We start from the raw sequence: 60,948 nt of genomic DNA on the forward strand, positions 1-60,948 counted from the left end.
CTCACAGGCGGCTTTTATGACCATATGGAACACAATGTGACTCATAACCTGCTTCATATCGTCAGTATATAACGGTACTATATGTCCACATGGTGACGGTAGCCGGAGCATAGCCGCACTCCGCCAGGACTAGAACCGGTGCTGCTTATACTTAGTAACTATGGGCTATTTCTCACTCCTGGCTGTGACCGTATAGACAATGACAAGAGATAGCCCATATGTAGTGTGTTACTTATAGGGGAAAGCATTGGCGGCCCGGCCACGAGCTATGCTGCGCCTGCAGGCGCCCTAAAATACTGACAAGTGCCCATACTCATTAGTGGGTCAACTGACAATGTATGGGGGCTTCCCAACTGGGAACATTGGGGCAGATTTGTTCCGTCAGGTTTAACTAAGGCCCAGACAGACACAAGTCCGGCTGATATAAGAAGTGGTTCCCATACCCGTGCAGCAGAATGGAGAACGACACCAGTTAGAAACTGGCATAAGTCAGTAATAATAAGTATGTCAGGACGAAACGTCCCCACCCTGCTCCACTCATGGTAAGCCAGGGTCAGAATGGGAGTTGTTTGGTGCAAAAAAGGGCCTTGCACCAAATGAATACTGGCATAGAGGGAGTGATAAATCCTCCAAATCCCCTCCCCCCCATTATGTCTTATGCAGCCACCAAAGGGGTCTGACATCCCTTTCTCATTGAAGTGAAAATGTGAACACAGTATGGGGCGGCACTTCTGTGGGGACTTGGCGGCATAGACACCCCCAATGCTCGGTGACCAGGTCCATTCATCTGGGCTTAGTCGGCGGCGGAAAGCTGAGACGGAAAGACAATGCACTGCCTCAGCATCGGGCTACGTGCAACCGCAATGGTTTCCACCGGTGGAAAAAAGTGGTCCGTATCACTATGGTTGCCTTGTGGCTGTTTTTTCTGTATAAATGAAACCACAACAGACCCCAATATAAATCACTTCTTGGATCCATTACATGATGGATGTGGCTACTGTAGCCGTAACACCAGTATGAGCGGAGCCTAACACTGACAGTCATGTTACCCCTATAAAAAGAATATATTGGGCCTTAAAGTGATTGTCCAAAGGCAAATGTTCTAGATATCCACAGGATTGGCAATAAACATATGGAATGATGTGGGGTCCTTCTTCTGGATCAGCACCGAATTATTAAATGGGGGTCCTAGGTCCTTCCTTCCTCTTGAATGTTGTGATGTTGTCTTTAGCAGACATTGAATGGATCGGCACGGCACGTGTCACCACCATACCATGAATGAAGTTAGGCTTAGGGGACCCATTCTATTGATTGGGGTAGACCCCAGGGGCGTGATGGGTATCCCTGTCCTGGGGTAGATGATAAGTCATTTTAATAAGGTAACACCTTTAAGTTTTGAGGGTGGAGGATACCTGGGGCATCATGGGCCGTAACAGGGCAATGTGAGGAGGACATCAGTCCATGTCGAGGATCCTCCTTCTCTGCCTTATTTGCAACTAAAGATACAGCGTTGGTCAAAAGTATTGGCCCCCCTGCAATTCTGTCAGATAATACTCCGTTTCTTCCAGATAATGATTACAATCACAAATTCTTTGGTATTTTCTTCATTTAATTTGTCTTCAATGGAAAACCACAAAAAGAATTGTCAAAAAGCCAAATTGGATATAATTCCACAGCAAACATAAAAAATGGGGTGGACAAAAGTATTGGCACCGTTTGAAAAATCATGTGATGCTTCTGTAATTTGTGTAATTAACAGCACCTGTTACTTACCTGAGGCACCTAACAGGTGGTGGCAATAACTAAATCACACTTGCAGCCAGTTGAAATGGATTAAAGTTGACTCCACCTCTGTCCTGTGTCCTTGTGTGACCACATTGAGCATGGAGAAAAGAAAGAAGACCAAAGAACTGTCTGAGGACTTGAGAAGCAAAATTGTGAGGAAGCATGAGCAATCTCAAGGCTACAAGTCCATCTCCAAAGACCTGAATGTTCCTGTGTCTACCGTGCGCAGTGTCATCAAGAAGTGTAAAGCCCATGGCACTGTGGCTAACCTCCCTAGATGTGGACGGAAAAGAAAAACTGACGAGAGATTCCACCGCAAGATTGTGCGGATGGCGGATAAAGAACCTCGACTAACATCCAAACAAGTCCAAGCTGCCCTGCAGTGCGAGGGTACAACAGTGTCACCCCGTACTATCCAGTGTCAGCGTCTGAATGAGAAGGGACTGTATGGTAGGAGACCCAGGAAGACCCCACTTCTTACCCACAGACATAAGCCAGGCTGGAGTTTGCCAAAACTTACCTGAGAAAGCCAAAACCGTCCTGGAAGAATGTTCTCTGGTCAGAGGAGACAAAAGGAGGAAAAGGCCTCAACATAGAGATTACAGGAAAAAAGAGGCCTTCAAAGAGAAGAAGACGCCCCCTACAGTCAGACATGGCGGAGGTCCCTGATGGTTTGGGGTTGCTTTGCTGCCTCTGGCACTGGACTGCTTGACCGTGTGCATGGCATTATGAAGTCTGAAGACGACCAACACATTGTGCAGCATCATGTAGGGCCCAGTGTGAGAAAGCCGGGTCTCCCTCAGAGGTCAGGGCTCTTCCAGCAGGACAAGGACCCAAAACACACTTCAGGTCAGCACTAGAAAATGGTGGTGAGAGAAAGCCCTGGAGACTTGTAAAGTGGCAGCAATGAGTCCAGCCCTGAATCCCATAGAACACCTGTGGGGGAGGGGGAGGAGAGATCTCTTGGTGGCAGTTTGGAGAAGGCCCCCTTCACATCTCAGGGGAGACCGCGAGCAGTTTGCCAAAGAAGAAGGGTCTAAGATTCCAGCAGAGCCTTGTAAGAAACTCATTGCTGGTTAGCGGAAGCGGTTGTGCGCAGTTATTGTGTCTAAAGGTTGTGCTACCAAGTATTAGGCTGAGGGCGCCAATACTTCTGTCCGCACCAGTTCTGGAGTTTTCTGTAAAATGATCAATGATGTGACTTTTTTTTCTTTCTCTTTCATTGCAAGAAAAATAACTGAAGATATTACCAAAGAGTTTGTGCTTGTAATCATTATCTGGGGGACACCGAGGATTATCTGACAGGACTGCAGGGGCGCCAATACTTTTGGCCAACACTGTAATATATTAGGGAGTCGTGTGACTCTTATGCAGATTTTGAGGATTTCTCACCTCCTTCTTGAGATATCTTGACTTGCCTTATGTTTCCTAACAGTCCCATAGAGCAGTCACGTAACCCACGAGAAGTGGTACACTCTTACACATGGAGCTTAGCTTGTAGCTCCCAATTATGACCCCCAGGTTTACTATTGGCACATCTAATAGATCCCTTCATATTCTTTGCCACCCTACATTGCAACCCTCAGAACATTTTCATGTGAGGCAGGCGGAGTAGGAGTTTTTATTCAGGTGCCATTTTTGCGTATCGGGGAGGTTTACCGGGACTAACATTGATGCCTTTACTTAGTGTGTGGGGGGGTTGAACCTCCGGAGCTTCCACCAGTCACCACCTTAGGCCCCATGTGCACGGCCGTGTGTGCCATCTGATGCTCCGAGGAGGAAGGGGCGTTCAATGGTCCATTCTGTTCCAATGAATTTAGAGCAGGTTCTATCCTGTTCCGTCTCATTGGAACAGAATGCAACGGAGGCCCTCCTAGAGGTAAGTACATCACTGTATACACTCAGATGACTGCTGCAAACTCGGCCTTACATCGGATGCACAATCGGTCGTGTGCAGGGGCCTTAGTGTATATCCAGGCACTTGTCCATCTATACAATGGCTACAGATTTCTACCCCCCCCCCCCCTTCCTTGGTTGACAAGTGTCAGTGGATTGAGATGTTTGGGTTCTTTCCAAGTAATGGTTCCATTGTATATGTGAGGATCTCAGGAGCTTTGTGAATTGGTTTACTCCAGGACTTGATATCAAATATATTAAAGAAAGCGGAGAGGTCGGGACATATGATGTTGACGTGACGTTGCCATATTTAGAGGTACCAACCACAGTTCGCTCCTTCTTTCATTTCTTCTTTCTACACTGTATGGCCACTTTATTAGAGACCCCCATCCCGCAGTGCATCGTGTATCATCCATAGCTGCCGGAGGGTTCAGGGTGCACCAAATAAACCTTCCCCACTCATGGAAATGGAGTATTACAGGGTGGCCAACCATATGAATAATAACAACCCATGTACACCATTACTTTGCCAGCCTTAGTCCCTCAGAGCCGAGGTCGCTGCTTTTTAGTGTCTGCTCATAGAGAGGATTACCCAAAGGGCGACCCCCCCATGACACCCCTATATTATAATAACTTCTCACCCATTAAATAGATTTAGGAATACTGACCTTGTCCTGGTATTCTTCTGTAGTGACCTTCGTGGGATTAGCTCCATCCTATAAGTTGAAAAAAATCTCGGCAGATACTTCGGTGGTTGTAGACGCTTTTCTTTCAGGGGTTGTCCAAGATTACCAAGAATGGGGCAAAGGCCAACAATGGAGTAAAACAACTAAAGCACCATTACTTACCTGCTGAATCCCCATTGCTCCCCATTCCTGTTGCTGTTTCCATCCCTTGGAGTCATTGGACTCATTGATCCCGGCCAGTGACTGTCATCAGTGAGGTGACATTATTGGCGTGATGTCATACTTTTCCAGGTAGGTAACGCCTCTTTTATATTTTATACCTTCCTTTTGCAAACCCTTTGACCAATCACAAAAATGAGAATTTGTGCAACATCATTGGCTATGGAAGAAAACGGCTGACTATAAACGAGCTATTGCACCAATATCTGGGTCTGTTTAACCCTTAAGGTCGCTGCCTAGCTCGATTCTTAAGGTTCAGAGACTTTTTACTTTTTTTTTATTCAAAAATTGAGAACTTTAATTTTTTGTCGTATTTTTAGATGTCGCCATTTTCATTTAATGTTTCGCTTTCGTTAATGTTTTCGATGTGAATTCATGAAAAAAAACCTGCAATTCCGTCATCATTTCTTGTGTTTTATTTGTATGGCGTTTACGGGGATCCATATGTATAGGTTTGGTTTGGTTTTACCACTTTGCATGATATGGAGACTTCTCCTGTCGCACCGTATTCTGAGCTCCATGACTTTTTTTATTAACCTTGTGTGAGGGCTCTTTTTTTTTTGTGGGTGAGCCTCAGTTTTTATTGGTTCCATTTAATGGGATGTACAACTTTTTCTATCAATCTTTATTATTTTTGCTCTTATTGTTTGTACCTTGTGTATTTTTTTCCCGATGTTCGCCGTACAGGCGACATAACATATTATGTTTGGACTTCTCCACACGTGGCGATGTATCATAGGTCCTTTTTTTTTTTCCTGCTTCATATGGGATGTGTATTACCGAAAGTCCTGTATCTCTCAGGGCCTAACACACTCCCATGGATGACAGCTGGGGACCAATTTTTAGGCTTCTTCCTGCCATGACCACTCCTCAGAACCCCACGTTCTCATTGCAGGTGGGCCAAGAAGGTGAGAGCCGGGGATCCCATCCTTCACCAACCACTTGGATGTCATGATTACTATTGATTGAGTCAGTCCGCCATAATCGGAGTTCTCTCCAAGCCTTAGCAATAGTAGTGGACACTGCCCCGGGCCTGCTCCATCGCTGCGCTATACACTTTGCACTATGTCATAGTACGGCGCAGAGCAGCAAGGGGTTAAATTGGAGCAATGAACTCCAGTTTTGCTGTAGCACCACCACAGGCGAGAGAAGGTATTACAAAGCTCTCATTATAATTAATGAGTAGTCCACATAATACATGGACACTGCGGTCAAGGTGCTCTACACTCCGGGACCTGGACGAGAACCTTTGCAACGTATCACAATTATCTGTTTTGCCAGAATTCTGCCATTAACTAATGGAGCCTGACTACAATGTCCTCTGTTGTAATTGACCCTGTGTCATTATGTCTCGGGCGGTATATAGGATACACGGTATGTAAAGATAATCCTAGTCCTTCTCTCCAAATTCATGTTAAATCACCTCGACTTCCCAGGACAATTTTTTTTAATCTTTTCAGTATTTTGTGTTATTTTTACATAATCTATCATTTTTTGCAAAAATGTCCCGAAATGCAATGATGGAGCCTGAAGCAAAACCTGAGTGTCTGGCCACATCTGTAAGCAATGTCTACCAATCTTTCGAGAGATCGCGCGGCAGCTCCACGATTTGGTGAGAACCTCTAGCCGCAGGAGACCTTTGTCAGATGGGCCGTGGTACAAATCATCACAGACAGCGATATAAATATATATATATAATTTATTTGTCAGAAAGCGTTCACAGAGGATGAAGTCACAATGGTCGAGAAGGATTAGATTTCCACAGGTCAAAGGTCGATTTCCACATTCCAAATGAGCAACGCCACCAGAAGCGCAACGCTCAGACCACCTCCACCTCCACCAGCATTCGAACTGTCTCCAATATCTTCTCCCTCTACCTCTATCCTATCTTCCCATTCCTTGATCTCATTCTCACTCGGGCCAGGTTGACCTTTATAAAAAGAGGAGGGTTTAGGTGGGAAGGATAATCCCGACAGGTTTCCTGCTGGGATAGGGTTGTGAGAGCTACAAAACCGTAGATCCCGCTCCTCGAGAGAGCGCAGGTCTCTTCCTCGAAAAGCTGGTGGGGAGGAGCAGGTGACTGGGGAGCTAGAGATCGCCGGAGAGGAGCGAAACCAACCCCACAGTGATCGGCAGCTGCAGTCACAATGCCATGGGTTCCCATTCAGACGCAAAAACTGCAGGGAAGGTAGAGAGCGCAAACAGTCTCCGGAGAGGGAAGGCAGGCTGTTATTGAAGAGGAAGAGTATGGTGAGACTGCTCAAACCGCTGAAAGCCGCAGGCGAGATAGTCACAAGGCGATTACTATGAAGCAACAGACGATCCAGGCTCGAGAGACCCAAAAAGGTGCCGGCTGGGAGAGACTGCAACTGGTTTCCATACAAAAACAACTGGGTGAGGTTCGACAGGTCGCGGAACAAGCCATCCTAAAGAGGGAGAAACGGAGGGAGGATTAGTAGCTGGAACGTGGCAGAGAGCGCTGGTGGAAAGTCAACCATAAAATAGAAAAGAAATAACAGGTGGTGGAAGGAGTGTTGTAGGAGGATCTCACATCGGTAAACCAAGCCGTTTATATATAGGAGATGACAGCATCGGCTCCATATTTAAAGATATATGTGAACGTATAATTGACAGCCGGTAGCACGTATAGAATCTGTCTCCTGCCTTCATGGACTGGTGAAGCAGCTGGCACGGAGATTACTCACATGCTCGCTGTTAAAGGAACAATCCAGGAAAGACTGATGCCCTGTGTTATGCCTGGGGCCGGGCCCGAAATGCACGACTATTTTGGGTGTCTTTTGGATCTGTCTCACGTTCCGCCCCCCCATGTGAATGATGTGACGGTGGTGAAGCATCTAACTCTAACATAAATCAGCTCGACAGAAGAACCTGCCCACTTTGTTACATTTTTTGAGACTATTTGGGTTTTGCAACTTTTTGGGCACAAAAATTTTGCAACATTTTTTGATGTCATAATTCCGGAGGCCATCGCTTGATAAATTCTCCCCGTGTATCAGGGTGTCCTGGAGTGTTGCTTTAGACCAGCTAGGGTATATATACAGTCTTGTATGAACTAGCGGGGAAATGTATCCAAACTGGTATATCCTGGGCCGCACTTGACGTGAGATGCACCTACTATATGAAGTGTCAGACCCCTGGGTGAAGCTTGTTACACCAGTAACACAGACCGGTCAGCCTCACCTGACTGTAAAGACTTTTTCCCCATGAATAACTTTTGACTCCATTGCAGAAATATTCATTTACCTCACAATATGCAGATGAGCCCTCTGGTGCACTGAGGGCGGCTCTATCGCTCCAAACTTCTCTAATATGCTGGTGTGGATACGAGAACACAGGGCCAGGCGAGAGTACAGCTTAGACCCCTGGCCTATTACTCAAAGAAGGGAGTGGGGTAGGAGGGGCCCTTTAGCTGTGGTGGGCAGAGTAGTTTGGAGTAACAGAGCCGCCCCCAGTGCTCCTGACAGCTCATCTTGGCAATGGAAACATGGTGTTTTATAGGACCTCTCTAAATGTGCTGCTGGATTAATATGCTTCACCCTAGTAAATTATAGTAAATCTGCGCCAATGATCGTTTCCAGACTAGAGATGAGCGAACAATAAAATATTCAATATTCTTTATTTATTTTGAATATCATCTCAATATTGGACTATTGGAAGGAATATGGAACCCCATTATAGTCTATGGGAGAAAATGCTTCGTTTCATGGGATCCCACCATTCGACTCAGGAGGGGTCACCAAGTCCACTATCACACCTCAGCAAATGATGCCAACACCTCTGCAATGCAACTGGGACAGCAGGGGGCGCATGTCTGGGGGCATCTAACACACCAAAGACCCTCTATTACCCCACTATCACAGCCTAACAACTACACACTTTACACATTCCAAAAAACCTGTAACATCTCTGCCTGTTCGGGTCACTGCACCACCCTCTGCTCGCATGCTGCGGCGCAGGAGGCGTGTGCAGTTTGAGAATCTGCTTAAAGTTTTTAGTTGCACTGTGTGAACACTGCTCTAGTTCTTAATTGGATTTGCACCACACCCGTCTTCTGCCAAGGTTGCCTCTGTCCATTAAGTGGTTAATCTGGCCTTGCCCTGTGATTGACAGCTGCCTTTCTGTGAACTCCATGGGCGGGTTCTTCCTCCCTATTTAGCCTTGGTTCCCATTCACACCAGTGCTTGTTATTGCCGTGCGCATACCTGCTCTTACTGTCCCTGTTTGCTTATACTATTATACTTGACCTCTGGCTTCCCTACTGACTATTCTCTTGACTCCGATTTGGCACTGCATCGCTCTCCTGTTACCGAACCCTGGCTAGCTGACCTCCCTTTGTTGTTGTTCGTCTTGTCTGCGTTTTGTGTTTCACGTATTCAGGGAGGGACTGTCCTCGTGGTTGTCGCCTATTACCTAGGATAGGGTCTGGCAATAGGAAGGGCAAGCGGGGGGCTTCAGCTTAGGGCTCACTGTCTCTTGTGTCCCTCCCAGGGTTTAACAGTTCTGGGAACTGCTGTCTTAGCAATTCCCTTACAAAACCTCTATCAAAGTGGGAAAATACCTGGAAACCTTCTTTACTCCCCAAATGGAGGGACACAAACCCCAATTTAAGCTCAACAAACATTAACAACCACCCCTTTAAATCACGTTGCCCATGACAAGCACAGATGGAATAGACAATGGGAAATCCTTCAGTCCCCCCCTGACCTGTCATTGTGGATGTGTGTGATGTGGGGTGACCTTCCAAAATTCACTTTTATGGCCCTTAACATGAGCCCTTCCAAACTAAGTTGCAGGCCCTTAAGCTGAGCTCCAGCAGAGATTGAGGCCCTTCAGGTGACTTCAGCCTCTACCTGCAGAGTTTTAGGCCCTTTAACTTAGTTCAGCCTCCACCAGCAGAGATTTGTTGGCTCTTTGGGTGAGTTGAGCCTTTAAACAGCAGAGATTTAGTTTTTGGCCCTTGGCATGAGTAGAGCCTTTAAAATACAGTGTTTTTGGCCCTTGGGGTGACTAGAGCCATGCAGCAGCAGTGCTTTATTTTTTGGCCCTTTGGGGGAGCCCTAAAAAATTATTTTGCAGGCCCTTGGGCTGGAGCCCTAAAAAATTGAGTTGCAAGCCCCTGGGGGGGGGGATAATGTTTTGTTTTTTTTTAATTAAAAAATGAAAAATCACATTCAGAAGTAGGGGCTGGGGTAGTAGGAGGAGGATGAGGAGGAAGAGTAAATTGGGTGCTGGCAGCTTCTCTCCAGTGCCTGGACTCTGGAGTAGATATACAGCTGGGTATCCACGTCCTCTGCTCAGAATGACGAAGGACACTGCTAGCAGCTCCTCTCCAGTACCTGGACTGTGGACTGGATATACAGCTGGGTATCCACGTCCGCGCCCACGTCCCCTGCTGCTACGCTGCATTATTTGCAGATTTATTAAGCTCTGATAAGATCTGTTATTTCCGGCCTAACCAAAGCTAGAAAGCCCTGTATCGCTCTGAGACCAAGCTCTCCCTATCACTCCAAAACTAAAATGAGACGAAGATGGCCGACACTATGCTTATGAATGGGAGGTCACATGTTTTCGGCAGCCAATGGGTTTTTTCAATTTTTCTAACTGCCCCCGTTGTTGTAGTTCCTGTCCCGCCTCCCCTGCGCAGTTATTGGTGCAAAATGTGCCAAAAGTGGTATAAAGCGGTAATACATTGCAAATATTTGAGTAATAATTTGTTCACCTTTATTGTTACTGTCATAGGGGGTTTCATAAATACCCTCCATTATCTTGTGATACAGGTAAGAGACACAACGGCTTAAAGGGATCCTATCAGTCAGACACAATTTTGTTTGTAGGTACCATGTCAGAATAGCCTTAAGAAAGGCTATTCATCTCCTACCTTTCGTCATCTTCTCCGCGCCGCTTCCAATACTGTGCAAGCGGCCATTTTCTCGGGCCTGTGGGCATGCGCAGTCCGCTCGGCCCGAGGCCTAGAAGTCGGAAACCTGCGCCGGAAGAAGAGGGTGAAGATCACGCTGCTGAAGAAGAGGAGGCGGCGCTGGAGAGAGTTCTCTCGCAGCATTGGGCCCGCCCCCAATGCTGTCTGAGCGCTGGGGCCCGCCCCCAGTGCTGCGAAATAACTCATTTACATACCGACAAGAACCAGGATTGTAGGTGAACGGCGGCGCGAAGCAGACGACGGAAGATAGGAGACGAATAGCCTTACTTAAGACTATTTCGACATGGTACCTACAAAAAATTGTGTCTGACTGATAGGATCCCTTTAATATACCGTTACTACTTAAATACGCAAAATTGGTGACGATATTGTGCGATGTAATTATCTGTTCACTTATACAATCATCATTTAGAAGACCTACATATATCCTATCTATCTATACGGTTAATGCAGCTTATCTGAAAACGTGTCGATAATTGACAAACCTCACGATACGACTCGTGTCCAATGACCACTTTATACCGCACAATATCTCAATGTCTCCTAAATGGTAGTTTGTAGCAATGAAGCAATGAGAGAACATAGAAGATCACAGAACTGAGCACAAGTCTCCCAGCCCCGCAGCCTATACCGTCCTATAAGGGGCTGAGATATCAGGGCTCAGATAACACCCCAAACAATGTTACCCATATAGCAGGAAAAATTATCCCGATGCAAAACTAAAGAGACTGGGCAGGAAGGGCTGAAAAACTGGCAATAAAGCAGGCAAAGACGTTGTCCAGTGGTTTGTGCGACTGACCAGGTAGGTCACCAGGGGGCGCAAGTGTCCTAGGGATAATGTTCAGCACATTAAGAGCTCAATGGGCACCAACAAACCACCTGGGGTCACCGACAAGTCTCATAGTGTCAAGACTGCAAATGTCCAAAGATTGTGTTACTATGTAATTATATGTATATTTTATATATGTGTATATAAGCAGTGGCGTAACTACCGTGGTAGCAGCTGCCACAGGGCCCAGGACATTAGGGGGCCCGGTGACAGCCGCTACCGCCGCAGTGTTTTCTTAATAGGCCGTTACTGGCTGGAGTAACTCCAGCCGGTAACGGGCCCTATTTACTTACCGATCCTGGCTGGGCCGGGATCAGTAAGTGACACCGCGGGCCCCACAAAGACTATTATTATACTCGGGGGTCTTTGCAGACCCCCAAGTATAATGATCAGAGGCCCAGGAGACGTAAGAAACATAAAAAAAACTGTTACTTACTTTTCCATGATCCGGAAAGGCTTTGGCCTAGTTGTCTGACGTCACATGAACCCTGACTGCGTCCCAGTTCATGTGACGTCCAACATCATTGAAGAAAGACAACAGTGGAGGACTGCAACGGAGCTGGGGGCAGTGGTTTTTTATGTTTTTATTCCCCTGGGTCTCCGATTATTATACTCTGGGGTCTGAAAAGATATATACTGTATCTACTAGCTTTTACCCGCGACTTCGCCTGCGGTGATTTGAGAATTGGGCGGACACAGACATGTGAAACTGTAAAAGTGTGTATGTAGTAATACAGACAATTTGTTGTTATTTTCGGAGGATTGTTATTTTGTTCCTTTCAGCTGGTCTATGGTAAAGTAGACATGTACATACTGGACCATTTTTATGCTCTCCGCAGAGTCGTACATGCAGTATTCTGTGTCTGATTTAAAAAAAACAAAAACGGTTTTGCAGCGGAGAGCATAAAACACTCACCGCCGTTCATGGCGGGACGTGGTCTGACAGGTTTCTGGCTTGTGCATGCAGAAGATGGAAACCCAATCCGGAGTGCCAAACGGTAGTGTGAACCCAGCGTCAGCCGCGCTTAGGGGCGAACTGTGTGACAACAGAAGATGGAACCGCAAGAACGGAGAGAAGACGGTGGTGTGAACTGAGTGTATGGGAGCCTGCACACGGAGCGAATGCGTGTATTTGTGTAAAATACACATGTAAAAATAAGACTCCTATTGACTTGAATGACATTTTACAGGCGTGTGAAGAATACCATTGAAGCGAATGGAAGTCTTATTTTGACACGTGTATTTTTACATGTGTATTTTGGCAAAATACACACACGTTTACACCGTGTGAAGGCTCCCTAAGGGTTTTTTTGCAACCACAATATGGCGGGTCCAGATTAACAGTAGATATAGCTTTCTGGGGAATGTGTATTGGTTAGATGAGGTTTTATTGAAATGATAGTCCTAAGTGCGAACCAAAATGGTGGTTTGTTACGTGTGAGTGTGACGTGGAGGGAGTAGGGCAAATAGTTTATTAGTAGACGGGGCATTTTTGGGCAGAATGGTAACTAATATGTATATGCATCACAGTAGTTTGGAGTTTTATATGTGTTGTTGGATGATTTTTTTTAATTTTTTTTATTTTTATTTTTTACTTTTTTCTTCGTTCCACTGAGGGGTGTGAACCTGCAGTCATTTGATTGCAAGTCTCCATAGACGGCAATCCAAGTGTATTGCCGTCTATGAGTGATTGTGTGCCTTACTATCACGGCTGTCCATAGTGCAGTAGTATTGTAAACACAGGTGTGGGAGCATTCAATATGGAACAGGTCGGCTCCTGCGATGTCAGCAGGCAGGAGCTGGTCTGCAACCTTGAAGGTAAGGGGAAAGGGTGTTTGAGGGGGAGGGGGGTCAAGTGTTAATGCCTGCAATCCCAGTCCATTTTAATTGCAGGCAGGAGCAATGGGTCTCCGTGTGTAGTGGAAAGCTACACTCACCGGCCACTTTATTAGGTACACCTGTCCAACTGCTCGTTAACACTTAATTTCTAATCAGCCAATCACATGGCGGCAACTCAGTGCATTTAGGCATGTAGACATGGTCAAGACAATCTCCTGCAGTTCAAACCGAGCATCAGTATGGGGGGGAAGAAAGGTGATTTGAGTGCCTTTGAACGTGGCAGGTTGTTGGTGCCAGAAGGGCTGGTCTGAGTATTTCAGAAACTGCTGATCTACTGGGATTTTCACGCACAACCATCTCTAGGGTTTACAGAGAATGGTCCGAAAAAGAAAAAACATCCAGTGAGCGGCAGTTCTGTGGGGGGCGGAAATGCGTTGTTGATGCCAGAGGTCAGAGGAGAATGGCCAGACTGGTTCCAGCTGATAGAAAGGCAACAGTGACTCAAATAGCCACCCGTTACACCCAAGGTAGCCAGAAGAGCATCTCTGAACGCCGCACAGTACGTCCAACTTTGAGGCTACAGATGGGCTACAGCAGCAGAAGACCACACCGGGGGCCACTCCTTTCAGCTAAGAACAGGAAACTGAGGCTACAATTTGCACAAGCTCATCGAAATTGGACAATTGAAGATTGGAAAAACGTTGCCTGGTCTGATGAGTCTCGATTTCTGCTGCGACATTCGGATGGTAGGGTCAGAATTTGGCGTCAACAACATGAAAGCATGGATCCATCCTGCCTTGTATCGGTAACGGTTCAGGCTAGTGGTGGTGGTGTCATGGTGTGGGGAATATTTTCTTGGCACTCTTTGGGCCCCTTGGTACCAATTGAGCATCGTTGCAACGCCAAAGCCTACCTGAGTATTGTTGCTGACCATGTCCATCCCTTTATGACCACAATGTACCCAACATCTGATGGCTACTTTCAGCAGGATAATGCAATGCCATGTCATAAAGCTGGAATCATCTCAGACTGGTTTCTTGAACATGACAATGAGTTCACTGTACTCCAATGGCCTCCACAGTCACCAGATCTCAATCCAATAGAGGAGCATCTTTGGGATGTGGTGGAACGGGAGATTCGCATCATGGATGTGCAGCCGACAAATCTGCGACTGCAACTGTGTGATGCCGCCATCATGTCAATATGGACCAAAATCTCTGAGGAATGCTTCCAGCACCTTGTTGTATCTATGCCACGAAGAATTGAGGCAGTTCTGAAGGCAAAAGAGGGTCCAACCCGTTACTAGCATGGTGTACCTAATAAAGTGGCTGGTGAGTGTATATGTAAATGTGAGTGAGTAGAGTGAGGGCTACTCCTGAGGTGACAGTAAGGAGTGTGCAGGCAGTTTGTGGGAAGAATATGCAAAGCTGTCTTCCATGATGTAATTAGGAAGTCAGATGCTGCCTCTGTATTGCAAACCAATAGAGGGCGCTCACTGAAATGTGCAAGCCTGTCTTCCCTGATGTAGTTGGGAAGACAGAATTCCAGTGAAATAACTCAAAACAAAGGCCTCTTGGAAGGTCGAGCATGACGCAAAAGGGAGCAAACCTTTATTGGGTTATTTCACTGGAATTCTGTCTTCCCAACTACATCAGGGAAGACAGGCTTGCACATTCCAGTGAGCGCTCTCTATTGGTTTGCAATACAGAGGCAGCATCTGACTTCCTAATTACATCATGGAAGACAGATTTGCATATTCTTCCCATGGTCCTTTGCAAAGTGGAGTGCTAAAGGCTTAATGAGTCTCCACACACCTGTATGGTTGTCTCTCCCTAAGGAGTGACAATATCCCCTTAACCAGGAAGTTTGTGGCAGGAAATGCCAGGCAGTGTGTGTGAGTCTATAGCTGGGGCTAGGAGTCCTGCTTTTGTGAGTCTCCTGCTCCATGTTGTTTAGTGGCACCAAAAGTAGCCTGTGTTTCAAACCCAAGCGAAAACTATGTCTGTGGAAAATTTCACGCAAATCCATCAAGGCGTTTTAGCGTGATTGAGGAACAAACATCCTGTCCACTATGGGGCATAATACTGTGTGCAGGGGCCACTATGGGACATAATACTGTGTGCAGGGGCCACTATGGGACATAATACTGTGTGCGGGGTCACTATGGGACATAATACTGTGTGCAGGGGCCACTATGGGACATAATACTGTGTGCGGGGTCACTATGGGGACATAATACTGTGTGCAGGGGTCACTATGGGACATAATACTGTGTGCAGGGGCCACTATGGGACATAATACTGTGTGCAGGGGCCACTATGGGGACATAATACTGTGTGCAGGGGTCACTATGGGACATAATACTGTGTGCAGGGGTCACTATGGGACATAATACTGTGTGCAGGGGCCACTATGGGGCATAATACTGTGTGCAGGGGCCTCTATGGGACATAATACAGTGTGCGGGGTCACTATGGGGACATAATACTGTGTGCAGGGGTCACTATGGGACATAATACTGTGTGCAGGGGCCACTATGGGACATAATACTGTGTGCAGGGGCCACTATGGGGACATAATACTGTGTGCAGGGGCCACTATGGGACATAATACTGTGTGCAGGGGCCACTATGGGGTATAATACTGTGTGCAGGGGTCACTATGGGACATAATACTGTGTGCAGGGGCCACTATGGGGTATAATACTGTGTGCAGGGGCCACTATGGGACATAATACTGTGTGCAGGGGCCACTATGGGGACATAATACTGTGTGCAGGGGCCACTATGGGGCATAATACTGTGTGCAGGGGCCACTATGGGGGATAATACTGTGTGCAGGGGCCACTATGGGGGATAATACTGTGTGCAGGGGCCACTATGGGACATAATACTGTGTGCAGGGGCCACTATGGGACATAATACTGTGTGCAGGGGCCACTATGGGACATAATACTGTGTGCAGGGGCCACTATGGGACATAATACTGTGTGCAGGGGCCACTATGGGGGATAATACTGTGTGCAGGGGCCACTATGGGACATAATACTGTGTGCAGGAGCCACTATGGGGGATAATACTGTGTGCAGGGGCCACTATGGGGTATAATACTGTGTGCAGGAGCCACTATGGGACATAATACTGTGTGCAGGGGCCACTATGGGACATAATACTGTGTGCAGGGGTCACTATGGGACATAATACTGTGTGCAGGGGCCACTATGGGGTATAATACTGTGTGCAGGGGCCACTATGGGACATAATACTGTGTGCAGGGGCCACTATGGGGACATAATACTGTGTGCTGGGGCTACTATGGGACATAATACTGTGTGCAGGGGCCACTATGGGGTATAATACTGTGTGCAGGGGCCACTATGGGACATAATACTGTGTGCAGGGGCCACTATGGGACATAATACTGTGTGCAGGGACCACTATGGGACATAATACTGTGTGCAGGGACCACTATGGGACATAATAGAGCACGCAGGATTGCGGAGGAGGGGGTCGGTTGAGGTCTTCGGCGTCGGTCGTGGGGGCATGTCAAAAGTTCGCCACGGGGCCCCTCCATTCCTAGTTACGCCACTGTATATAAGTGTATAAATATAAAACATACATGAATATATATATAAGATAAAATCTTCTTGTACCGTGTTCGCCACGGATATGATAAAAACCTGCCCGCACATACTGACTACGGATAAAATAAAGATCCCGAACTCTGATGGACACTACAAGATCCCAGGTAACTTCACCTGCAGCCACCGCATGTAGTGTATGTGATATTGTGTACTGAGTGTCCTGAGGGCCTGTATGTAGGTGAGACAGGACAGTCACTGAGGATGAGGAGGAACTCACACAGACATACGATTAGAGAGCAGAGACTGGACCTCCCGGGGCCAAAACACTTCTGCAATGAAAATCATACTATGGCCCAGGATATGAAGATCCTGGTACTGAGAGGGAATTTCAGAAACAGAAAGGATCGCTGCATATGGGAGATTAAACTCATGATGACCTTCAACACTCTCCAAAAGGGGTTAAATCAGGCCCAGGGTTTTATGACCTTTTACAACCACTAAACAACAGGTCACTGATCAAAGAAGCCACAAACCCAGAGAACTTTCCTGTGAACTGATAGATATGATTTACTGTTTATTTACATGTTCTGTTTCCATCTATTTTGCATCTAACACCGCACTCCTCTGTATATATATATATATATATATATATATATATATATATACACTCACCGGCCACTTTATTAGGTACACCTGTCCAACTGCTCGTTAACACTTAATTTCTAATCAGCCAATCACATGGCGGCAACTCAGTGCATTTAGGCATGTAGACATGGTCAAGACAATCTCCTGCAGTTCAAACCGAGCATCAGTATGGGGAAGAAAGGTGATGTGAGTGCCTTTGAACGTGGCATGGTTGTTGGTGCCAGAAGGGCTGGTCTGAGTATTTCAGAAACTGCTGATCTACTGGGATTTTCACGCACAACCATCTCTAGGGTTTACAGAGAATGGTCCGAAAAAGAAAAAACATCCAGTGAGCGGCAGTTCTGTGGGGGGCGGAAATGCGTTGTTGATGCCAGAGGTCAGAGGAGAATGGCCAGACTGGTTTGAGCTGATAGAAAGGCAACAGTGACTCAAATAGCCACCCGTTACAACCAAGGTAGCCAGAAGAGCATCTCTGAACGCCGCACAGTACGTCCAACTTTGAGGCTACAGATGGGCTACAGCAGCAGAAGACCACACCGGGGGCCACTCCTTTCAGCTAAGAACAGGAAACTGAGGCTACAATTTGCACAAGCTCATCGAAATTGGACAATTGAAGATTGGAAAAACGTTGCCTGGTCTGATGAGTCTCGATTTCTGCTGCGACATTCGGATGGTAGGGTCAGAATTTGGCGTCAACAACATGAAAGCATGGATCCATCCTGCCTTGTATCGGTAACGGTTCAGGCTGGTGGTGGTGGTGTCATGGTGTGGGGAATATTTTCTTGGCACTCTTTGGGCCCCTTGGTACCAATTGAGCATCGTTACAACGCCAAAGCCTACCTGAGTATTGTTGCTGACCATGTCCATCCCTTTATGAGCACAATGTACCCAACATCTGATGGCTACTTTCAGCAGGATAATGCAATGCCATGTCATAAAGCTGGAATCATCTCAGACTGGTTTCTTGAACATGACAATGAGTTCACTGTACTCCAATGGCCTCCACAGTCACCAGATCTCAATCCAATAGAGGAGCATCTTTGGGATGTGGTGGAACGGGAGATTCGCATCATGGATGTGCAGCCGACAAATCTGCGACTGCAACTGTGTGATGCCATCATGTCAATATGGAGCAAAATCTCTGAGGAATGCTTCCAGCACCTTGTTGTATCTATGCCACGAAGAATGGAGGCAGTTCTGAAGGCAAAAGGGGGTCCAACCCGTTACTAGCATGGTGTACCTAATAAAGTGGCCGGTGAGTGTATATATATATATATATATATATATATATATATATATATATATATATATATATATATATACCTAACTCCAGACATTGTGTTATACCATCCTGATGAAGGGACCTCTATAGAGTCTTGAAAGCTCGATATGTCATCAAAAAATTAGCCATTAAAAAAGGTATCAACTACTGAGGACTTCTCTCAAAAATTTCTTTCATGAATATATATATATAGAAGTTATAAAACAGATAGAGAAGTTATCAGGTCCAAAATCTCCCCCCCCCACCTCCATAAGATTGGTGCTGTGTAGAGGCCTTTATAGGAGCAGATACATATACAGAGATCGTCACCTGGTCTGCTGACCAGTCTGCAAGTGCACTGGGGGCGGGGCCTGATTGACCACATTTACATACATACAGTACAAGTCTATGGGTCGTATTAATGAAGTTCGTCCATTTTCTCGCTGTTAAATTGATGTTAAAAAGCGACATCAGAAAACTGAGGAACAATACGTGACCCACAGATGGAAACCGGGCACTAGGAAGTGATAGGTGCATGTGTTGTCCTTTCTGGCCATCTTCTAGCCATCTTCCTAGGGTCATGGTGTGGACTATAGTAGTATATACTGTATATAACACTGCATGTCCCGCTCTTATTGTTATGATGGAGAATTTTCTAGCTCATCAGGTCATTAAATATGAATCAGCGACTGACTTTGTGTCTTACACACGACGGAAACTCGAGCGCTGTTTCCACTTGACTTATTTATTACATGTAACGCAATCCGCCTCAGCACTGGAGCTGAACTGTCTGGACTGGGCCGGATTGGTGACCTTGTTATATATATGGACCCATTCTATACCGTAGAGCCTTGTGTATAGGTGACAGTCCAGGGGAATAACACTGTCATAGTAACTATATAGAAGTGTTATATAACTCTATATCCATGATATTACTGTAAGCAGCCTCATCCTGAGACACAACTGTCACCAATGTCCACCAAATGTCCACCATGTCCCCAATGTCCTCCATGTCCCCATTGTCCACCATGTCCCCAATGTCCACAATCTGCACAATGTCTGCCATGTCCCCAATGTCCACCATGTCCACAATGTGCACAATGTCCGCCATGTCCCCAATGTCCGCCATGTCCCCAATGTCCACCATGTCCCCAATGTCCTCCATGTCCACAATGTCCACCATGTCCCCAATGTCTGCCATGTCCCCAATGTCCACCATATCCCAAATGTCCTCCATGTCACCAATGTCCACCATGTCCCTAGTGTCCTCCATATCCCCAATGTCAACCATGTCCCCCATGTCTGCCTTGTCCCCAATGTCCTCCATATCCTCATTGTCCACCACGTCCCCAATGTGCTCCATGTCCGCCATGTCCCCAATGTCCTCCATGTCCCCAATGTCCTCCATGTCCCCAATGTCCGCCATGTCCCCAATATCCCCCAAAGCTGCAATGTCCACCATGTCCCCAATGTCCGCCATGTCCCCAATGTCTGCTATGTCCCCAATGTCCGCCATGTCCCCAATATCCCCCATATCCGCAATGTCCACCTTGTCCCCAATGTCTGACGTCAGAATACGGAGACCCCAGGAAAATCTTTCATGCTCAAAAAATGATGTTTTATTTAATAAAAGTAGAAAAACATAAAGAAACAATATAAATCTGGTTTAGTCGTAATCGTAGTGACATCCTCCCCCCCCTGTATACAGCCGCCATGTCATATATAATGCAGAGGGGGCGCCATAACATGCAGGAAATGATGAGAGAATGTGTGTGTGTGTGTGTGGGGGGGGGGGGACGTGCACAATACAATGGAGCCGAGACGCAGAAGGTCAGGCAGTCTCCATCATCTGTCCTACTGGAAGACAAGAACCTGCTGGAAACAAGACCAAAGTAGGTCAATAACACACAAATCCCAAACCGTGAGAGGCAGCCAGGAATACAGGACGGAGTAGGGTATGGGGGAAAAGCAGACTCTCACCCAGAACACAACTCCCACCACTTCCAATCCAGCTCCTGAGACCGCACAACTCCAACGAAACTCTCCTACAAGACTGGGCGAGGCGAGGACTGAAGCTAGCAGTGAGCCGTATACAGACCCTGGAAAGACCTGATAGTTTGGCGACCATTCCACACACCTGAAGCCGCATCTACTGAGACACAAAGCCAGCTCAAGTATATACTGAGGCCAAGACCCAACCACTATCTCAACAGCTCAGTGGCCAAGAGAATGACCAAAGAACCACAGAACACCGGCTCAAATCCCCAGACGAACTCCACCAGGAATACGTGACTGTTTTATAAACAACTCAGATCCTGACCCCTCTGATTTAGAGGATTGAGTACATCCTGGGCCAATCACTGGCCTATGCTAAATGGTGGAGAGTGTGAGCCTAGCAGCCAAGAGGTCCAACCCCTGAGGAGCGTATCCACTGCAGTCCCTCATGAAGAGGACCAACTTGCCCAGCAGTCTAGAAACAGCCGTGAAGATAAGCTGTAGGCCGCCATAGAGGGAGGAAGTGTGCCAAACAATGGAGGAAGTTGAGGTTGTGAAACCTACCGACCAGTACTCGCTCATCTCCAGGTATCTCACCTACCAACCAGGACTCGCTCATCTCCAGGTAACTCACCTACCAACCAGGACTCGCTCATCTTCAGGTATCTCACCTACCAACCAGGACTCGCTCATCTCCAGGTAACTCACCTACCAACCAGGACTCGCTCATCTCCAGGTAACTCACCTACCAACCAGGACTCGCTCATCTCCAGGTAACTCACCTACCAACCAGGACTCGCTCATCTTCAGGTATCTCACCTACCAACCAGGACTCGCTCATCTCCAGGTATCTCACCTACCAACCAGGACTCGCTCATCTCCAGGTATCTCACCTACCAACCAGGACTCGCTCATCTCCAGGTATCTCACCTACCAACCAGGACTCGCTCATCTCCAGGTATCTCACCTACCAACCAGGACTCGCTCATCTCCAGGTATCTCACCTACCAACCAGGACTCGCTCATCTCCAGGTAACTCACCTACCAACCAGGACTCGCTTATCTCCAGGTAACTTACCTACCAACCAGGACTCGCTCATCTCCAGGTATCTCACCTACCAACCAGGACTCGCTCATCTCCAGGTATCTCACCTACCAACCAGGACTTGCTCATCTCCAGTTAACTCACCTACCAACCAGGACTTGCTCATCTCCAGGTAACTCACCTACCAACCAGGACTCGCTCATCTCCAGGTATCTCACCTACCAACCAGGACTCGCTCATCTCCAGGTATCTCACCTACCAACCAGGACTCGCTCATCTCCAGGTATCTCACCTACCAACCAGGACTCGCTTATCTCCAGGTATCTCACCTACCAACCAGGACTCGCTCATCTCCAGGTATCTCACCTACCAACCAGGACTTGCTCATCTCCAGGTAACTTACCTACCAACCAGGACTCGCTTATCTCCAGGTATCTCACCTACCAACCAGGACTCGCTCATCTCCAGGTATCTCACCTACCAACCAGGACTTGCTCATCTCCAGGTAACTCACCTACCAACCAGGACTTGCTCATCTCCAGGTAACTCACCTACCAACCAGGACTTGCTCATCTCCAGGTAACTCACCTACCAACCAGGACTCGCTCATCTCCAGGTATCTCACCTACCAACCAGGACTCGCTCATCTCCAGGTATCTCACCTACCAACCAGGACTCGCTCATCTCCAGGTATCTCACCTACCAACCAGGACTCGCTCATCTCCAGGTATCTCACCTACCAACCAGGACTCGCTCATCTCCAGGTAACTCACCTACCAACCAGGACTCGCTTATCTCCAGGTAACTTACCTACCAACCAGGACTCGCTCATCTCCAGGTATCTCACCTACCAACCAGGACTCGCTCATCTCCAGGTATCTCACCTACCAACCAGGACTTGCTCATCTCCAGTTAACTCACCTACCAACCAGGACTTGCTCATCTCCAGGTAACTCACCTACCAACCAGGACTCGCTCATCTCCAGGTATCTCACCTACCAACCAGGACTCGCTCATCTCCAGGTATCTCACCTACCAACCAGGACTCGCTCATCTCCAGGTATCTCACCTACCAACCAGGACTCGCTTATCTCCAGGTATCTCACCTACCAACCAGGACTCGCTCATCTCCAGGTATCTCACCTACCAACCAGGACTCGCTCATCTCCAGGTATCTCACCTACCAACCAGGACTTGCTCATCTCCAGTTAACTCACCTACCAACCAGGACTTGCTCATCTCCAGGTAACTCACCTACCAACCAGGACTCGCTCATCTCCAGGTATCTCACCTACCAACCAGGACTCGCTCATCTCCAGGTATCTCACCTACCAACCAGGACTCGCTCATCTCCAGGTATCTCACCTACCAACCAGGACTCGCTTATCTCCAGGTATCTCACCTACCAACCAGGACTCGCTTATCTCCAGGTATCTCACCTACCAACCAGGACTCGCTCATCTCCAGGTATCTCACCTACCAACCAGGACTTGCTCATCTCCAGGTAACTTACCTACCAACCAGGACTCGCTTATCTCCAGGTATCTCACCTACCAACCAGGACTCGCTCATCTCCAGGTATCTCACCTACCAACCAGGACTTGCTCATCTCCAGGTAACTCACCTACCAACCAGGACTTGCTCATCTCCAGGTAACTCACCTACCAACCAGGACTTGCTCATCTCCAGGTAACTCACCTACCAACCAGGACTCGCTCATCTCCAGGTATCTCACCTACCAACCAGGACTCGCTCATCTCCAGGTATCTCACCTACCAACCAGGACTCGCTCATCTCCAGGTATCTCACCTACCAACCAGGACTCGCTCATCTCCAGGTATCTCACCTACCAACCAGGACTCGCTCATCTCCAGGTATCTCACCTACCAACCAGGACTCGCTCATCTCCAGGTATCTCACCTACCAACCAGGACTCGCTCATCTCCAGGTATCTCACCTACCAACCAGGACTCGCTCATCTCCAGGTATCTCACCTACCAACCAGAACTTGCTCATCTCCAGGTATCTCACCTACCAACCAGGACTTGCTCATCTCCATTGATCTCGGTTCCTAGGACTTGCGTATACATGGAGAGAAGGTCTTCTCGTTTAGGAAGGTGACCGGTACAAGACTGCCATTAACATTGGGGATGGTCACTATGAATATTTCATGGTGGCCTTTGGCCTCTGTAATGCCCCATGGTCTTTAAAGAGCTTTTCAATGGCATGCGCCAGGATTTACCGGGATTCATTGTCACAGGTCAAGGTCTAGAGATGGATCCAGAAACTAATGACAACCCTGAGCTGGCCTTGTCTGCAGAGACTCCAAGTAATACCGAGGCTCATTGGCTTCACCATCGTCTACAGATTTGTCCCTGACTTCTCATCACTCTTGGCCCCAGAGATTGTTCTGACCAGAAATGCTATAACCTGGATCCTGGAGGAGACATCTCTTGCACCACTCCGCACCATCCTGTTACAAGACAGCTATTTTTGGAAGTAGATGCCTCATCCCTCGGTACTGGCGCTCTTGTGGGGTTTTTCACCAAAATCTCTTACTGAAAAAAACAATTCCATTAATAATAGGGATTTATTCTCTACCGAGCTCGCCCTGGAAGATGCAGATATCACCCACTGAATATTTTTACTGATCATAACAACTTGACGTACTTGCAGACAGCACAGTCCCTGAATCTCTGCCAGACCAGATGGGCGCTCATAGAGTGCGCACGTCAGCTCTTTCTGATTCTTAAAGGGCCAGCTTGTCCACCAGTCAAAGAGTCCCCAGCCAATCCCAGCTAGTCCCTTCCTTTAAAGATCTGCTCATCCCTCGGCTTGGTGCCTGAGAAAAGGTCATAGCTTACTAGTTCTTGTCCTAAGGTGGATTCATATTCTGCATGTTTGACCCCAACTTGTAAATCGGACTGGGCCTCTGCTTACACATCTGACCATGGCCAATCTCTGCTACCAGCTTTGGTCTCTGACTATACACAAGCTCTGCCTGCTAAGATCTCAGCCTAAACCAAACTACTCTCTTGTTTGACCACCTGATTCCAGGTCTTAGGCCGACTGTCACGTACTTCAGGATCACTACAAGATATAGCGATATGGTGGTCTCCATGCAATGAGGTCCAATCCCTGTATAGGGGTTAAAGAGTAAAGACCAACTTTAGATCACTTAGACAATGCCCTTAAAAGTGGCCTAAAGACAAACTGGTTAGGTGACACACTCCGTCCACATCCACTGATCGTATCTCCAGGGAAATCCAAAACCTGCTCTAAACCAGCTTGTGGACTGGTGTCAGCAGAACCAGCTCAGGATTAATGCTGGGAAGACCAAGGAGATGGTGGTAGACTTTAGTAAACGGAGAAGTGCTCCCACCCCGGTGGAGATCTAGGGGATGGGCAGTGAGATAGTCAAGACCTATAAGTACCTGGGTGCGCTCCCCAATAATAAGCTGGACTGGGCCGATCACCTGGAGGCACTGCACAGAAAGGGCCACAGCGGGCTCTACCTGCTCAGGAGGCTGAGGGTCTGTGGGGGTCCAGGGGCCACTTCTTAGGGCCTGTGGGGTCCAGGGGCCACTTCTTAGGGCGTTTTCCATCTTCTTCGGAGTGGCCTGCTGGGGGAACAGTATACCAGCCAGGGACAGGAATAGACTTGTCAGGCTGGTTAGAAGGGCCAGCTCTGTCCTGGGGAGCCCCCTGGGCCCAGTACAGGTGGTGAGTGACAGAAGGATACTGTCCGTGGTGACCTCCATGCTGGAGAACAAATCCCACCCCTTGTATGAGACATGATAGCACCGGGCAGTACTGTAAGTGACCGACTGCTTCACCCTAAGTGTGAGAAGGAGCTATCGCAGGTCCTTCCTTCCAACCGCAACCAGGCTGTATAATCTACATCAAACCAAGCGAAGACACTCCGCACAGAGAACTAAATGACCAGGAAGTCTTCCTTCTTTCTTCTCTTCCTTAGCTGCTATGGACTCCTAGTATATCTTCTCAGTATATGTGTGTCTATTCCTGTAATATATTACTGTGTATTATCCTGTATCTGTATTACTAGGCTGCTGTAACATACTGAGTATCCCCACTGTGGGACTATTAAAGGATTATCTTATCTTATCTTAATGCCCCCTCCCTTTCTAGCTTACTGTATTATACAAAGGCCATCAACGTGTTTTCTTCTCCAGATTCCCCAACACTATCTCTCCATAGTCATCAACAATCCTACCATTCTATGGGGCTCTAGAGGTTGTGTTTAGAGGTTAGGGGATAGAATTGACCCATCACATCCCTTACATCTGTAAGACGTGGTCCACTGGAGACCAACATTGTCCCACACAACCCATGAAACACGAGAGTTATCTCTCTGTGAACGTCAAGACATAGTGACGTAACCCCATCGTAGGCAAACCTGAGATGGATCTCTGAATAGCATTGTTCCATATGGATTGTATCCCAGAAAGGATCGTTCCTCTTGTCAGAAGGTTCATCTATTTCTATATACCTCGGCCGAAGTTTTGTGTCCTCTGAGACATCGGTGTTGGCTCCTCCATGGCCGCATCTTTGGCCAAACCTATATACTATAATAGTTCTAATATCTATACTAGACCTTCTAATTCCAGACCAGTCATCTCATCTCCTTATCCTCACATTGACTTGTGGAAATCCCGTCCTGTTGTAAGATCTAATATCTACAGGATCATTCTTGGTCTTAGATATTCCAGTTGGGTTCCATCTTGATCTCTACGGCAGATGGATGACACCATGTGATGTAGAGACCAGGGTTGTCTATCTGCACCTGGGTTAGGAGCCATGTCTATGTAAGCCAGTCATAGTGGAATTGTGTTTTTACAAGGAGCATCATGGTGTGATCTCATCTAATGGAAAAGAGAAGTGGGCGGCATCGGGGGGGAGGGAGGATTAGGAGATGAAGACAAGATGTTAACCTGTTATAGAAGCTTCCTCTTGAGGGATTTCAGTTTACAAGCTGTTAGGTTTCGAGTCAAGAATTTAGGGTCTCTAGGGTTCGGCATTCAGGAGCTGTCGAATTTATGGGCTCTAGTGTCAAGAATTTATGGGCTCCGAGGTTCAGCATTTAGGGACTGTCATGTTTAGGGGCTCGAGAGTGAACAATTTAGGGCTCTAAGGTTTAGCGCTTAGGGGAAATCTAGAGTTACAAAATGTCTGAGCTTTAGGGTTAATAATTGGGTCATGTCTAGAGTTTAGGGGCTCCAGCATTTAGGGTACGTAGGGTTTAGAGGGTTGTTTATCATTCATGAGCTTTCTGGTTTAGACTTTAGGAGGTCTCGAGTCATTTAGAGGTTTTAGGGTTTAGGAACTGTAGTGTTTATATTTTAGGTCAAGGGCTCTAGAGTCAAAAATTTAGGCTCGGTAGGATTTGGAGGGTTTATTGTTCACGAGCTGTAATGCTTAGACTTTAGGGGTTCTACAGTCAATAATATAGGGACTCTGGGGCTTAGAGCTTAGGGCAGGGGTGGGCAATTAATTTTCCCATGGGGCCACATGAGAAATTGTAACTGTTCTAGAGGGCCATGCGCGTCGCGGAAAAATTAGCTCCACCCACTTCTCTGCTGACTCTGCCCATTCTCAATCATTTTTCCATGTGCCCCACAAAGTAAAATCCTCCTACAGTCACCCTAACATTATACCCCCCCCCCCCCACACACACATTGTAACGTTTCCCTCCAAATGTCCCACAGTATTAAGTCCCTCTCCTGGTGCCCCAGTATAAACCAGTAGAAACTAGAGGGGACATTAAACTGGGGCAGATGGAGGGAGACATTAAACTGGGGGAAACTAGAGGCAGACATGTCCCCCTGCAGCTACCCCCCATGGTTTAATATCCTCCTCCTTCTGTCCCCTAGTTTAATGTCCCCCCTCCTTGTGCATTCAGTTTAACTGCCCCCCTACATCTGCCCCTAGTTCCCCCCTCTTGATCACACATGCTGTCTCTTCTCTGTTTAACATCCAGCAGCCTCCATTGCCGGCAGCTTGCAGGAAGCGCACAGTCCCGCGTGTGGCTCCGCCCACTAACGAGTCATAGCCTATCCTGGTGATAGGCTGTGATGACATCATCACAGGTCCTTCAAAAACCTTCCACTAGCTATGCGGGCCGGATAGAAGCAGTCAGAGGGCCGGACGTGGCCCGCGGGCCGCACATTGCCCAGGTCTGGCTTAGGGGGTGTTGGGCTTAGAGTTTATGAGCACTAAAGTCAAGAATTTAGGGTCTCCAAAGTGTAGAGTCTAGGGTTTTAAACTTAAGAATTTAGGATTTGTCAGGTTTAGAGTTTAGTAGAGATGAGCGAGTAGTATTCGATCGAGAAGATATTGGATAGAATACTACGGTATTCGAAATACTCGTACTCGATCGAGTACCACTCGCTATTCGAATGGAAAAGTTCGATGCAGAACCAGCATTGATTGGCCGAATGCTATACAGTTGGCCAATCAACGCTGGTTCTTCTCCTACCTTTAGAAGTCTTGTCCATGCAGCATCCCCACGGCGTCTTCCGGCTCTTCATTCACTCTGCCAGGCATCGCTTGTAGTGCGGGCATGCGCAGTCGGCTCTGCCCAGGCCCGATGCCTGGCAGAGTGAATTCAGAGCCGGAAGACACCGCGGGGACGCTGCACGGAGAAGACTTCTCGGAGGATCCAGCCCGACCCTCACTCGTGGACTTGGTATGTGTAATTTTATCGAAAGTTGCCTACCCCTGAAACGAGCATTTTCCCCCCATAGACTATAATAGGGTTCGATATTCGATTTGAGTAGTCGAATATTGAGGGGCTACTCGAAACGAATATCGAACCTCGGACATTTTACTGTTCGCTCATCTCTAGAGTTTAGCAATGTCCAGAGTGAAGAATTTCGGGGCTTTAGGGTTTAGTATTTAGGATCCGGTGTAGAATTTCGGGGCTTTAGGGTTTAGTATTTAGGATCCGGTGTAGAATTTCGGGGCTTTAGGGTTTAGTATTTAGGATCTGTTGTAGAGTTTAGGGGCTTTGGAGTGAATAATTTAAGGTCTCCAGGTCAGGTATTTAGAGAAGACTTTATGGGCTCCGGTGTTCCCAGTTTGGGTGATATATGGCTTTGTGTTTGGGGTCTCTAGGGTTTAGCATGTAGGGACTGTTTATAGTTTAGGGGCCACGGGATATGGTTTGTGGACCCCGGGGTTACAGTTTAGGGGCTGCAGGGTTTAAGGTCTCTCGTTTTTAGTGTTAACAGCTTGTGGTGCAATGTGAAGAATCGCGGTGAGACCTTTAAGGAAATGAAAGCCCGTTCGTCCAAGAAAGTAAAACACGAAGAAGCCGAAACTCGATGTAAACCGGAAAAAGAAGAAGAACAATACAGAAGGAAGAACTCTCCTCAGTTTTGTACTGTTGAATATTGGAGCCTGTATATCCTATATATATCCTATATAACTGCACTATATACCTTATACTATAGATCATCTGATGGATTGGAAATGTATGAGTTATAGTTATATTCCTGTATATGGGTTCTATAGATATATATTTCACACTAAGAGAATTAGACTAAATATTGATTCCTGATATACTTGTATTATTATCCCACATATGTATGTCAGTATATTCAGCCTACACAGAATAAAACGCACAACCACATAACAGGCAACTGTGGGGACCATTGTCAGATACCAAGCTCTCTCCAAACTAATACCAGCCCCGGCAACAATGCTGCAGGAGCCAAAAGTCACAGGTCTACGACTGGTTTGGTTTTGGATGAACAGCATTGTGATGCAGTGGATGAGCGGAGTTGTGTTGCAGTGGATGAGGAGTGTTGTGTTGCAGTAGATGAGGAGCATTGTGATGCAGTGGATGAGGAGCATTGTGTTACAGTGGATGAGGAGCGTCATGTTGCAGTGGATGAGCAGAGGTGTGTTGCAGTGGTCGGATAAGGAGTGCTGTGTTGCAGTGGATGAGTGGAGTTGTGTTGCAGTGGTCGGATAAGGAGTGCTGTGTTGCAGTGGATGAGTGGAGTTGTGTTGCAGTGGCTGAGCAGAGTTGTGTTGTAGTGGATGAGCGGAGTTGTGTTGCAGTGGCTGAGCAGAGTTGTGTTGTAGTGGATGAGCGGAGTTGTGTTACAGTGGATGAGGAGCGTCATGTTGCAGTGGATGAGGAGCGTCATGTTGCAGTGGATGAGCAGAGGTGTGTTGCAGTGGTCGGATAAGGAGTGCTGTGTTGCAGTGGATGAGTGGAGTTGTGTTGCAGTGGTCGGATAAGGAGTGCTGTGTTGCAGTGGATGAGTGGAGTTGTGTTGCAGTGGCTGAGCAGAGTTGTGTTGTAGTGGATGAGCGGAGTTGTGTTGCAGTGGCTGAGCAGAGTTGTGTTGTAGTGGATGAGCGGAGTTGTGTTGCAGTGGATGAGGAGTGTTGTGTTGCAGTGGATGAGCGGAGTTGTGGTGACGTGGATGAACGGTGTTGTGTTGCAGTGGATGAACGGACTTGTGTTGCAGTGGATGAGGAGTGTTGTGTTGCAGTGGATGAGCGGAGTTGTGGTGCCGTGGATGAGCGGAGTTGTGGTGACGTGGATGAACGGTGTTGTGTTGCAGTGGATGAGCGGAGTTGTGGTGCCGTGGATGAGCGGAGTTGGGTTGCAGTAGATGAGCAGAGTTGTGTTGCAGTGGATGAGCGGAGTTGTGGTGACGTGGATGAACGGTGTTGTGTTGCAGTGGATGAGGAGTGTTGTGTTGCAGTGGATGAGCGGAGTTGTGGTGACGTGGATGAACGGTGTTGTGTTGCAGTGGATGAGGAGTGTTGTGTTGCAGTGGATGAGCGGAGTTGTGGTGACGTGGATGAACGGTGTTGTGTTGCAGTGGATGAGGAGTGTTGTGTTGCAGTGGATGAGCGGAGTTGTGGTGACGTGGATGAACGGTGTTGTGTTGCAGTGGATGAGGAGTGTTGTGTTGCAGTGGATGAGCGGAGTTGTGGTGACGTGGATGAACGGTGTTGTGTTGCAGTGGATGAGGAGTGTTGTGTTGCAGTGGATAAGCGGAGTTGTGGTGACGTGGATGAACGGTGTTGTGTTGCAGTGGATGAGCGGAGTTGTGGTGACGTGGATGAACGGTGTTGTGTTGCAGTGGATGAACGGACTTGTGTTGCAGTGGATGAGGAGTGTTGTGTTGCAGTGGATGAGCGGAGTTGTGGTGCCGTGGATGAGCGGAGTTGTGGTGACGTGGATGAACGGTGTTGTGTTGCAGTGGATGAGGAGTGTTGTGTTGCAGTGGATGAGCGGAGTTGTGGTGCCGTGGATGAGCGGAGTTGGGTTGCAGTAGATGAGCAGAGTTGTGTTGCAGTGGATGAGCGGAGTTGTGGTGACGTGGATGAACGGTGTTGTGTTGCAGTGGATGAGGAGTGTTGTGTTGCAGTGGATGAGCGGAGTTGTGGTGACGTGGATGAACGGTGTTGTGTTGCAGTGGATGAGGAGTGTTGTGTTGCAGTGGATAAGCGGAGTTGTGGTGACGTGGATGAACGGTGTTGTGTTGCAGTGGATGAGCGGACTTGTGTTGCAGTAGATGAGCAGAGTTGTGTTGCAGTGGATGAGCAGCGTTGTGTTGCAGTGGATGAGCGGAGTTGTGATCCATAACATGATGTCTTCACTGTCAAAGGCTCTTTGGGAAGGTATGTGAAGGGGTTAAACTGATCCAAACTGGTCACATGTCGCAGTGAAAATTGTGAAAAAGTATTTTTTGTGTGTGACCCGGGAGCTCATCCCCCTCCCCCCTCCTCGTATCTGATCTATGACTGTAAACCATCAGGCGCTCTTACTCTCTGCACTCTCTGCAATAGGAATATTAAGCCCTATCCCATTATCCAAGCTTCACCCCTGACCTGCAGCCTGACAAACATGGAAGGACTCCGCAGTGTCACTTGTGATAACAGGCTCGGGACTTCAGATCATCCAGTGCAGTGTCCTCGTTATTCTTAATGGAGTGCAATGGGCTGGTACAAGGGGAGTCCTCATAAACACAGAAGGGGACAACCTACAGGTAATGGGTTACTCCATAGACAGGGACCCATCAACAAATATCAAAGATGAAGTGGCAGGGGCATAGCTATGGGGGTGCAAAGGTTACTCCGGGGAGCCCCCAAAGGTCTCTCTGACACATACAATATAACAAAATTCTAGATAGCACAAGGTAAGTTGGGGCTCTACTACAGATCCTGCATTGGAGCCCAGGAGCTTCGGGTTATACGTCTGCACCAGTAACCATCTATACCTGCACCAGTATCCATCTATATCTGCACCAGTAACCATCTATATCTGCACCAGTAACCATACTCTGTCACCTACGTCGCCATGTACAGTAATGGCCGCCCCAACAAGGACATTAAGGTCTATGTCAATGCATGCAAAATATAACAGAGCATCTTCAATAACTCTTCACCACCAACTCCAACTCTTTGCAGTCTTCACTAGATAATGCATCACTGATTCTGGCACAGTTGGATTATTTTCTCTGGCCCCCAGTGTTGGAGGCCAACACTAATAACATTGATTACTCAGTAATGGTGGGGCCTAGAGAAAGGCTCTTCGTCTCAGGGTCCTTACTCTGTTCTCTGCTGTTTGGTTGACAGATTGGTGAAGACTATGATATTGACAACCCTATAGGTGAACACTTAGGAGACCATTCATCGAAACCACCACATCAGCTCATGGCTTCACCCAACCCTCAGATATAAAGAAGTTTTGGTTCCTCAAGAAGACTGCACTGAAAAGACATAAACGTGCAACTCACCGGCAGGCCTGTCAGGCGGTTGTGTTGCAGGTAGAGGTAGCGCAACGAGTGGAGGCCTCGGAACAACTCGCCAGGTAGTCGGTGGATATTGCACTGATACAGGTGTAGGGACAGCAGAGACGTGAGCCCACTGAAGGTGTCCGGCTGAAGTGGTGGCAATGTGGGATTCTTGCCTAGATCGAGCTCCTCCAAGTGCTCCAAACCTTGGAACGTCCCGGGACGCAAGACGGAGATGTGGTTAGAGAAAAGCCAAAGGATGGACGTGAATGGAGAAAATAGCCCCGGGCCCAGGTCGGAGATCTGGTTGTTCTGAAGGAAAACTCTTCGTGCCTGACTGGGCAGAGGGGAAGGAACGCGGGACAGGTTGTGTGACTGACAGCTGGCTGTAGGGGGTGAGGGGTAACACGTACAAAGGGAGGGGCAAGGGGAAAGGGAAAAGGGGTAAGAAAGTGAGAGGGGAAGGAGGAGGAGAAAACCAAGGAGGTACTGGAGGGAGCCTAGGACAGGTGGAGGAGGAAGAGCGGAGAGAAGAGAAGAAAATACAAATTAATACAGGTTTATATATACAATAAGCATCAACACAACCTAGACCATTACAATACAGGCAGACAGCGCCAATGCAGAACTTCAGTTTGACTCCTCCGTCCAACATTGGACCGAGACTCCTTATACCCAGTAGAGAAAATGATTCTAAATGTAATGTAATGTAAATGTACGTCACTATAACCTGCAACGCCAGAGGTCTGAAATCCACAGCGTAGCGCCCGGCCTCTACGTAACCTCTGCAGTCACATAGTCACACCTTATTAGCGCCAAATGGGGTGGTCTTTCACTAGACTGTTGAGGCCCATGACTGTGTCAGAGCCCAGTGTCACCACAGGCAGCTGTAACGGATTACCATACCTCCCAACTTTTGAAGAACTGAAAGAGGGACAAAATGTGCGGCGCATGTAGTGCGCAGCTGCAAATTTAGCCCCACCCACTTTTGTGTTGACTCCGCCCACTCGTTAATTTTTCATGTGCCCGCACACAGTATAATCCTCCTACAGTCACCCGTAAATTATATGTCCCCCCTCTATCTCTCCCCCAGTTTCATATACACCCTTCATCTGCCCCCAGTTTCATGTCCCCTCCATCTCTGCCCCCAGTTTCATGTCCCCTCCATCTCTGCCCCCAGTGTCATGTCCCTCCATCTCTGCCCCCAGATTCATGTCCCTCCATCTCTGCCCCCAGATTCATTTCCCCCCATTTCTGTCCCCAGTTTCATGTCCCCCATCTCTGCCCCTAGATTCATGTCCCTCCATCTCTGCCCCCAGATTCATGTTCCCCCCATTTCTGTTCCCAGTTTCATGTCCCCCATCTCTGCCCCCAGTGTCATGTCCCTCCATCTCTGCCCCCAGATTCATTTCCCCCCATTTCTGTCCCCAGTTTCATGTCCCCCATCTCTGCCCCCAGATTCATGTCCCCTCCATCTCTGCCCCCAGATTCATGTTCCCCCCATTTCTGCCCCCAGTGTCATGTCCCTCCATCTCTGCCCCCAGATTCATTTCCCCCCATTTCTGTCCCCAGTTTCATGTCCCCCATCTCTGCCCCCAGATTCATGTCCCCTCCATCTCTGCCCCCAGATTCATGTCCCTCCATCTCTGCCCCCAGATTCATGTCCCCTCCATCTCTGCCCCCAGATTCATGTCCCCTCCATCTCTGCCCCCAGATTCATGTCCCCTCATCTCTGCCCCCAGATTCATGTTCCCCCCATTTCTGTCCCCAGATTCATGTCCCCACATCTCTGCCCCCAGTGTCATGCCGTCCTCTCCTTCATCTGCTCCCAGATTCACGTTCCACCTCCACATTAAACTTACCTTCTCCTCCACTCCCTTGCTGCTCTCTGCGCGCCTCTCTCGCTGACACATATGCGGCTGAAGCGAGGAACTGACCTGTGTCAGCTCCTTCCTTCAGCTGCATGTGTCAGCGAGAGAGGCGCGCAGCGGCGAAGTGAGGAGCTGACCTGTGTCAGCTCCTTGCTTCAGCCGCATATGTGTTCAACTCAGATCTGCGTCCTCTGGACGCAGATCTGAGTTGAAATCGGGACATACCTCCCTCCAACTGGGACCACGGGACATGTCACCAAATCGTGACTGTCCCGCGGAAATCGGGATGGTTGGAGGTATCATCAGTGGCAGATCAGTAGGACCCCCACCCGCCAGCTGACCCCAGCACTGGAACTAGACAGTAGACTATAGGCTATTACTACAGATCAGCCACCATGCCAATAAGCAGCTAATCAGTGGAGGTGCGAGATGACGGACCCCACTGGTGGACCAAAGGAAGGTACTTTGCATTAGTGCACTTACTGAGTCCTCGATCTAAGTTTGGAGGAGGGAATTATATTGGAGGGAGTTATATTGGATACTGTCTTCCCAATAAAAGTGTCACCAGAATCTGCATGGTTCTGGTGACAGTAACCTATCTATCTGCAGGACTGGGGTGATATACTGGTTCTGGTGACAGTAACCTATCTATCTGCAGGGCTGGGGTGATATACTGGTTCTGGTGACAGTAACCTATCTATCTGCAGGGCTGGGGTGATATGCTGGTTCTGGTGACAGTAACCTATCTATCTGCAGGGCTGGGGTGATATGCTGGTTCTGGTGACAGTAACCTATCTATCTGCAGGGCAGGGGTGATATGCTGGGTCTGGTGACAGTAACCTATTTATCTGCAGGGCTGGGGTGATATGCTGGTTCTGGTGACAGTAACCTATTTATCTGCAGGGCTGGGGTGATATGCTGGTTCTGGTGACAGTAACCTATCTATCTGCAGGGCTGGGGTGATATGCTGGTTCTGGTGACAGTAACCTATCTATCTGCAGGGCTGGGGTGATATGCTGGTTCTGGTGACAGTAACCTATCTATCTGCAGGGCTGGGGTGATATGCTGGTTCTGGTGACAGTAACCTATCTATCTGCAGGACTGGGGTGATATGCTGGGTCTGGTGACAGTAACCTATCTATCTGCAGGGCTGGGGTGATATGCTGGGTCTGGTGACAGTAACCTATCTATCTGCAGGGCTGGGGTGATATGCTGGTTCTGGTGACAGTAACCTATCTATCTGCAGGGCTGGGGTGATATGCTGGGTCTGGTGACAGTAACCTATCTATCTGCAGGGCTGGGGTGATATGCTGGTTCTGGTGACAGTAACCTATCTATCTGCAGGGCTGGGGTGATATACTGGTTCCGGTGACAGTAACCTATCTATCTGCAGGTCTGGGGTGATATGCTAGTTCTGGTGACAGTAACCTATCTATCTGCAGGACTGGGGTGATATGCTGGTTCTGGTGACAGTAACCTATCTATCTGCAGGGCTGGGGTGATATGCTGGGTCTGGTGACAGTAACCTATCTATCTGCAGGGCTGGGGTGATATGCTGGGTCTGGTGACAGTAACCTATCTATCTGCAGGGCTGGGGTGATATGCTGGGTCTGGTGACAGTAACCTATCTATCTGCAGTATTGGGGTGATACGCTGGTTCTGGTGACACTAACCTATCTATCTGCAGGACTGGGGTGATATGCTGGGTCTATGCTCCCTATAGCAGCTGCTGAGTGACTCGGGCACGTTCTCTATGGCCGTCAGCTCCTCATTCACACGGGTCCTAGTGATCACTATCAGACAATCTTTCCAGCATTTCCTGCCTCTTCTCCCCCAGTCGCAGCCGTTTTGCACCTTTAGTATAAAGTTCCCTGGCTGATGATAGGCCCAGTGTCCGGAGGCTGCAGGTAAAGTATAGGGGGAGATACATGTAGGACTGATGCGGGGTCCGTGTCCTTAGCACTGTTGCAGTGTCAGGACACGTTTGGCACTGAAATCTATTTTTGGGGTAAATGTTTTTGACGGGAAAAAAAATGAATGAAAACAGAAAGTGATTTTTCCTCCCAAATCCTAAACTCTGGACCTTTGTGCTAAATAAACCGTCAGAAACCAGTCCGTGTCCTACAAATGGAAAGAAGGATGGCAACGGCCTGGAACACAGGATCCTGAAAGGGTTAAGCGATGACCACTAGTCATGGGAACTGATCATGGCTTTGATATTTGATGTGACGCTCGGCGCCTCGTGTACCCGGGGACTGTAATGGCGTCTGCCCGGGATCTGGCGCGCCAATAGTTTTGACATCAACAACAGAACAGAAGCGAAGAGTTTGGGATTATGGAGAATAAATGAGTCTAATGAACCAGCCAACCAGGGGTTAAATATATAAGTGACCGACATGAGGGGGGGGGGGGTGTCTAAGAGTATATCACATGTAACAATGGTGGTGCATGGACAGGAATGGAGTGACACTGCCGGAACGTAGACGTAGGATTATCCTATATATATAATATATATACACACACATACTTACACACACATATACACTTACATGCCTACACACATATATGTAGTCTATATACATATACACACATACATACAGAGACACACATACATATACATATATACACACACAACATATATACCACACACGTACCTACACATTCACACGCATACATACAAACACATACATAAACATATATACATGCACCTCACAACATACATACCACACACACATATACGCTCACATGCCTACACACATATATATATACATATACACACACATACACACACATATATACATACAGAGACACACATACATATACATATATACATACATGACCATATATACACACACACAACATACATACAACACACATACCTACACACACATATACACCCAGATATGCACACACATACAGTACACTCACACACATGTGCACACACATACCTACACACATATATATATATATATATATATATATATATATATACACTTACACATGCACTACATATATGCACACGTATACACACACACACACATACACGCATATATACACATTCTCACCACACACACATACCTACACACACATATATACATACACTTACACATGCACCACACATACACTCACACATATAGACATACACACATGTGCACACACATACACACACACATACATACACATACACACACACATACACATACATACACATACACACACATACACACACACATACATACACATACACACACACATACATACACATACACACATACACACACATACATACACACACACACACATACATACACACACACATACACGCACATACATACACATACACACACATACACACGTACACATACACACACATACACACATACATACATACACACACATACACACACATACATACACATACACACATACACACACATACATACACACACACACACATACATACACACACACATACACGCACATACATACACATACACACACATACACACGTACACATACACACACATACACACACACACACACACACACACACACACACACACAACAATCCTTTACTTTTGGGGTGTTTGTTCCGTAATGAGACATTCCTCATGTTGTGACCCTAGAACTTCTTCCCTCCTGACTACTCTGCCCTTGTGGTGAGGACGCGACCGCCCAGGAGACGACATTTCATTTCCCAACTCTGAACCTTTGCTTGTCATAGACTAAAGAAACTGAAGCCACTGCTATGAAATATTCATCTCCTCGTCCGCTCACCTGCTCTGGTCCCATCTCCAGGTATCTTATTAGACTTTACACTTTACAAACCCCCCCCAATAAGAAGCCCCCCCCCCACACACACACAGGTCTACCCCTCCGGCTGTAGCGGTGCTGTCACCCAGGTCTCCTATTGTGTCTCCTAATCCCACCGCTCGCCCACCCACCCACAATAAAGTTCAGTCTTCGCCACCTCCTGAGACGACTTTCTTCAGTATTTCTTATAAGCAGCGAGACCTCCTCCTGAGACCCCCTAACTGTCTGACCGTTCCCCAAGGTGTCCCTTACCTCGCAGGGGGATCTCGCAGTCTCTTCGCATCCTTGTCTCTGGATTGACTAGAAGATCCAGAGAGCTGAGGAGGATGTGACAGAGCGGGAGGGAGTGAGGGTGGAGGGAGCAGCGTGTACAAGGCTGTGCACCACTCATCTCTAGGACTGTGCAGGAACCAACACTGACAACCAGCAAGGTGCTCTTGTATTCAGATATCGGATCACGTATAGAGATGGCTTATTATTCAGTTCTATGGTCAGGAAATAAACTTAGAACAAAGTGGAGATTATATAGTAGGAAATGTTTCCCCGGGGCTGGATCCAGATCAGAGGAGGCTTCTGTGCAGACCAAAGCGAAGGAGACCAGCTGAGGAACAACAGGTGATAAAAATATAATAATACTACATGATAAAACATGGAGGCACTAGAGGTCCCAGCAATAGGAGGGCAGGGATGGCAAGCAGGTGGGGTGAGGAAGAGAGTCGAGAAGCTGGAGGTATGGAAGCCAACCTGGCCAGTGCGAAGGAGAATGCAACCATGACCTGGCCAGTGCGAAGTGAGAATGCAACCGCGACCTGGCCAGTGCAAAGGGAGAATGCAACCATGACCTGGCCAGTGCGAAGGGAGAATGCAACCATGACCTGGCCAGTGCGAAGGGAGAATGCAACCATGACCTGGCCAGTGCGAAGGGAGAATGCAACCATGACCTGGCCAGTGCGAAGGGAGAATGCAACCATGACCTGGCCAGTGCAAAGGAGAATGCAACCACGACCTGGCCAGTGCAAAGGGAGAATGCAACCATGACCTGGCCAGTGCGAAGGGAGAATGCAACCATGACCTGGCCAGTGCGAAGGGAGAATGCAACCATGACCTGGCCAGTGCGAAGGGAGAATGCAACCATGACCTGGCCAGTGCGAAGGGAGAATGCAACCATGACCTGGCCAGTGCGAAGGGAGAATGCAACCATGACCTGGCCAGTGCGAAGGGAGAATGCAACCATGACCTGGCCAGTGCGAAGGGAGAATGCAACCATGACCTGGCCAGTGCGAAGGGAGAATGCAACCATGACCTGGCCAGTGCAAAGGGAGAATGCAACCACGACCTGGCCAGTGCGAAAGGAGAATGCAACCATGACCTGGCCAGTGCAAAAGGAGAATGCAACCATGACCCGGCCAGTGCAAAGGGAGAATGCAACCACGACCTGGCCAGTGCGAAGGGAGAATACAACCATGACCTGGCCATTGCGAAGGGAGAATGCAACCATGACCTGGCCAGTGCAAAGGGAGAATGCAACCACGACCTGGCCAGTGCGAAAGGAGAATGCAACCATGACCTGGCCAGTGCAAAAGGAGAATGCAACCATGACCTGGCCAGTGCAAAGGGAGAATACAACCACGACCTGGCCAGTGCGAAGGGAGAATGAAACCACAACCTGGCCAGTGCAAAGGAGAATGCAACCATAACCTGACCAGTGCGAAGGGAGAATGCAACCATGACCTGGCCAGTGTGAAGAGAGAATGCAACCGTGACCTGGCCAGTGTGAAGAGAGAATGCAACCGTGACCTGGCCAGTGCAAAGGAGAATGCAACCACTACCTGGCCAGTGTGAAGGGAGAATGCAACCATGACCTAGCCAGTGCGAAGGAAGAATGCAACCACGACCTGGCCAGTGCGAAGGAAGAATGCAACCACGACCTGGCCAGTGCGAAGGGAGAATGCAACCGCGACCTGGCCAGTGCGAAGGGAGAATGCAACCACGACCTGGCCAGTGCGAAAGGAGAATACAACCATGACCTGGCCAGTGCGAAGGGAGAATGCAACCATGACCTGGCCAGTGCGAAGGGAGAATGCAACCATGACCTGGCCAGTGCAAAGGGAGAATGCAACCACGACCTGGCCAGTGCGAAAGGAGAATGCAACCATGACCTGGCCAGTGCAAAAGGAGAATGCAACCATGACCTGGCCAGTGCAAAGGGAGAATGCAACCACGACCTGGCCAGTGCAAAGGGAGAATGCAACCACGACCTGGCCAGTGCGAAGGGAGAATACAACCATGACCTGGCCATTGCGAAGGGAGAATGCAACCATGACCTGGCCAGTGCAAAGGGAGAATGCAACCACGACCTGGCCAGTGCGAAAGGAGAATGCAACCATGACCTGGCCAGTGCAAAGGGAGAATACAACCATGACCTGGCCAGTGCAAAGGGAGAATACAACCACGACCTGGCCAGTGCGAAGGGAGAATGAAACCACAACCTGGCCAGTGCAAAGGAGAATGCAACCATAACCTGACCAGTGCGAAGGGAGAATGCAACCATGACCTGGCCAGTGTGAAGAGAGAATGCAACCGTGACCTGGCCAGTGTGAAGAGAGAATGCAACCGTGACCTGGCCAGTGCAAAGGAGAATGCAACCACTACCTGGCCAGTGTGAAGGGAGAATGCAACCATGACCTGGCCAGTGAGAAGGGAGAATGCAACCATGACCCGGCCAGTGCGAAGGGAGAATGCAACCACGACCTGGCCAGTGAGAAGGGAGAATGCAACCATGACCCGGCCAGTGCGAAGGGAGAATGCAACCACGACCTGGCCAGTGCGAAGGAAGAATGCAACCACGACCTAGCCAGTGTGAAGGGAGAATACAACCACGACCTAGCCAGTGCGAAGGGAGAATGCAACCATGACCTGGCCAGTGTGAAGGGAGAATGCAACCACAACCTGGCCAGTGTGAAGAGAGAATGCAGCCCTGGCCTTGGCGGTGGGAGAGGAGAGCGGGACCCCAGCCCAACGTACAAGAGGCCAGATCTTCATCCTGGCCTGCTGGGCTCGTCCACAAGTTTACAGGTCATGGCATTGGCACCGTCTAATACTGTGGCCTAAACAACAATTTGCTTAGGCAGGCCTTCCACTGCTGTTCAAGGGCCATGTCCAGGTGGACCAACCTATATTCAGAAGAGTAAACTTGGTTAAGATGTTGTCAGATTTCTCGGTCATTGCATATAGCTGTAAAGCTTCCTTTGATCTTGTATAGTGTTCAGCTGGCATATGACAAGAATGGGCTCGGTGGTCACCAACCTCTGCACTTTGACCGAGGGACTTCTCTTCCCTCCTTCGGTCAGGAGCTTGTACAGGGGAGCAGTTACCTTGGCAAAATTCTTAATCGCCAGTAGTAACTCATGAACCCCAAGAGAGACCATGGCTTCCTGCTATTAGAGCAGGCCAACCAGAATTGTATCTCCTGTCCCTCAAATCCATAGGTTCGCCCCTTTCCTTGGGCTCCTCATGTACCAGGTAACACAAGCTCTATTATAGGAGAAGGAACTTCCTAGGCTTCAAGCTTAACCCATGTTTCTCCAACTGGGTCAAGACATTCTCTAGATGCTCCATACGCTCCTCAAAAGTTGATGAGAAGATTATGATGTCAATGTAGATGAGCAGGACTTCATGGTTCTACTTCCCCAGGCCCAGCTCCATGAGTTGTTGGAATGTGAGCAGAGTATTACTTAGCCCAATGGACAGGGACAAGAATTTGTAAAATATTATCAGGTTGACAAAAGTAATTTTTTACTGTATTTTTAGGCCATGGGCACTTACCGATATCTGCTGGCCAAGTCTCACACGTAGTTCTAGATTAAGTATCTCCTGTGAGGGACAGACCATCTATGGGAGCAATCTCACGCGAAGCAAACCTACACATGCCAAAGTTAGTAAAGTGTGTGTGTGTGTGTGTATGTGGGGGGGGGGGGTGGTTAGAGGAGAGTTGGTGTTGTGGGAGAGAGTGGTGTGTATGGGGGGGGTGGTTTGGGGTATAACAGTCCGTGGAGTCTCATCTTCCTCTTAGTTGGTGACCGCTATATCTGGAGGTGTGTGTGTGGGGGGGGTGTATTGGGGTATAACAGTCCGTGGGGTCTCATCTTCCTCTTAGTTGGTGACCGCTATATGGGGAGGTGGGGTGGGGCAGGTGGTTTGGGGTATAACAGTCCGTGGAGTCTCATCTTCCTCTTAGTTGGTGACCGCTATATGGGGAGGTGTGTGTGTGGGGGGTGTATTGGGGTATAACAGTCCGTGGGGTCTCATCTTCCTCTTAGTTGGTGACCGCTATATGGGGAGGTGGGGTGGGGCAGGTGGTTTGGGGTATAACAGTCCATGGAGTCTCATCTTCTTCTTAGTTGGTGACCGCTATATGGGGAGGTGGGGTGGGGCAGGTGGTTTGGGGTATAACAGTCCGTGGAGTCTCATCTTCCTCTTAGTTGGTGACCGCTATATGGGGAGGTGGTTTGGGGTGGGTGGTTTGGGGTATAACAGTCCGTGGAGTCTCATCTTCTTCTTAGTTGGTGACCGCTATATGGGGAGGTGGGGTGGGGCAGGTGGTTTGGGGTATAACAGTCCGTGGAGTCTCATCTTCCTCTTAGTTGGTGACCGCTATATGGGGAGGTGGTTTGGGGTGGGTGGTTTGGGGTATAACAGTCCGTGGAGTCTCATCTTCTTCTTAGTTGGTGACCGCTATATGGGGAGGTGGGGTGGGGCAGGTGGTTTGGGGTATAACAGTCCATGGAGTCTCATCTTCCTCTTAGTTGGTGACCGCTAAATGGGGAGGTGGTTTGGGGTGGGTGGTTTGGGGTATACCAGTCCGTGGAGTCTCATCTTCCTCTTAGTTGGTGACCGCTATATGGGGGGGGTTGGTTTGGGGTATAACAGTCCGTGGAGTCTCATCTTCCTCTTGTTTGGTGACAGCTGGACACGTATTGGGCAGCGATCTCCACAGTGGCCTCTTCTTCTCCCAGTAGGATGTAGAGTTTCCTCTTCTCCCAGTCTGGGATGTGGGCAGAGAGTCTTTGGTAGTAGACGGCCCTCATAGCTGAGTATTTGGTGCAGTGTAGCAGGAAGTGGGTCTCGTCTTCTAGGGCCCCCTGGTCACAGTGCTGGCACAGTCTCTTCTCCCGTGGCTTGTACGTCTGCCTGTATCGCCCCGTCTCTATCTCTAGGTTGTGGGCGCTCAGTCTGTACCGGCTCAGGGTCTGTCTGTGTTTGGGGTGGCGTATTCTCTCCAGGTAGGTGGCCATGGTGTAGACCACTCATACTGAAAAGACTTGAGCCTGTTCCTCCTTCTCCCACCTGTTGGATTGGCTTCTGTGGTGACATCTTTAACCTCTCTCTCAGTCTCAGGATCCTCTAATGACCTGTACTGGAGGTCCATGAGAAGCCGGTCTCACAGTGCCATCTCCACGTCTAACAGGACCTTGCAAATGGTCCATGTCTTAGAGCCAGGGTTTCTTCTTCTCCCTACACTCTCACCACCGTATAACACTTGTACAGGGCAGGGCGCTGTAGGCTTTGCTGTATTAGTGTCCTGAGTAGAGAGGAGCCAGCTAGTTCATAGAGAGCCAATTGTGTTATGATGAATTTTGGACTTTTGTTGAACTCGAGATTTTTAGTGTTTGCTAACCATGAATAATTATTATACTTTTCCCGGGCTCCATCTTCTTCTGAGTCACCTCGTGGTTTCCAGGGACATCTGAAGCCTGTGATGGGACCTCAGAGGTAATGTGAGATGCTCCAACGCCATAAAGCTTACCCAATCACAGTCCTCGGAGGTCCTCTGACACACCCCAGGGGTAAGACCGGAATCAGACTAAGGTACATTGTAGGCCCCCTGACCCAGCCCATGAGGAGCACTGGGGGTAGCAGTAGAGATAATAGCCCCCCTGACAGTACAAGTCCTGCTATTCCTGGCCTCGGGACTTCCTTCCACACTGAGCCTGAAGCTACCTAGTGACAAGAGTCGTGACGCTAACATTCTGCACATCCACACCGGGAATCTTCCTGCTAACTTACTGGGAATAAGATCTGGTGGGGTCTTCACTTACTGGGAATAAGATCTAACGGGGTCTTCACCTACTGGGAATAAGATCTGGCGGGGTCTTCACTTACTGGGAATAAGATCTGGCGGGGTCTTCACTTACTGGGAATAAGATCTGGTGGGGTCTTCACCTACTGGGAATAAGATCTGGTGGGGTTTTCACTTACTGGGAATAAGATCTGGCGGGGTCTTCACCTACTGGGAATAAGATCTGGCGGGCTCTTCACTTACTGGGAATAAGATCTGGCGGGGTCTTCACTTACTGGGAATAAGATCTGGCGGGGTCTTCACTTACTGGGAATAGGATCTGGCAGGGTCTTCACTTACTGGGAATAAGATCTGGCGGGCTCTTCACTTACTGGGAATAAGATCTGGTGGGGTCTTCACCTACTGGGAATAAGATCTGGCAGGGTCTTCACTTACTGGGAATAAGATCTGGCGGGGTCTTCACCTACTGGGAATAAGATCTGGCGGGGGCTTCACCTACTGGGATTAAGATCTGGCGGGGTCTTCACTTACTGGGAATAAGATCTGGCGGGGTCTTCACCTACTGGGAATAAGATCTGGCGGGGTCTTCACTTACTGGGAATAAGATCTGGCGGGGTCTTCACTTACTGGGAATAAGATCTGGTGGGGTCTTCACCTACTGGGAATAAGATCTGGTGGGGTTTTCACTTACTGGGAATAAGATCTGGCGGGGTCTTCACCTACTGGGAATAAGATCTGGCGGGGTCTTCACCTACTGGGAATAAGATCTGGCGTGGTCTTCACCTACTGGGAATAAGATCTAGCGGGGTCTTCACTTACTGGGAATAAGATCTAGCGAGGTCTTCACCTACTGGGAATAAGATCTGGCGGGGTCTTCACTTACTGGGAATAAGATCTGGCGGGGTCTTCACTTACTGGGAATAAGATCTGGCGGGGTCTTCACTTACTGGGAATAAGATCTGGCGGGGTCTTCACTTACTGGGAATAAGATCTGGCGGGGTCTTCACTTACTGGGAATAAGATCTAGCGGAGTCTTCACTTACTGGGAATAAGATCTGGCGAGGTCTTCACCTACTGGGAATAAGATCTGGCGGGGTCTTCACCTACTGGGAATAAGATCTGGCGGGGTCTTCACCTACTGGGAATAAGATCTGGCGTGGTCTTCACCTACTGGGAATAAGATCTAGCGGGGTCTTCACTTACTGGGAATAAGATCTAGCGAGGTCTTCACCTACTGGGAATAAGATCTGGCGGGGTCTTCACTTACTGGGAATAAGATCTGGCGGGGTCTTCACTTACTGGGAATAAGATCTGGCGGGGTCTTCACTTACTGGGAATAAGATCTGGCGGGGTCTTCACTTACTGGGAATAAGATCTGGCGGGGTCTTCACTTACTGGGAATAAGATCTGGCGGGGTCTTCACTTACTGGGAATAAGATCTGGCGGGGTCTTCACTTACTGGGAATAAGATCTGGCGGGGTCTTCACAAGTTACTGGGAATAAGATCTCAGCAGAAAGTTTCTGTCCCTCTCTAGCAATTGGCCTGGTCCCCAGTGGTTCCCCAAGCATGGGAATGGGTCTTTGTATAGTTGCCCCTTCCCACCATGGGTAACCCCTAACATCAGTAGGTTGCATTGTGGGACAACTTCTCAAATAGTACAATTCTGTTCCACCTATTAAGTGTCATCATGAGATGCGGCTGCTGGAACGTCTCAGAGCAAACCATATGCGCAGTGGAATGGCAGCTGACCAAGGGGAGAGCAGCCAACTAGCTGAGGTGTCGGCGCCACCCTACAGGTGGCAGATGGATTTGCAGCTACTGATCAGAGGACAAGGGAGAATCTGCAGAGCCAGAATTGTGTCCCACTTAGCGTGTGCAGCCAAAGGTAGCTCGGCTGTGGTACTAGTGACTAAGAAGAGACTCCGAGAATAAATCGTGAGCTGAGAGCTGAGGGAGCCAGTGACGGGGTTAACCCTAATGTTGCTGCATTGTGTGTTGCATCGATTGTATAACTGCGAGTCAAAAACCATCACCATACACTGCTAGTGAGCGCCATCACCATACACTGCTAGAGAGCACCATCACCATACACTGCTAATGAGCGCCATCACCATACACTGCTAGTGAGCGCCATCACCATACACGGCTAGTGAGCGCCATCACCATACACTGCTAGTGAGCGCCGTCACCATACACTGCTAGTGAGCACCATCACCATACACTGCTAGTGAGCGCCATCACCATACACGGCTAGTGAGCGCCATCACCATACACTGCTAGTGAGCGCCATCACCATACACTGCTAGTGAGCGTCATCACCATACACTGGTAGTGAGCGCCATCACCATACACTGCTAGTGAGCGCCATCACCATACACTGCTAGTGAGCGCCATCACCATACATTGCTAGTGAGCGCCATCACCATACACTGCTAGCGAGCGCCATCACCATACACTGCTAGTGAGCGTCATCACCATACACTGCTAGTGAGCGCCGTCACCATACACTGCTAGTGAGCGTCATCACCATACACTGCTAGTGAGCGCCTTCACCATACACTGCTAGTGAGCGCCATCACCATACACTGCTAGTGAGCGTCATCACCATACACTGCTAGTGAGCGCCATCACCATACACTGCTAGTGAGCGCCGTCACCATACACTGCTAGTGAGCGCCATCACCATACACTGGTAGTGAGCGCCATCACCATACACTGCTAGTGAGCGTCATCACCATACACTGCTAGTGAGCGCCATCACCATACACTGCTAGTGAGCGCCATAACCATACACTGCTAGTGAGCGCCATCACCGTACACTGCTATTGAGCACCATCACCATACACTGCTAGTGAGCGCCGTCACCATACACTGGTAGTGAGCGCCATCACCATACAGTGCTAGTGAGCGCCATCACCATACACTGCTAGTGAGCGTCATCACCATACACTGCTAGTGAGCGCCATCACCATACACTGCTAGTGAGCGCCGTCACCATACACTGCTAGTGAGCATCTTCACCATACACTGCTAGTGAGCGCCATCACCATACACTGCTAGTGAACACCATCACCATACACTGCTAGTGAGTGCCATCACCATACACTGCTAGTGAACGTCATCACCATACACTGCTAGTGAGCGCCATCACCATACACTGCTAGTGAGCGTCATCACCATACACTGCTAGTGAGCGCCATCACCATACACTGCTAGTGAGCGCCATCACCATACACTGCTAGTGAGCGCCATCACCATACACTGCTAGTGAGCGCCATCACCATACACTGCTAGTGAGCGCCATCACCATACACTGCTAGTGAGCGCCATCACCATACACTGCTAGTGAGCGTCATCACCATACACTGCTAGTGAACGCCATCACCATACACTGCTAGTGAGCGCCATCACCATACACTGCTAGTGAGCTTCATCACCATACACTGCTAGTGAGCGCCATCACCATACACTGCTAGTGAGCGTCATCACCATACACTGCTAGTGAGCGCCATCACCATACACTGCTAGTGAGCGCCATCACCATACACTGCTAGTGAGCGCCATCACCATACACTGCTAGTGAGCGTCATCACCATACACTGCTAGTGAGCGTCATCACCATACACTGCTAGTGAGCGCCATCACCATACACTGCTAGTGAGCGCCATCACCATACACTACTAGTGAGCGCCATCACCATACACTGCTAGTGAGCGCCATCACCATACACTGCTAGTGAGCGTCATCACCATACACTGCTAGTGAGCGCCATCACCATACACTACTAGTGAGCGCAATCACCATACACTGCTAGTGAGCGTCATCACCATACACTGCTAGTGAGCGCCATCATCGTACACTGCTAGTGAGCGTCATCACCATACACTGCTAGTGAGCGTCATCACCATACACTGCTAGTGAGCGCCATCACCATACACTGCTAGTGAGCGCCATAACCATACACTGCTAGTGAGCGCCATCACCGTACACTGCTATTGAGCGCCATCACCATACACTGCTAGTGAGCGTCATCACCATACACTGCTAGTGAACGCCATCACCATACACTGCTAGTGAGCACGATCACCATACACTGCTAGTGAGCGCCATCACCATACACTGCTAGTGAGCGTCATCACCATACACTGCTAGTGAGCGCCATCACCATACACTGCTAGTGAGTGCCATCACCATACACTGCTAGTGAGCGCCATCACCATACACTGCTAGTGAGCGCCATCACCATACACTGCTAGTGAACGCCATCACCATACACTGCTAGTGAGCGCCATCACCATACACTGCTAGTGAGCGTCATCACCATACACTGCTAGTGAGCGCCATCACCATACACTGCTAGTGAGCGCCATCACCATACACTACTAGTGAGCGCCATCACCATACACTGCTAGTGAGCGTCATCACCATACACTGCTAGTGAGCGCCATCACCGTACACTGCTAGTGAGCGCCATCACCATACACTGCTAGTGAGCGCCATCACCATACACTGCTAGTGAGCGTCATCACCATACACTGCTAGTGAGCGCCATCACCATACACTGCTAGTGAGCGCCATCACCGTACACTGCTAGTGAGCGCCATCACCATACACTGCTAGTGAGCGCCATCACCATACACTGCTAGTGAGCGTCATCACTATACACTGCTAGTGAGCGCCATCACCATACACTGCTAGTGAGCACCATCACCGTACACTGCTAGTGAGCGCCATCACCATACACTGCTAGTGAGCGCCATCACCATACACTGCTAGTGAGCGCCATCACCATACACTGCTAGTGAGCGCCATCACCATACACTGCTAGTGAGCGCCATCACCATACACTGCTAGTGAGCGCCATCACCATACACTGCTAGTGAACGCCATCACCATACACTGCTAGTGAGCGCCATCACCATACACTGCTAGTGAGCGCCATCACCATACACTGCTAGTGAGCGTCATCACCATACACTGCTAGTGAGCGCCATCACCATACACTGCTAGTGAGCGCCATCACCATACACTGCTAGTGAGCGTCATCACCATACACTGCTAGTGAGCGTCATCACCATACACTGCTAGTGAGCACCATCACCTTACACTGCTAGTGAGCGCCATCACCGTACACTGCTAGTGAGCGTCATCACCATACAGTGCTAGTGAACGCCATCACCATACACTACTAGTGAGCGCCATCACCATACACTGCTAGTGAGCGTCATCACCATACACTACTAGTGAGCGCCATCACCATATACTGCTAGTGAGCGCCATCACCGTACACTGCTAGTGAGCGTCATCACCATACACTGCTAGTGAGCGCCATCACCTTACACTGCTAGTGAGCGCCATCACCGTACACTGCTAGTGAGCGTCATCACCATACACTGCTAGTGAGCGCCATCACCATACACTGCTAGTGAGCGTCATCACCATACACTGCTAGTGAGCGCCATCACCATACACTGCTAGTGAGCGTCATCACCGTACACTGCTAGTGAGCGTCATCACCATACACTGCTAGTGAGCGCCATCACCATACACTGCTAGTGAGCGCCATCACCATACACTGCTAGTGAGCGCCATCACCATACACTGCTAGTGAGCGCCATCACCATACACTGCTAATGAACGCCATCACCATACACTGCTAGTGAGCGCCATCACCGTACACTGCTAGTGAGCATCATCACCATACACTGCTAGTGAGCGCCATCACCATACACTGCTAGTGAGCGTCATCACCATACACTGCTAGTGAGCGCCATCACCATACACTGCTAGTGAGCGCCATCACCATACACTGCTAGTGAGCGCCATCACCGTACACTGCTAGTGAGCGTCATCACCATACACTGCTAGTGAGCGCCATCACCTTACACTGCTAGTGAGCACCATCACCGTACACTGCTAGTGAGCGCCATCACCGTACACTGCTAGTGAGCGCCATCACCATACACTGCTAGTGAGCGCCATCACCATACACTGCTAGTGAGCGCCATCACCGTACACTGCTAGTGAGCGTCATCACCATACACTGCTAGTGAGCGCCATCACCTTACACTGCTAGTGAGCACCATCACCGTACACTGCTAGTGAGCGCCATCACCTTACACTGCTAGTGAGCACCATCACCATACACTGCTAGTGAGCGCCATCACCTTACACTGCTAGTGAGCGCCATCACCTTACACTGCTAGTGAGCGTCATCACCATACACTGCTAGTGAGCGCCATCACCTTACACTGCTAGTGAGCGCCATCACCTTACACTGCTAGTGAGCGCCATCACCATACACTGCTAGTGAGCGTCATCACCATACACTGCTAGTGAGCGTCATCACCATACACTGCTAGTGAGCGCCATCACCATACACTGCTAGTGAGCGCCATCAGCAGACCGAGGTATAGATGGAAAATCCTGCCAGGTCACTTATCCTAACAAACCATGTGGAGACAATTTCAAGGGATCCTCTTATATCACACCAGGGGCTAAATGAGAACGATCCATATGTCCCATCCAGCCAAGTGTGAACAGTGCCCAGCGCACCTCTCCTGTACTTCACGAACTTGCGCCCTCTGGTGGTGATTTGTATCTGAACACTTTCACTTCCTATCTTGCACTGCCATGTTGTGGTCATGCTCGGTACCGCACCGCCGACTACAATATCATCTCCTAGAAATCACTTAACCCTTTAAAGCTGCTAGATCACTTGTGTAGAGGTTTTATCTTCAATACATGAAATATACATACCTCCGCGCCGCGACAAATGTAGCTCCACCCACTTTTATGTTAACTCCTCCCATTCTCATTCATTTTTCATGTGCCCACACACAGTATAATCCTCCTACAGTCACACATAAATTATGTCCCCCCTCTATCTCTCCCCCAGTTTCATATACCTCCTTCATCTGCCCCCAGTTTCATGTCTCCCCTCCATCTCTGTCCCAGATTCATGTCCCTCCATCTCTGTCCCAGATTCACGTCTCCTCCATCTCTGCCCCCAGATTCATGTCCCCTCCATCTCTGTCCCAGATTCATGTCCCCTCCATCTCTGCCCCAAGATTCATGTCCCCTCCATCTCTGCCCCCAGATTCATGTCCCCTCCATCTCTGCCCCAAGATTCATGTCCCCTCCATCTCTGTCCCAGATTCATGTCCCCTCCATCTCTGCCCCCAGATTCATGTCCCCCCATCACTGCCCCCAGATTCACGTCACCTCTATCTCTGCCCCCAGATTCATGTCCCCACATCTCTGCCCCCAGATTCATGTCCTCTCCATCTCTGCCCCAGATTCATGTCCCCCCATCTCTGCCCCCAGATTCACGTCCCCTCCACCTCTGCCCCCAGATTCATGTCCCCACATCTCTGCCCCCAGATTCACGTCCCCTCCATCTCTGCCCCCAGATTAATGTCCCCACATCTCTGCCCCAGATTCATGTCCCCTCCATCTCTGCCCCCAGATTCATGTCCCCCCATCTCTGCCCCAAGATTTATGTTCCCACGTCTTTGCCCCCAGATTCATGTCCCCCCATCTCTGCCCCCAGATTCATGTCCCCTCCATCTCTGCCCCCAGATTCATGTCCCCTCCATCTCTGCCCCCAGATTCATGTCCCCTCCATCTCTGCCCCCAGTTTCATGTCCCCTCCATCTCTGCCCCAAGATTCATGTCCCCTCCATCTCTGCCACCAGATTCAAGTCCCCCCATCTCTGCCCCCAGATTCATGTCCCTCCATCTCTGCCCCCAGATTCATGTCCCCCCATCTCTACCCCCAGATTCATGTCCCTCAATCTCTGCCCCCAGATTCAAGTCCCCCCATCTCTGCCCCAGATTCATATCCCCTATCTCTGCCCCCAGATTCATGTCCCCTCCATCTTTGCCCTCAGATTCATGTCCCCTCCATCTCTGCCCCCAGATTCATGTCCCTCCATCTCTGCCCCCAGATTCATGTCCCCCCATCTCTGCCCCCAGATTCACGTCCCCTCCATCTCGGCCCCCAGATTCATGTCCCCTCCATCTCTGCCCCCAGATTCATGTCCCCTCCATCTCTGCTCCCAGATTCATGTCCCCACATCTCTGCCCCCAGATTCATGTCCCCTCCATCTTTGCCCTCAGATTCATGTCCCCTCCATCTCTGCCCCAGATTCATGTCCCCTCCATGTCTGTCCCAGATTCATGTGCCCCATCTCTGCCCCCAGATTAATGTCCCCCTCCATCTCTGTCCCAGATTCATGTCCCCCATCTCTGCCCCAGATTCATGTCCTCCCATCTCTGTCCCCAGTTTCAGGCCCCCACATCTCTGCCCCCAGATTCATATCCCTCCATCTCTACCCCCAGATTCATGTCCCTCCAACTCTGCCCCCAGATTCAAGTCCCCCCATCTCTGCCCCCAGATTCATGTCCCCTCCATGTCTGCCCCCAGATTCATGTCCCCTCCATCTCTGCCCCCAGATTCATGTCCCCTCCATCTCTGCCCCAGTTTCATGTCCCCTCCATCTCTGCCCCTTAGATTCATGTCCCCCATCTCTGCCCCAAGATTCATGTCCCCTCCATCTCTGTCCCTAGATTCATGTCCCCACATCTCTGCCCCCAGATTCATGTCCCCCCATCTCTACCCCCAGATTCATGTCCTCTCCATCTCTGCCCCAGTTTCATGTCCCCTCCATCTCTGTCCCAGATTAATGTGCCCCATCTCTTCCCCCAGATTAATGTCCCCCCTCCATCTCTGTCCCAGATTCATGTCCCCCTTCTCTGCCCCAGATTCATGTCCTCCCATCTCTGCCCCCAGATTCATGTCCCCCCATCTCGGCCCCAGATTCATGTCCCCCCATCTCTGCCCCCAGATTCATGTCCTCTTTCTCTGCCCCCAGATTCATGTCCCCTCCATCTCTGCCCCCCGATTCATGTCCCCCCCTTCTCTATCCCAGATTCATGTCCCCCATTTCTGCCCCCAGATTCATGTCCCCTCCATCTCTGCCCCCAGATTCATGTCCCCCATCTCTGCCCCCAGATTCATGTCCCCTCCATCTCTGCCCCCAGTTTCATGTCCCCTCCATCTCTACCCCAGATTCATGTCCCCTCCATCTCTGCCCCCAGATTCAAGTCCCCCATCTCTGCCCCCAGTTTCATGTCCCCATCTCTGTCCCAGATTCATTTCCCCCATCTCTGTCCCAGGTTCATGTCCCCCATCTCTGCCCCCAGATTCATGTCCTCCCATCTCTGCCCCCAGATTCATGTCCCCCATCTCTGCCCCCAGATTCATGTCCCCCCATCTCTGCCCCCAGATTTATGTCCTCCATCTCTGCCCCAGATTCATGTCCCCTCCATCTCTGCCCCCAGATTCATGTCCCCCATCTCTGCCCCCAGATTCATGTCCCCTCCATCTCTGCCCCCAGATTCATGTCCCCTCCATCTCTGCCCACAGATTCAAGTCCCCCCATCTCTGCCCCCAGATTCATGTCCCCTCCATCTCTGCCCCCAGTTTCATGTTCCCTCCATCTCTGCCCCCAGATTCATGTCCCCACATCTCTGCCCCCAGATTCTTGTCCCTCCATCTCTGCCCCAGATTCAAGTCCCCCATCTCTGCCCCCAGATTCATGTCCCCCATCTCTTCCCCCAGATTCATGTCCTCTCCATCTCTGCCCCCAGATTCATGTCCCCTCCATCTCTGCCCCCAGTTTCATGTCCTTTCCATCCCTGCCCCCAGATTCATGTCCCCTCCATCTCTGCCCCCAGTTTCATGTCCCCTCCATCTCTACCCCCAGATTCATGTCCCCTCCATCTCTGGCCCCAGATTCAAGTCCCCCCATCTCTGCCCCCAGTTTCATGTCCCCATCTCTGCCCCCAGATTCATTTCCCCCATCTCTGTCCCAGATTCATGTCCCCCATCTCTGCCCCCAGATTCATGTCCCCTCCATCTCTACCCCCAGATTCATGTCCCCTCCATCTCTGCCCCCAGTTTCATGTCCTTTCCATCCCTGCCCCCAGATTCATGTCCCCTCCATCTCTGCCCCCAGTTTCATGTCCCCTCCATCTCTACCCCCAGATTCATGTCCCCTCCATCTCTGCCCCCAGATTCAAGTCCCCCCATCTCTGCCCCCAGTTTCATGTCCCCATCTCTGCCCCAGATTCATTTCCCCCATCTCTGTCCCAGATTCATGTCCCCACATCTCTGCCCCCAGATTCATGTCCCCCATCTCTGCCCCCAGATTCATGTCCCCCCATCTCTGCCCCCAGATTTATGTCCTCCATCTCTGCCCCAGATTCATGTCCCCTCCATCTCTGCCCCCAGATTCATGTCCCCCATCTCTGCCCCCAGATTCATGTCCCCTCCATCTCTGCCCCCAGATTCATGTCCCCTCCATCTCTGCCCACAGATTCAAGTCCCCCCATCTCTGCCCCCAGATTCATGTCCCCTCCATCTCTGCCCCCAGTTTCATGTTCCCTCCATCTCTGCCCCCAGATTCATGTCCCCCCATCTCTGCCCCCAGATTCATGTCCCTCCATCTCTGCCCCCAGGATCATGTCCCCTATCTCTACCCCCAGATTCATGTCCCTCCATCTCTGCCCCAGATTCAAGTCCCCCATCTCTGCCCCCAGATTCATGTCCCCCATCTCTTCCCCCAGATTCATGTCCCCTCCATCTCTGCCCCCAGATTCATGTCCCCTCCATCTCTGCCCCCAGTTTCATGTCCTTTCCATCCCTGCCCCCAGATTCATGTCCCCTCCATCTCTGCCCCCAGTTTCATGTCTCCTCCATCTCTGCCCCCAGATTCATGTCCCCATCTCTTCCCCCAGATTCATGTCCCCTCCATCTCTACCCCCAGATTCATGTCCCCTCCATCTCTACCCCCAGATTTATGTCCCCTCCATCTCTGCCCCCAGATTAATGTCCCCTCCATCTCTGACCTCAGATTCATGTCCCCTCCATCTCTGCCCCCAGTTTCATGTCCCCTCCATCTCTGCCCCCAGATTCATGTCCCCTACATCTCTGCCCCCAGTTTCATGTCCCCTCCATCTCTGCCCCCAGATTCATGTCGCCCGCATCTCTGCCCCCAGATTCATGTCCCCCATCTCTGCCCCCAGATTCATGTCCCCCATCTCTACCCCCAGATTCATGTCCCCTCCATCTCTGCCCCCAGTTTCATGTCCCCTCCATCTCTGACCCCAGATTCGTGTCCCCTCCATCTCTACCCCCAGATTCATGTCCCCTCCATCTCTACCCCCAGATTCATGTCCCCTCCATCTCTGCCCCCAGATTCATGTCCCCTCCATCTCTGCCCCCAGATTCATGTCCCCTCCATCTCTGCCCCCAGATTCATGTCCCCATCTCTGCCCCCAGATTCATGTCCCCTCCATCTCTACCCCCAGATTCATGTCCCCTCCATCTCTACCCCCAGATTCATGTCCCCTCCATCTCTACCCCCAGATTCATGTCTTCTCTATCTCTGCCCCCAGATTCCTGTCCCCTCCATCTCTGCCCCCAGATTCATGTCCCCTCCATCTCTGCCCCCAGATTCATGTCCCCTCCATCTCTACCCCAGATTCATGTCCCCTCCATCTCTGCCCCCAGTTTCATGTCCCCTCCATCTCTGCCCCCAGATTCATGTCCCCCATCTCTGCCCCCAGATTCATGTCCCCTCCATCTCTACCCCCAGATTCATGTCCCCCATCTCTGCCCCCAGTTTCATGTCCCCTCCATCTCTGCCCCCAGATTCATGTCCCCTACATCTCTGTCCCAGATTCATGTCCCCATCTCTACCCCCAGATTTATGTCCCCCATCTCTGCCCCCAGATTCATGTCCCCTCCATCTCTACCCTCAGATTCATGTCCCCTCCATCTCTGCCCCAGTTTCATGTCCCCTCCATCTCTGCCCCCGATTCATGTCCCCTACATCTCTGTCCCAGATTCATGTCCCCATCTCTGCCCCCAGATTCATTTCCCTCCATCTCTGCCCCCAGATTCATGTCCCCTCCATCTCTGCCCCCAGATTCATGTCCCCTCCATCTCTGCCCCCAGATTCATGTCCCCTCCATCTCTGCCCCCAGATTCATGTCCCCTCCATCTCTGCCCTCAGATTCATGTCCCCCCATCTCTGCCCCCAGATTCATGTCCCCTCCATCTCTGCCCCCAGATTCATGTCCCCATCTCTGCCCCCAGATTCATGTCCCCTCCATCTCTGCCCCCAGATTCATGTCCTTCATCTCTGCCCCAAGATTCTTGTCCCCTCCATCTCTACCCCCAGATTCATGTCCCCTCCATCTCTGCCCCCAGTTTCATGTCCCCTCCATCTCTGCCCCCAGATTCATGTCCCCCCATCTCTACCCCCAGATTCATGTCCCTCCATCTCTGCCCCCAGATTCAAGTCCCCCCATCTCTGCCCCAGATTCATGTCCCCCCCTATCTCTGGCCTAGTACATATGGTGTATGGGGGAGTGAAGGGGGTGGTGTAGGGACAGAGTATAGGATGGAGGTGAGAGGCCGCGGTCCTTGAAGTCTATAATAGAAGCGGATAAGCATATCGGGGAGGGGGGGGGGGGACTGTGACACTGAAAACAGAACAGGTCGCAGGTGAAACAAATGGGTTAACCCATTCAGGACTGGCCTCGACGTACAAGCCAGTTTTTGCCTTTTTCCATTATGTTTGGGGCTTGCATTGGGGCACACTATTTTGGGGTACATATATCTCGCGATTCCATCGCTGCATTTTTCATAAATGAGGAGATAAATTTTCTCTTTGGGTCGATCTCAGTGATTGTCTGAGGCCTAATTTTATTGGAGCCATTTCGGAGCCCCTTGGACTCTATCTCTGCCCTCCTTCGAGGAGCTCGGGAAGATCTGGTGAAGGTCTTGGCCACGGTGACCACAGATTCAGGACTCCCTGGCCTTCTTCTCAATGGACTTGTACAGATGGGCCAATAGCTGCTGTATAATTTAGGGTTCTGTATGGGACTCGTAGACGGGACTAGTTCCAGACTGGAGGAGATCTGGTATTAAGTTACCATGGGGCGAGTAGAGTTCCCCTTCTCTATGTTATGTAGATCATGATAAAAGTTGGGGAAAGCTTTTGCTATCGGACCTGTGTTTGTTTCTTGGGCTATTTCTGTAACGAAGGATTTTTCTGGTGTTTATTAACCAATTGGCCGCCATAATCTTTCTCCCCGTGTTTGTAATATTTGCATTTGGTCACTTCACTTTCGCAGTCCCTACATTTCCCGGATACAGATTCGGTCCTGGTTCTCTCCGGTGTCTGCGTGAGTAATATGTGATCTGTCCTGAGTCTACTAGCGCTGCGTGTTATTGCGTGTGATGGATCGGCCAATCCCGTGTATTGGTGACTATTACGTGTAGTCTCTATCAGTTGGGTGCGGAGCCTCCAAATATCAGGGGGGGGTCAAAGCTCTAATGAGCCCTATAGGAGATGTGTTAGGATTTAAAGACCTTAAGGGCTCATTCCCATGATGTAACGCGACGTTACTTAATGCTAGGAACATTATATGAGCGTATGTCTGATAGCAAAACTGTTTTCTGAGAATTAAAGTTATCTTACTAGTTTTGAATTAATTAGAAGACTAGGTTATCAATAAATAAATAAGTTAAAGGTATAATACCAAATGGTAACCATTGAGGATTAAATTTACATAAATACATAAAATTTGCATGCATTAATAAAATTTGCATACAATGTATAATTAAATATCAATTAAAAACATAATCCAATAGAAATGCCCATAATTTTGATATAAAAAAAGATAAATAATAAACTTGCAGAAACTCCAAAATCTTCCAGTTAATATTTTGTTATATCCTCTAAGGTTTCGTTAAGTCCCATAGGGGTTAAGGTGTTAATTTTGTATATCCAGTATATCTCCTTTTTGCTCAGACTCTCGAAACGATTCGGTTGGTTCTCAGGTATATATATTTTGCTATCAGACATACGCTCATATAATGTTCCTAGCATTAAGTTTACAAGTAAGCGTATAGTGTGCACCTGTGCATTGTAGATGCCAGGGGGACACGCAGAAGCGAAGCAGCATATTGGTATTCACCACTACACAGGTAAGAACTAGAAGAAGCTTTACTACAGCACTGTTTTTTATTGTACCCCGACCCTTTTTGCTTTAATAGTAAATACTATTTTGATTAGTAAGCACCTTTTGATACAGCGCTGTATTCTGTATTCTGCTCTACTCAGGATCATTTGGTTTAACAGTAAATATTATTGTGATGAGCCAAACACCTTTTTGTTGGTAATATTGAAACCTTTAGTACATGTGTCAGTATTTATATGATTTTGGATGATCACATTGGCTAACGATGGAAATTTGTATATGTTGATTGATTTTAATATGTTGCTACCATATTGGACTGTTCTTTTTATAGTTTGTATCACACTTGAGAAAGGGCAGATGCCCGAAACGCGTCGTGTTTAATAAACTGTTCAAGATCATACGTTGGTGTGCGCGCTTACTCCCTACTCCTCCACTCCTGTCGGGCTTGCCTGAGGAATCACCTATCATTGCATCACGCTGTTTCACAGTGTAAGGGAAAGAGCTGCTGCTATAACACCTTTTATATGCTCATATGGAGTTGTGACTATTTCACAACACCAATAGGTAAGAGACTAACTACATATCATCACCAAGAGTGTTTATAATTACTACACTATATTGGCGCTCGGTGTCTCTCCCATTTTATCTTTTTACAATATTTTTTTTGTCACTGACATATATACATACCTCCCAACTTTAGAAGAACTGAAAAATTTAGCCCTGCCCACTTTTGTGTTGACTCCGCCCACTCGTTAATTTTTCATGTGCCCGCACACAGTATAATCCTCCTACAGTCACCCGTAAATTATTATATGTCCCCCCTCTATCTCTCCCCCAGTTTCATATACACCCTTCATCTGCCCCCAGATTCATGTCCCCTCCATCTCTGTCCCAAGATTTATGTCCCCACATCTCTGCCCCCAGTGTCATGCCGTCCTCTCCATCTCTGCCCCAGTGTCATGCCGTCCTCTCCATCTCTGCCCCCAGTGTCATGCCGTCCTCTCCATCTCTGCCCCCAGTGTCCTGCCGTCCCCTCCTTCATCTGCCCCCAGTGTCATGCCGTCCCCTCCTTCATCTGCCCCAGTGTCATGCCGTCCTCTCCGTCTCTGCTCCCAGTGTCATGCCGTCCTCTCCGTCTCTGCCCCCAGTGTCATGCCGTCCTCTCCGTCTCTGCCCCCAGTGTCATGCCGTCCTCTCCGTCTCTGCCCCCAGTGTCATGCCGTCCTCTCCGTCTCTGCTCCCAGTGTCATGCCGTCCTCTCCGTCTCTGCCCCTAGTGTCATGCCGTCCTCTCCGTCTCTGCCCCCAGTGTCATGCCGTCCTCTCCGTCTCTGCCCCCAGTGTCATGCCGTCCTCTCCGTCTCTGCCCCCAGTGTCATGCCGTCCTCTCCGTCTCTGCCCCCAGTGTCATGCCGTCCTCTCCGTCTCTGCCCCCAGTGTCATGCCATCCTCTCCGTCTCTGCCCCCAGTGTCATGCCGTCCTCTCCGTCTCTGCCCCCAGTGTCATGCCGTCCTCTCCGTCTCTGCCCCCAGTGTCATGCCGTCCTCTCCGTCTCTGTCCCCAGTGTCACGCCGTCCTTTCCGTCTCTGTCCCCAGTGTCACGCCGTCCTCTCCATCTCTGTCCCTAGTGTCATGCCGTCCTCTCCATCTCTGTCCCCAGTATCATGCCGTCCTCTCCATCTCTGTCCCCAGTGTCATGCCGTCCTCTCCATCTCTGTCCCTAGTGTCATGCCGTCCTCTCGGTCTCTTCCCCCAGTGTCATGCCGTCCTCTCCATCTCTGCCCCCAGTGTCATGCCGTCCTCTCCATCTCTTCCCCCAGTGTCATGCCGTCCTCTCGGTCTCTTCCCCCAGTGTCATGCCGTCCTCTCCGTCTCTGCCCCCAGTGTCATGCCGTCCTCTCCGTCTCTGTCCCCAGTGTCACGCCGTCCTCTCCGTCTCTGTCCCCAGTGTCATGCCGTCCTCTCCATCTCTGTCCCCAGTATCATGCCGTCCTCTCCATCTCTGCCCCCAGTGTCATGCCGTCCTCTCCGTCTCTGCCCCCAGTGTCATGCCGTCCTCTCCTTCATCTGCCCCCAGTTTCACGTTCCACCTCCACATTAAACTTACCTTCTCCTCCGCTCCCTCGCCGCTCTCTGCGTCTCTCTCTCCCTGACACATATGCGGCTGAAGCGAGGAGCTGACCTGTGTCAGCTCCTTGCTTCAGTCACATATGTGTACAACTCAGATCTGTGTCCTCTGGACGCAGATCTGAGTTGAAATCGGGACATACCTCCCTCCAAATCGTGACTGTCCCGCGGAAATCTGGACGGTTGGGAGGTATGTATATATGTATACAAATCTCCCTTCTGGGTCCATGATTTTGGTTACTAAGACAAATGGATTTCTGCGGGACATTAGCGATTTCGGCGACGTGTGTTAGGGTGGTCCTGAAGCCAGGCCGATAGGTATATTGGGTGGATTCCAAATTACGTCACACTCCGGAGCGTCAGTGATGCAATGACACAGAAACAAGCTGAATCTGAGCAAAAGCATACTTGTCCATACTTATAGTAATTCTTAATGGGTGTACGTGACTGTGGATGGGCGTACATGGGTGTATAAT

At 49.4% G+C, this 60,948-nt stretch overlaps 1 protein-coding gene across 1 annotated transcript; it reads right to left on the reverse strand.

The window, feature by feature from the left end:
* Positions 1 to 6,267: 6,267 nt before the first annotated feature.
* RTN4RL2 (reticulon 4 receptor like 2) lies at positions 6,268 to 38,490 on the reverse strand. The gene is made up of 3 exons (XM_075288355.1): positions 38,460 to 38,490; positions 32,527 to 33,023; positions 6,268 to 7,012 (listed from the first exon to the last, which is right to left on the reverse strand). The coding sequence occupies exons 1-3, from the start codon at positions 38,488 to 38,490 to the stop codon at positions 6,353 to 6,355; spliced, it is 1,188 nt and encodes a 395-aa protein (XP_075144456.1). The 3' UTR covers positions 6,268 to 6,352.
* Positions 38,491 to 60,948: the final 22,458 nt, after the last annotated feature.

This window comes from Leptodactylus fuscus, chromosome 10, assembly GCF_031893055.1.
Source record: "Leptodactylus fuscus isolate aLepFus1 chromosome 10, aLepFus1.hap2, whole genome shotgun sequence".
Taxonomy (NCBI): domain Eukaryota; kingdom Metazoa; phylum Chordata; class Amphibia; order Anura; family Leptodactylidae; genus Leptodactylus; species Leptodactylus fuscus.

Excerpts from the sequence above, each read along its gene's own strand:
- RTN4RL2 (XM_075288355.1), bottom strand. The coding sequence starts at position 38,490 with ATGCGAAGAGACTGCGAGATCCCCCTGCGAG. Across the intron at positions 33,024-38,459 it reads CTGCGAGATCCCCCTGCGAG|GCTCCCTCCAGTACCTCCTT; the intron begins GTAAGGGACACC and ends CACCTGTCCTAG. Across the intron at positions 7,013-32,526 it reads ACCGCCTGACAGGCCTGCCG|GATGGCTTGTTCCGCGACCT; the intron begins GTGAGTTGCACG and ends CTCCCTCTTTAG.